The following is a 72,089-nucleotide window of genomic DNA, read 5'->3' on the forward strand; positions in this document are numbered from 1 at the left end:
AGGGGCAGACAGGAGTGATTTATAGAGTTTCCAAAGACAGTCTATTTTTCCCATGAAGACATTTTGTATTTTCTATTACTTCATAAGAATGATTACTTGGAATTTCAGATGATCATAGTTATATGAGAATTACATATTATGAGAATACTTACATGTATGAGAAAGCTGACTAGGGGCTAAATCATTGTATCTAGGTATAAAGGAGGGGAAATCTTAGACAGAGGCTAGAATCCTGGAAAAGTCTGACACTGTAGTAGGAGTTCCCAGAAGTGTGAATTCCAGTTGATAAAATTGTTTCTTCAGTCCTGATCTGGGCAGTCAGAGGCTACAATCTCCTCTTTGGGATCATAGCCTGAGGCTATTCAGATAATTGCAGGAGAACAGACTCAGGCTGGGAGACTGAACAGCCTTAGGTTTCAATAGGGAAGATATTTCACTGATGAAATTGTTAGATAAATACTTAGCTCTGGGCAGGATTCGTTTCACCTGCAAAAAGACCATTCACCTGCAGGTTCCTTAGTGAAATCATTGGAATCAGATATCTCCACGAGCCCTAAACCATCCAGTCTCCCAAACCTTTTTGTGTAATTTTGTAAATCTTGTGCAATATGCCTGTCTGTGGTTTTCGTATATGGATCCATAAAAATGACATTTGTCTTCTGGTGATATATTATGGGCCAAATTAAACATTTCTTATTTCAAACTCTTGCTTCCCATCATTTTAAAAGCAATGTCGCAATCACACGTTCTACATGTTGAGTAATGGATTACAATTGATCCTTCAACCATCAGGAGATTGTCAGTATGTATTTTATATTAACAGTTTGTTCAGCATATTTGTATGGTATTTATTCTTATATCATATTCTCCATTTTTGAGACCAAATATAAAACAAAATCAACGAGAAAAATGGAAAAAATATGGTCCTTCTCTACTTATTACCTGACATTAACCTTTATGCTATTTTCCTGTGTGTTTCTTGATGCCCTCTCATCAAGTCCCGTGACCAGTCTCCTTTGCAGATAGGGATTTTGTTTTGAATTTTCAGTCCCTGGCATAGTAAAGTGCATTTTCTCTATGTATTGGATAAATAACGAGGTGGGGGGTGGCTAGTGTCTTAGTTAGGGTTTCTATTTCTGTGATAAAATACCATACTAAAACCAACTTAGGGTTGAAGGGTTTGTGTCTGCTTACATCTCAAGGATCACTCTCTGTTCCCGAGAGAATTCAGGGCAGGAACTCAAGGCATAAGGTAGAAAAATGCAGTGAAGCTGAGACCATAAAGAAATGTCATAACTCTCTGTGCCCCTCACCTTGCTCTGTTTACTTTCTTCTATACCCCAGGACCATCTGTTCAGGAATGTCATGGTCTGCAGAGAGTTGGGCTCTCCTACATCAGTCATTAATCATGAAAGCATTCCTGTTGTTCTGATTGTACTTATAAAGCATGTAGTGCCTGCTTGAGTTTGCATGAAAGCTATAAAGCAGTGGCTGGTGAGAAGGTTCAATCTAGACATCCTTTTTTCTACAGGACCTGAATTCAAATCCCAGTACCGTCAACAAGCAGCTCACCACCATCTGTACCTCCAACTCCATGGGGAATCTGACATTTCTGGTCTCTGCAGAACCTGTACTCAAATGTGTAAACACACACACACACAGAGAGAGAGAGAGAGAGAGAGAGAGAGAGAGAGAGAGAGAGAGAGAGAGAGAGAGAGAAGAGAGAGAGAGAGAGGGAGGATAATAAAAAGAAATCTCATTTTAGAAGGATGCAACTTAGGCCCTCAAGAGGGAGGATCCCAGCTCTAGATTGCACAACTAGCCCTTTTCCTTCTATATTTGCTAACTCAGAAATGAAATATGCACTTACTAGCTGTGGCTAAGGAAAAATTCTTACATTGAATAGAAAAAAGCACATTTCCCTTCAGAATTTATTCTATAATTAGAATTACTCTCCCTTCAGGAACTCCTGTGTGACTGGGATTTAGAGGTCTCCTGTGATTGCCCTCCTTCTTTGTAGGTAGTTCTATGCAAATTTTCCTGTGCTGTCAAAGGCTGCTCAGAGAGAAATGAGGAGAGAGTCCAATCTCAGGCAGGATCCATGGATGTTGTCTAGACCAGGCTACTGTGAATGGCTTCCAATGGATGCAGAATCTGTTTCCTCTCTCTGTTGCACTGTCTCTGGGCTCTACTGTTGATGATAAAAATCATCAACGACTGACTCATACTAGTACATATGGCTAGTAACTGGGTAATTTTCAATTGAGGTGACACCACTGGAACTTCCAGGACCACGGGGATGTCTTTATATCTCTCAAATTTTCTGCTAATAAAGTAAAACTGAACACAAGGAGTAGTTTCAAGGGAAGATAAGAGGAACTGCCTCCCAGGCCACCAATGACCTACACAAACCTCTTTGCCATCCACCCACACTCAACAATCAATTGCAAGACAATTCTCTCTCTCTGTCTCTGTCTCTGTCTCTGTCTCTCTCTCCATCTCTCCTTTCCCATCTCCCTGTATATCCCCCATCTCTTGTCCCTCTCCAGAATCCTCCTGGGCCCCTAGCAGTAACTCCACTCCCCCCTCTACTTATCTTTTTCTTCAGCTTTGGATGTGTGCTCCTATACTTCCTGATACAAGTTCCAAACCTAAGGTCTAAACTCCTCACATGCTCAAAGATCTAATTCCTAAGTCGCAAAGTATGGGGCTTCTACCCTGTCATTAATCCTTTTCAAAAAAATAAATTTTAGTGAAGACTAGGGCAGCGGTTCTCAACCATCCTAATGCTGTGACCCTTTAACAGTTCCTCATGTTGTGCTGACCCTCAACTAAACAATTATTTTTGCTGCTACTTCATAATTGAAGTTTTGCTACTGTTGTGAATCGTAATGTAAATATATGATATGCAGGATATCTGATATGGGACCCCTTGTGAAAGGGTCATTCAACCTCCAAAGTCATAATCCATAGGTTGAGAACTGCTGCTCTAGGAGAAAACAAACTAATATTAACAAGTGACTACAATTCAAGAGATCACAGCATGGCTTGGTGCTCCTTCCCAATGCTTCTGTAACTAGACCTTTGTCTGTGTTCACAGAAATTAAAAATGCTCATTTGAAACCAGTAAGCCTTCCACTTCTGCTGTGGGTTGTGGCAGTTAGAACCATGTGATCACCAATGGCCTTTCTAGACACTTGCACGGACACCATGTAGTTTGAGGACTGCTATAGTCTGAATCTCAGAAATGTATACATAGAAAAGTATTAAGGAACATGGCCCCTTGGAGAATAAGCCAAAATACTCAGGCTCAGTCATTGTATGTGAATTAGTACTCTTATAAAAAGGCTGAGTGGGCCCTGCTAGGTCCTCCCTCATTGCCTTTCTTACCCTGTCCACCAATTGAGAACAGGATGTTCTCGTCTCTGGAAAAGGTTACCAAGATGCCATCAGGGTAAAAAGCACAGCCCTCACCCAGACACCAACCCTAATGACACTTTGTTCTTGGATTTTCCAGCCTCTAAGTACAGTAAGAACCAAGTTATGTTCTTTAAAATTGCTCAGGCTTAGATACTACTAGGAACTAAACAACTTTGCTCCTGTATAAGTGGTGTGGGAGGACTGAAAGCTAACACATAGCCTATATTGAATGATGGGCCAGCTATGCACAGGGAGAGACAAGGCAAAGTGATTTATACCTTCATCTAGACCATAAAAGTGGAAGAACAAAAGTGTTAAACAAATAAAGCCACCGGATGTCACTTTTCTGCTGCCCAGTCATGACACAGAGTATCACTGCGGTGGAGGGTGCCTCATTGGGGACTTAATTATAGTATAATTACAGACACCAGGAAAAGCTGAGGGAAACTGTGATGGGGTGGTTGTCATATACATACCAGATAGTTCAGCTTCTCTTGCAGCTGCTGGTCCCCACTGTCCATCCAGTCTTCCACGGCTGTGTGCTGTTCCCTCTATTTATTATTCCTGGTTCCCCCTCCATACTCCTTTCTATTTCCCTAGTGACTATAACCTTATTTAAGCTATTCCCCAAGAACTAAGAAGCATTTCATATATCGTCTCTGGGGGAAGATACAACCTTCATCATATTGTATTACCGCACTGGGCATTTAATGAGAGTTTGGTGAATGAATCAATGTGTGTAATGTAACAAATAAACCTTTCCTGAAAATCAGAGTGCAGAGCTAAGCCACTAGTTAGTCACACAGCCAGTTAAGAACTAAGTCACTAGTTAGACACACACACACACACACACACACAAACACACAATAGTGTAATCTCAATTAAAGGCTGCTTTTCCTCCTCACCCCCCACCTCCGCAATTCCACACATCCTCTTTGGGACCTGAACACACACACACACACACACACACACACACACACACACACACACACACACACACACACACACACACAGTTACTAGTTAGCCATAGAGGACAGGCAGTGGTGGCGTACCTTTAATCCCAGCACTCTGGAGACGGAGGCAGATGGACCTCCAAGAGTTCAAGGCCACTCTGTGCTACATAGGAGTAAATCAGTCTAAAAGACAAAACGAGCTAACACGTTTGATCCCAGCACTTGGAATGACACACCTTTAATCCTAGCACTAGAGAGGAATATAAGGCAGGAGCTCAGTGCAGTCTCAGGGCATTCTGAAGTTTTTGGTGGAGAGCATTGCAGTCTGCAGTCACTCTGAGGACAGGATTACCCCACTTTGGTCTGAGCCTTGGTAGAGTTAAGAACTCCCTAGTGGCTGGCTGCTTTGCTTTTCTGATCTTCAGCTTGAACCCCAATATCTGTCTCTGGGTTTTTATTATTCATGCTACATGTGTGAAAATATATTCCTAACAGGGTAAACAGAAAACAATGAAACTCACTTTTGCATTCAACAAATATTTATTAACACAAAAGTGAATAAGGCTTGCCCCTCTGCTCTCAGGACCGGGTGCAGAGAGGCAGACATTCACGATGCTACAGTAGAATCACAGTTGAATAAGTACTATTCATCGAGGTATAGACAAAGTACTTTGGAGGCACAATAGGAGAGATGGGGGGTAATTATCTACTTTATGCCTGCACAGGGGATCCAGGGAAGGCTCCAGAGAAGTCATCTGTGAGTTGGTCTTAGAGGAATGAAGTCACCAAGTATATAATTAAGAAAGGATCCTTGCAGGCTGGGGTTATATAGATCTAGGTAAGGCTAGGCAAATGAGGGACTCAGGGTATCAGGAATGGGGATGGGATGAGCATGAAGAGGGATAGGAGTTAGCAGGACTGTTAAAACACAAAGCCAGAGTTCTACTGTAGAAATTAAAGATCTTGTTTCCCCATGAGGCAAAAGACTGAAAGCAGGGAGGGTAGGAGTTTCTCAGACACGGGTCTCCCTGCCACTTTCTCAGTCAGATCAAGGGGCTTAAACACCAAAAGCCAGAACTTCACAGTTAGGATCTAATTTCTCTAAGTCACAAAACTACTAAAAGCTCCCTTTCAGAAGCTAAGGATGTGTATGAATAATGAGTTCTAAATGGGAAAAATCTTAATGTTATCACTTTTTTCCAATATAGTTAACTCTGCATTGACATAAAACTAAAAAAATACATATGTTCACAAACCATTTTTATCTTATCATTACTCTCTCTTTCATTTATAACTTTTATATCCATCTATATTTCAATATACTTAAGTACAAAATAAAAATTTCAACTTTCAAGTATGTTCTTATTTACATGTTTTTTCAGTTGTCAATTTGTCAATATTCTTTTGAAACTTAAAATTTGTTATTGTACTGAAATCTTTGAAGTTGAATTTACGTAAGGTTCTCTCGTAATATTTTAAAAATTTGTTTTTCTTTTTGAAATCTTTAAAACCAATTGTTTCCTTAAATTGCCTTAAACTTTGTTCTTTTAAACCACTTTTTTCTGATTTTGACTTAAAATTTCATTTCATTCTACATTTTGAAAAATTTAAACCTATTACAAGCATACTTCTGTAAATTTTGGTTTTCAATGCATATATTTTATGTTTTAAAATTTTAGAGTCTATGCATTTCACTTTAAACACTAGCTTCTAAAGGATTTTCTTTTACTATTTTTAAATTAAAGTGTTTCAATAACTACCATATAAATCTTCATATTTCATCTTAAATTGTAAGAATTTCTAAATATTCTATTTTCATATAACTAACAATTTGGAATCATTTTAAATTAAAACATTTAAAAATATTTCTTCTAAAATACTTAACTTAAAATTTTGACATTTAAAATGTTCTCTTAAAACGTTCAAAAGTGTTTTTTTTAACAATTTTTCTTTTAAAGCTTTAAAGTTATTCTTTTAAAATATTTGGTTGTTTTTCAGACTATTTGTGCACTCATAACTGGAACTACACAATCAATTAAAAACCCCTTTCCTAAAAGATAACCCCCCCCACTTAACAATATATTTAAAGAAATAAAAAGCACATAGCAATGTGTATTTTTTACACCTCCCTCCACTTTGAGAATTCATTTAACTTTTTGCGACCCTTTTCGACCTCTCCTCCCCTCTCCCAAGTTCTTAAGGCTAAAAATGGTCACTGATAGTTCAACATCTTCTTCTCGTAGACCTATGGAACAGATTAAAATAGTTCCTTTATGCCAAAGTGTCACTTATTATATAGGTGTTAAGGTCACTGTTCACTCCAGGTAGATTTTTGGGTTATTTTAAGAGGTGGTGTTGTTGTGATGGCATTGCAATTGTCCATTCCAGGTAGGCTTGTATATCACTTCAGGATCCTTGCTCTTTGTTTTTCTGGAAAGCATTCTGGGTAAGATTATTCTTTCTCTATATCCTGCCTGTGATAGAACAGTAAATACCCTTCACTATAAAGTAACTCTTCCATTGTAGCCTTGGTGACGATGGCATCATCACAGTTGAACCACTGGTCCTTTTGTTGACGTATGAAGCTGGTGTAATGGCCGCTTTCCAAAGTTCCGTGGTGGTTAATCACTGCAAACAAAGAATACTTATTCTCACTGGGCACACAGTCCGTTAATGGCTGGCCTTTCATTATGCTTTCTTTAGTAGAAGCCAGAAAGGGTGTCATGTCCAGCTCCAAAGGAAATGAGATAAAAGTGTTAATCTTGCGTCTCTGTTTGCCTAAATGTTCAAACCGTTTAAGATGAAAGCAGGCTACAATTGGCAATTTCTTCATTGTGAGCTGTTTGGTAGATTCCTGGTAGCTTTGGCATCGACTGCATTTGATTTTGGCACTGCTTCCCAGGTCCTCTGGCCTTGTAAACCACTGTAGGCAATCTGTGAGTGAGAGACCTCCTGCTTTGCTGCCATCTCTGCTCACTGTGCCACTAGCTCTCTCTGTGGTGTGAGAGCCAGGCAAATCCAAACTGATGTCCCAGCATGGGTCTATGGTGGTAGAGACACCATGACAGACTTGACATGTCAAATCTGACTGCAAACCACCTGTAAAAATTTGGTCTATGATGCAGTTACAGCAGTTGGGGTTCCCTTCTTGCTCGCTGCTATCATCTCTGCTGTGTCGGTGCAGCACATCTAATATCGCAATAAGAAACTCATGCGCATCCTGCTGTCTGTACCCAGCTAGGTGTTCTGCATGAATCCATATCAGATGCAGTAATTTATAAGGAATATGAGGACTTTGGTTCCCCGAGTACATCGCTTGAAAAAGTGAGCACATTTCACAGACCAAACACAAACTGGGGCTTGTCATTGTACATTTGTGCTTGTCAGAAAGGAAGAACTCTTTCAGTAGCGGAATATGGGTAAGTGCCTGGACAATACAATTCATAAAGCAAGTGTTGCCAAGATTAATTAGCCCTCTGAGGCCTACAGTATAATACACAGTCTTTTTCCTTCTCTTTTTCTTGGGTTTTACCAGGGTGGCCTCCTGTTCTTTTGACTCACAAGTTGACTGATTTTCTTCAGCCTCCAATGCCATACACTGCTGATAAGAAACATCTATTGCAGTGGAAGTTAATAGTCCCAGAATTTTCTCTTTTGTTTCTTTGGCAATCTGTTCTATATCTTTGTCATATACATAATCCTTACACATGAAGCAATATATAACTCCATGATAGAGGTCAACTGCTAAATGATGCTCTTTTGTTTCTGCATGTACATGGATGTGCTTTTCAGTAAAGCATCCAAAATACACGCAGGAGAGACAGGAGTGGAGTCTGTTCTTATGAGTATTACATACATGACAGATGCAGGACTTTGCCTTACGTTTTCTAGTTTCCGGTGTCCCACTCCAAATGAACCGCTGATAGATCATCCGCAGGTTCTTCCGCCAGTTTTTAGCTACTTTAAAGCTCTCTACATGAGAGCAGCCTGTGGGACCCTTATCAGACCCAACCTCCAGTAACCTGCTCTCTGCGACATCTGGATCCCCAGAGTAGCCTTGGTCACTAGAGCAGCTTTTTCGTGTTTGGGGTCTGGGTACAGGCCTGGATCTACGCCTGGATTTGCGCCAGGCTACCGACCGCAGCGGGGGCGGGGGTGGAGGTGGAGGTGGCGGCGCAGGCGGGGGAGGCGGAGGTTTGGCGGGAGGCGGGGGTGGGGCCTTGAGCCCACGCCCTCCCCTGGAGCGGGACCTGGGCTGGGGCCGAGGGCGGGGCTTGCGGCGCGGGCAAACCGAGCTGGAGCTAGAGTGACAAGCAGCCTGGCTGGAAGGGAGCACCTTATCCTCGCTGCCACTGCCCCTCCTTGTTAAGTTCTCCGACGTGGGCTTGGGCTCCGGCCACGGCTCCGGCTTCATCTCCTGGGCTCCCTGTGTACCCCGCATCGTCTGCTCCATTCTCGCTGCTTTCTCAGCCGCCTGCTCCAAACAGGCTCCTCGACCGCCTCCCGAACTCCAACTGGCGACGGAGCGGGAGGACCGGGACGCTTCTCGAACGTGGGCCATCGGCTCACTCCCAAGCCTGGGAAGAAACGCGTCTGGAAATGAGCTCTGACTGTGGGTGGAGGGAGACAGGAACTCGTGTGGACGGCCAGCCCGGCGTCATGGCCGCGGCGCCGTTAGCATCAGCCCCTCCCCCTGCCGCGAGCCCCGCGCGCGGCCGCGGCTCCGCCCCTGCACCGGGGCTCGCGTGGCGTGCGGAGCCCGCGGCTACCTGCTCCAAAGGCCGCCAGAACTGCGGGTACGGGGGAGGGGGAAGGGAGACTGGCCTGAGCTTTAGGGTGAAAAGAATGGCAACTCTTTATAAAAGGCACAACCCTCTGTCTTTTTCGGCGCTCTGTGAAGCCTCGCTTTGGTGGACCTTTCTCTACGTTCTTTCCTTACATCTTTAAAACCCTTGAGTCAACAATGTATGTTAAATATGGCTGAAAGGAGGTTATCTTTGGAAAAACTGACTCAGTAGAAGAAAGTATCCCCTGGCTCCTTTCTTACCTATGCTTCAGCCTCTACTCCTAAGCGCACTTGCTGTATGCCACGCTCTAGCGCCCTCTCTTGCTCTTTCGCGCCTGTGCCCTCACACCCCGTTTCTAGCTCCTGCCCTCTTATTTCCTAGGGTTTCCCCTAGAATTCAGACTCCCTTCACGCATGACCACCCCCATCCACAGTGCGCGACCCCCAAACTGCCTGCTTCCTCTCCCGATCCCGGCCCCGTCAGCTTCCCCAGCCCGCCGATTAGTAAAAAGGTCTGGGTTGTTACCTGGGGCCCCAAGGCGCTTGATCTAGAAAGTCAGCTGCAGCTGTTGTCCAGGCGCTCCTCAGCCAGTCTTCTCTATGACCTCTCCTCAGGGCTGGTCACAAGGGGGCCGCCCCTGGCCCCTCCCATCTCCACGTATGGGCCCCCAGCCCCGGATTCAGGCCTCCAGCAGTGATGAATGGCACCGCTGTCCCCCTAGGCAGAAAAACCCCTTCCTGAAAGGGATTCTACCAGAGGTAACAACAGCTACAGATTTTAGAGAAAGATCTTGCTTGGAAAAAGCTCAGGCTTCACCTGGCTATGGCAATCTCTACAGGAAAAAAAAAAACCAACTAAAACATCATCATCAACAACAACCAAAAACTAATCAAGGTGGGGATAGGGATTTACCAAGATGGCAAATTCTACAGTATTCCTTCCGGAACCTTTGAGAGTCAGATCTCAAGAGTAAAGTGGAGAGGTTATTATTCCTGAGAGTGGGGGAGAGAAAAAAAATAAGCACATGATTCAGGCTGAAATAGACCTCAGCTCAGTAACTTGCTGCTTCTACAGGGGAAAAAAAACCCATAAACACTTTGAGCCTTAGTTCATCGATCAAAGACAGAATAATCCTAATGTGTTTACACAGAGTGGCAGCATATACGTTCTTCTTGTCGTTTTTAACATTTGTAACCCTAGTATTTGGCATTCAGGTTAAAACCAGTAGAAAACACATCGCCTGGCAGCAGCACACTTAAAACACTGCAGTGGGTGAATGTGTTAAGAAGCCCCTGAATAGGGTGCTCTGCTTGTTCCGTATTCAGAGTGCCTTCCTGCAGAGCTGAACCCAGAAACATTTTATCAAGTTATCTCCATTGTGTTTCCACATTCAGTGGCGCAACAAGTATCTTAGATGTATGCTGATAAAGGAAACATTGGAATCAGGAAAATGTCTGTCTCCCTATTTGCTACATTGTCTCAGAATCTGTAAAATACCTTCCCTATTGAAACCCAAGGTGGTTCAGTCTCCCAGCTTGGGCCTGTTCTCCTGCAATTATCTCAGTAGCCCCAGGCTACCATCCTGAAGGGGAGATTGCAGCCTCTGCCCGCCCAAACCAGGACTGTGGGGACAGCATTATCAACTGGAATCCACACGTTTGGGGACTCCTACTACAGTCTCAGGCTTTTCCAGGATTCTGGCCTCTGTCTAATTTCCCTTCCTTTATACCTAGATACAATGATTTAGCCTCTAGTCAGCTTTCTCATAACAAGTAAGTCAGGAGAGAGGGGCCCTCCTCTAGTCAGCTTTCTTGTAACATGTAAGTCAGGAGATAGAGGCTCTCTTAGAAGACAGAGAGGACACATCAAACCCCTTTCAAAATTGCAACCAGGGCTGCTGGGAAAATATTTATACAGCCTCTTCCTAAGATTACATGTCTATGCCAACCAGATATATCCAGGAGTCCACTTAAAGCAAACGCTTTCTGCTCTTGCTTGCTAGGTTGAGAAGGATGGAACAGCAGCCATGGCCCTGTCTGGCCTTTCTGTGGCTGGCACTTGCTGTGTCAATGAGGACTTTGCATCAATTAATCGTTGGTATTTGCTGTCCATGGGTCAAATGCTCATACCATTTAAAGCTGCATACAGAACATTGTACATCATAATGTGTGAAGTCAACCTTTCTAAGGGAAAGGGGTTTTTGAAGATTCTGGGTAATTTCAACTTGTAAAATAAAAGTTGGGGTACATAGAATTTATGTTCTTGCTATAGGAGTGGAGACTATTTCGTCTCACTTGGCTGCTTTGGGGAGGTGATTTTTCATCCTTGAGGTTTGAAGCTGTCTGATTTGAAGACATGAGTTATTTTTGCCACATGGGTATTTGTTGCCATTGTATACATAATGTGGGTACGTGAGGTATAGTACAGGGCTCTGTGTGGCCTCTTCAGACATCCTCAGCTGTTTTAGGAGAAACAGCATAGAAATGTGGGATTTACTGTCATCTTCCTGTGTGTTCTGACTGTTAGTACTTCCAAACAGTAAAGCCATACCTCTGGTCCCACATTCAAAACATCGCTGCTCGGGTAGGCTGGTATTTCAGTATCTTGTATGTGGACAGCAACAATGGCTGCCACCACTTAGCCCCATGTCCCAGTACTAACCTGGTGCCTACATGGTATGATGAAAACAAGAGATGGCCATGTTCTTTCGCTGTGTGGGTCTCAGAATCACAGTTAAGTACATTACAGTCCTTTTCACAAGTGCAGAGGGTACAAGGTGGGCATCCTATTACCGGCTCAGATCTTCCTATGCTCTGTAATGGAGAGTTGCACAATGAATGGAAACAGGCAGTTTTCCACCGGCCCTGTCTTTTCAGTGTACATATGGATGGGAAAAGAATCCTTTCTCTTTCTTCTTTCTTTGAGGCAGATACCATTCTATGTGTCCTAGGCTGCACTTGAACCCATAGTCCTCCTGTCTCTCTCTCTCCATGTGTTGGGGTGATAGGTGTGCAGGCTCATGCCTAGCAATCCTTTCCTTCCTGTGTTCCTGGTTTCGTTAAAGTATTTAGAGGAATAGAAAATGCTGCCTTTCAAGATGAATGGCCTAAGCTAGGGGACAATGTTGGTGTGTTTCAATTGAACTGATGTATATTGCAGGTGCAGGGTGTTCTGGGAAACACCACTCACTAGAGCTGGCACACAAACCTGTACCTTAGAGATTTGAATCATGGCCTGTAACCACATATTCTGTTTTTAATCTTCTGATTCAGGAAGTTGTAGAAAAACAACAACCTAGTGTGACAAGTCTATGATAGCTCAGAGGCCTCTATTTTCAGTGGGACTATGGTGTCTCATAAGGGGAGATTAGTAACCCTCATCCCCAGTACCAGGCCTGATACAAAATTTTTGCTTTTCTTATCTGTGAGCAGGATGGGGAAGTGGTCTTGGAAATCGGGATGGGTTCTCTCTACCTCTCAGTATTCTTCATTAGAATTGATTGGATTACCGAGCATGTATGTTTTTCCCACATTCCTCTTTTTGGGTGTGTATGCGAATTCTGCATTGAGCCACTGTGCATGAGCTAGGTGCTAGAAGGAGCAAGAGGCCGGTGTGTCAGGTCGCAGTCCTGTACCACATGCTCTTGACCTGCTTTGTGGTGGCACCACCCACCTCACAGTGTTCTAGTGGCTGGAGATTTGAGACCCTTCCTTCTGCTGTTAGCATCCATCAGGCCTGTGTAGGCAGGATGCTGTGGAGTTCAAGGGCCCATTAGGAATACTTGTGCATGTGTGTTTAAGCAAACCATAATGTTTTCAATGTTTCTGCAACTAGTAGGATTCACTCCTATGCCTGCTTTTACAAGTGAGGAATGTAAAGTAGGGAAACCCACACACAAAACTCTTTTGAGGTCATTTTAGCCATTTATAATATATATCCAATGTGTAAAAGGGAGTGCATATGTTTCCATGTGCTTGCTGCTTTCTTTTTCCATGGGCATATATGTGTGTATGTATAATCTTCATACTTGTGCACTCATGGCTAGAAAGTGGTTTTCTTGAATGCAGGAATGTGCATACTGACCTACATTAAAGATCAACAAAGAGGATCAAACTCTCTGATTACTGTTGTATATACTCTGTATTGCAAAGTAGTTGATATGGAGTAAATCTGCTTCTAAATCTTCCTTTCGCACAAAGGAAAGTTTTTGATCCCTGTTTGTTAAAATTGGACTTTACACATGCATTCACACGTAGACATGCACCCACACACATACCAACATTTACTCAATCACTTCTGTATGCCTCCTACATATGCAGACTTTGGGAACTTGACTCAGATTGTACCTCATTTCACCCCTAGGAATAGTATGTGATGCTATACTCTGAGAAGATTGTCACTCTCATCACCTCTGGGAAGGAAGTGGGTCTTTGTAGACATAGAGTCTGTCAGCCAGAAGAACCTTCAAACTGCAAGGATCCTGTACTAAGTTGCTGTTGCACTGAAAATGGTCCTGACATTGTAGAACAAGGGTACTTTCCTTCTGAAACTGAAAAAACCTAAATGCATCTTAATGGTTTCTCTGCCGAACTCACAAGAAATTGTAGCGATCTGGCCTTTTCTTTCTGCAGGTGATTCTTAGTGTGTGTGTGTGTATGTGTGTGTGTATGTACAGACAATCATCTTACCCCACCATGCACATTATCCTATACATAGTCTGTTCTTCAAAGGCTGTGAGAAAAAGTGGAGCCGGTTTAATTACAAGGCTCCCATTTAAAGATCAGGAAGACATCGCCTTCCTTCCCTGTTTGTGGCTTCTCACTTGTGGAGGGTGCTGGCATCCATCTAGGAAGGAGGCCTAGAGACCTGTCCCTGTCCTCACGCCATTTCTGTGTTTCATGTGCTGTTGTTCCCACGACAGGGCAATTTTGCTCTTTTCCTGTCCCGATTCCTGGTCCCAGCCCACACCTGGTGCCTCAGTAGTCCAGGAATTTGAGTATTTTAAAATTTTGGATAGTCTATTAAGGAAATTTTCAAACACATGAAAGCAGAGAGTGTGTTACAATGTAATCAGTGCACTCCATGTACCCATTAAGCTCAGGAGTCATCAGCTTCAACAATCATTAACTTTTTCAATCCTTGTTTCATCTTTCCTCCATCATCATGCCCGCCTCCTGGGCCATGCTGAGGAGCCAAGTACACACATCAAATCCTTTGCTCCAGGAATAAACAGATAAGGACATTTTAAAACATACCCTGCGGACAAGAGCACAGTCAAGAAAAAGAGCAGGAGGGAGTCAACAGCACCCACTCGCAGTCCACTCCTCTGTCTGGAACCCAGGTGTCCCTGGGGAGGTTTGCAGGGGATGTGCAGGTCTATGCCTATTCCTAAGGTTGCGATGTCTGTCATGTCCACAATCAAATGCATTCCTTTGTAGAGGGAAAGACAGCCTGTTGTGAGGGCTGAAGGAAATCCCATAGGCTCTCAGGTTAGAAGGACATGTGGGGGAAAAGGGGAGGTAAGGACTCCCTGTCTCTTGAGACTTGTGGTTGACCCTGAGCATTTCTGAAAGACAATGCCTCTCCTCCTATTTACTCTAAAGTGTGATTTTACTATGCTGCCTTAGTCAGCCTGCTTTTAGTAGGAGAGCACACAGAAACAAAAGGCCTTGGTAGGAACATGTGCCATTTACTGCCATGTGGCATGGTTCAGGCCTCCTCAGTGAATGTGCCTCTGTCAGAACACATTTCTCTGGAAAGCACACACCAGCTCCAACAACTCTTGATGGCTTCCCTTCTGACCCTCGGTGTGCAAGGGCTGTGATAAACCCCTGCAGAATGACTAGGAAAATTGGCTTGTCCCTGAACTAGGGGTAAATATTCAAAACGGGGTGTGGGCAGGAGGAGATGGGTGGGGAAGTACATAAAACTCACCTTAAAAATCCATAGATCTACTGCATATGGCCCCATGCTCTACAAGATTTATATTCTCGGGGGAATTGCAGAAAAGCTTGACCAGTGGGATACCAGGAAACCACTTGGACTCTCGAGCTCACTGACTCTGTCTCTGTGATGTCATGAAGGAAGAAGAGATGACGATGGTCCCCAAAAATGTGGCTGCCAGAGTAGGGCAGCGTCCATAAGCAAGAGCTGGATGATGGGGACACTATGTTTATATAAGAAACACAGTTTGCTATTTTTCTGCAATGCATCTTTGGTTTTGCAACAGCCCTGGGGGTGAACAGTGTGTTTGTTCCCTTGAGGAGATAGGGCATAGTGAGATCAGGGAGAAGGGCATGGTGAAGAGAATCAACCCCAAGAGTTACAGGGTCAGGCAAAATTCTGTCCTGCCATAGGAAGTATAACATGATTCACATAAAGAGGGAAGGCTTGAGGAACAGGAAGCGAGGGAAGGAAGGAGGGCTGCAAGATGAAGGAATAGAGACAGAATAGAGGTGGCTTTGCAGAGTTGGAGGCAGGGACGCAGGACCAGAGACAGAGACACACAGAGAGAAATGTGGTTACATCTGAGCAAACTCATCCTGTTTTCATGAAATGTTATAAGTGGATGTGTGGGAAGGTGGGTTGCAGTGGGACTAGACCCCCAATATTGAGGCCTCAGTTAATGCCGGGAGATGATAATTTACTGCATTCTAGCTGAAGAGATGCCACATAGACTCATCCCTGAAATCCCAAACCCCACTCAACTGCCATTGTGTGCTGTTGGAAGAACTTAAGACTGTCTCACAGGAGCTCGGGATGTAGTTCAGTTGTACAAGACCTCTTCTAGCACATTGTAAATTTGGCATGGTAGCACATGCATATAATGTCAGATCTGCGGAAGAAGAATCAGGAAGAACAGTATTTGGGCTGCATAGTGACTTCAAGGCCAATCAAAACTTCTTGAAGCATGCCACTCCCATCACCTGGTCCAAAAACACCACTACCACCACAACAAGTAAAAAGGCATTTTCCTAATTGTTAGTATACCTATAACGGGGTTGCTGGGTCATCTGAGAGATTGGTGAACACATCTCAGTCACCCTGACTAATTGGAAGGGAATGGGGAGGAGTTGAGGCTACAAATGGTTTGGACAAACACACAGGGAGTTCAGGAGAAAGCCATGGGCTGAAGGAACTGAAATAGTAGAAACTCTATACCTTACTGATATAATATCTACTCGAAGAGCCTGTGTGTGCGTGCCTGTGAAAGTGCTTCATGATGGCAATTACATGAGTACAGTGTCCTAGGTATACGGTGTGTAATCTCATAAGAACACAAAAGCAATAGTCAAGCTTCCACATACCCTCTTACTGATGTGTTTTCAATTCCCCCTAGTGTTCTAATAGTTGCTCACAGATGGAGTTAGTGAAGAAAAACACTAGATATGTGTCCTGTCACTATTCTAGACGGCGTAGTCTAATAGGAAATTCTTGGCAGGACTGTGGTTCCTCCAATGCCTCTAAACAGACACCTTCCTCTGCTCCTGCATCCACTCTTCCTACCCCAACACTGGAAGATGCTTCTCCCTGACATCAGTTTGTGCTTTCACAAAGTATTCCACGGCTTCGTATCTCTGTCACTGTGTGCCCTCCGTGATTTAAATAAGGAAGTCAATCACTGGGCTTTGGGGTCTGCCCCAATGCAGTACTGCTTTATCTTGCCTAATGATAGCTATGAATGCTTAGACTTTGGAAATACAACATTTGAGGGTGCAGTACCTCTCATCCCACAGACAACTTTTGATGACATTGATTAGAGCCCATTGTTACAATGAATTTCACAATAGGCACTCACATTGGAGATCTCCTTGATTCAATGCTACACTCACTGTCTTGGGGTAGCCAGCCACATTTTAAGAAATTGAGCAGTCCAAGAAGGAAGCAATACATATGATGCACAGACATGTCCTCAGTACCCGAAGGCTAGCACTCAGCTGATTCGGGTACTGAAATTCCCTACTGACTGTGGCTCCCGTCCTCCAGGCTGCTGATGTCATTTCTACAGAGGACTAATAGAATGTAAATAGACTGGAGAATTGGCACAGTTACTTCAGATTTAGTGGCCAAAGTGGAACGGACTGAAGATCCTTTACGCCTGTAACCAGTCCCCTCTCATTCCCACTGTAGTGTACACCTGAAAGGCAAGAGTGAAGTTACAGCTTGAATATCTGTCTTCTTACTTGTGCAATGCAAAGACGCTATTGAGCTTTGGGCTTCCACCCCTTCTGTGTGCCAACTTTTGCTGAAGTTGTAGTGTCCATAACACGCTATTAGTTGGAGAGTTCAAGTAAACACTGGCCCACACGAGTTGATCATTGAGACCCACCAGGGAACAGAGGGGACAGTAATCTGTAACAATGTATAAAAGTGAAGAGCAACTTTTGTCATAAGGAAACCTATGCTGTCCCATCTGCACTGTAACTTCATGAGCTGCTTTGTGACTTAATGCACATTTCCTCATTTAATCATTCATTCATTCATTCATTTCTCCGTTGAGTGCAGTTTATGGTGCCCATATGTTCAGAGGCTTCGGGTCATCCATTGGGGTACTGACAAACTTACAAAGGCCACATTGCAGAGAAAACTGACTCTCCCTCCACCCAGCAGCAACCAACTGCCAATAGCTGCTGGGCTAGGGATGGAGCCTCTGGCTGCTCCTTGCTGGAATTCTTAACTGGCTTGATCTTGTGCTGGTTCCATGTAGGTGGAGAAAACCCATGCCATGTCATGTCCAGAAGACAGCCTTTGAAAGCACTGCTCCCTATTCTCTGGCAAGGATATCCTGTCTGGGCCCTCTTATGCGATGGCTTCCTGAGCCTTGGGGTTTGGTCAGGTGGGGTGGGGAGCAGTATTTATGTAGGTGTCCCCTCTGTCGCTGACTAAGTGCTCACAGTCTCTTCTTCTCAACACTTTGAAGTGGAATGTGTACCATTGTGATAGTGTTGAGTGCAGCACAAACGTGGGGATATGCCCATGAACGATTAGTGGATAGGGAGATAACAATGATTTGGAAAACAATAAATACAAGTTCTCCCTTAAGGCATATAGCTTTCCTGGCCATGGTCTGGATTTAGTTCATGCCAAGCCCACCTATGCATTCCCTCCTGGGTAGCAGACCTTCAATCCAATCAAGAGGGGGTTTGGTTACCCCATAATCAATGTTACCACTGTTGAATCAGTAGGACCCTCTGCCTTGGCAGGTCACTGTGGTTCCATGCAGGGTGCAGTCTTGGGAAGAATACTGATGTCCCCTATTCCCACCCCCAGACTCCTAAGCCAGCCTGCACAGTGCCTCCTGGTCCTGTGTGAGCTATCGAGCAGGGAGAGATTCCTTTTCAGTTCAAGGTTAATTTCTCTGTATCCTGCAAACAAAGGGTGTGGTGCTTACAGCAGCGGGAAATAACCATCCGGTTATTGGGGGCGACCAAAATCAATGGCAATACTCTGTGTTGTCACGAAGTAGTCTAACTTTAAAGACTGACAGAATCCATCCAAACAAGAACTGACATGTCTCTGCTGTTGTTTAAAATCTAACTCTTATACATGAGTGTGGGCATGCATATTGTCTCTTTGCACATATACTTTACTGCTCTAATACATGACAGGAAATATGCTTTTTAGAAATACAGATGTTATACCACTGATTAAGTACAAATTCCATTCAGTTCATAGACTCAGTGAATCATTAAAACAGTAGCAAACCCGTATTGTATGTAAGAAAGGAGTCTTACATATTATCTGTGTGACCATGGTCTCCATTCCTTTTCCCACAAGGAGGTCCAGGAAGACACTGGTAATGCTTGGGGAAGAAACCTTATCTAAGGACACAGGTGTTCCCAAAGATGCATACAGCACCCCCCATTTTTCTCACCTTCCTTGCCCCCCAGATGGATGACTGTCCTCCCAGGTTCATATGGCTAGGCTCTGCTCTTCACTAAGATCCAAAGTGCAAGAAATCTCTGTTTGCATTCAGCCTCCTGTGAGTAACAAATACGCTTAGCTACAGAGGTGAGCAGGTGAACAAAGGAAAGGATGTGCACAAACACGAGCATAGGGTAGGATGATGTCCTGTCTGGATTGCCTGGGATCCCTGGAGAAAAGACGATCCCTTAAAACATGACTGAGTTCCTAATGCTTGTTATGACAGGACTTACCTTTTTAACAATTGTCCAATTTCAATTGTTGCGTAGGAAAAGTGATAGCGGTCCTGTGTCCCAGGTATCAGCATTGAATCATCTTGCAGGAAATGGAAGGTCACAGAGGGAAACCTGAAGAAGCCTTTGAGACACTCTGAGCTCACCCTGCAAACTACTATGTAGACTGTGGGAGGACTTGCCACTCTGACTGTTTCCCAGACGTGTGGTATAGTAGTTGTGTCAACTGTTCTCAGGATATCGGGCCCGTCTGCACTTTCCCGAGTACCACACTCTGTGAACAAAGCCGTTTACTGTCACTGTTCACAGGTCTCCCTTGAGGCAGAGCTCACACACTTGCATAGACAAAGTATGTGCTGAACCCTCTAGCGGGTTACAATGGATGGGGTACACAGTCCCCAGTCCACTTCCACTGCACCCCAGATAAATGACCGCTATATTGTGTATCCCTCTCTTCTTCCTTGTCGTGGCAGGACCAGGGTGGTCCTTAACTCACTGCACAAACCTAGGCCCTGTTCTATGGTGGGAATTCAGAGACCTGTTTTCCAAGATGACAGTGTCTTCTTTCATTGGGCAGGCCAGTTTCAAGCTGGCCATGCAAGGAAGTTGGAGGATGCAGAGCAGGGGACTGTTTAGAGAGAGATCTGAGAGGCAGTGGCCATGTCTCTCCCCCCTGGAGCTGTGTAGTTTGGGTACCAGGAGGTGGGGTCTTTGGTGTCCTAGTGTTCTAAGCCAGTTGTATGTGCATCATCTCAGAGTACCTGCTACTCACTAAGGGGAACTATGATGTCCCTCTCACAACTCCTCCCTCTCAGAGAAAGGGTATGGCCAAGGTGAGAGGAAAGGGAAAGAGCTGAGAAAGGAGACAGGGAGGGGGAGGCAGGTGTGATAAGCTGAAGAAAGAGCAGGGGCAGGAAGGGAAACAGACACAGACACAAAACCATGACAACAGCCTAGCAACCCGATTCCAGGTCTCTTAGGAGCCAGGCCATGCCTCTCAGACCTTGTGTCTCTTCACTGTGTGTTCCAGGCCCAAGAAAGACAAGCAGCCCAGCGTTAGATTCCCAGTTGTACTTCCTGTCTGCCTCCAAGGAGCAATCCTTTTTAATTCACAACTAACTCCTTTCTGCGTACCTGTATGTTTCCATGTGCAAGTGCATGGGTCATGTGGACTAACATCCAGTGTGATCTCCTCCTTGGCTTCTGGACTGGTGTTGCAATGAATCATTAACATCTCTTTGTGGGCATATTATAGGTCTGCGGTCCTTCCTGTCTGCATATGTGCGATTGCCATGTGTGCCTCCAAGGTACCTGTGAGTTTACAGAAGTGTTTGAGGGCACACTGGACCACGTGGGATGTTTCTATGGTGCGTGTACATGCCAACTGACATTTTGATGGCCGAAGTACCTAGCATTCCTGAATGTCTGTGACCTGGAGCTTGAGATTCTAAACAACCACCACCTGGATGGACACACAGACACAGACACAAAGACACAGACACAACACACACACACAAACACACAGATACAGACACACATGCACATACAAACACACACACACAGACACACACACACACACACACACACACGCACGCACACACACACACACACAAACAGACACAGACACAGGCCAGACCCATAACGAAATGTGCTCTGGTGATTCTGTTGTGTAGAGGACCATGAAACATGTAAAGTGGCTGCCTGTGGCTCTGGACACATGCATCTGTTTTCAAGGAACAGTTCATGGGTCCAAGGACGGCCTGAAAGGCAAAGTGGGGTATGAGTTTTTGGTGGAAAGCAGTGTTCTACTCTCCCTTTGGGGCCCAGGACATGCCTGTGAGTACTAGTCAGCCAAAGATGTGAGGATAAGATCTCCTCTTGTGGAATCAAGAGAGACAGGAAAGCCAAGATAGGGAGAGGACACAGGCCAATGGGAGTAGGGAGACCGGGTGCAGGGCAGCAAGCCAAGAGCAGCCATGTCAGGTGAAAAGCAAAGCAGGTCCTACACATGCAGCTGGCTCCCTGGCTTCTGTCAGTGCCTCGGGCCCACAGTGAGAGGCCAGACATAGGTAATGGATAACAAGGAGATGGGCTCCAGCCCAAAGGCGGGGGAATGCGTGTGAGAAAGCAGCTGCTGCCGCCGAGCAGAAAGGGATCCAAGTTTGGAGGAAAAGGGTCCCCTGCCTGGCTGCTCTGTGGGCCACCTTCCTCCTTCCTCGTACCTCAGCCTGGTGATGGGCACACAAGGATGGGAGAAGGTCCTGTGGGGGGGCAGCGACAGGAGCCAGCACCTGGCGATGTGATGACTCGCTCCAGGGATGAACTCTGTACAGATGAGCTTGTCTCTGCCGAGGGTCAGAGAATCTCATTTTGATAATCGTTTGCCTTATCTATCATTTGACTTATCTCTGGCCTTCCAGTTCAGTCCCTGGAGGCAAACAGTACTTTCCCCCTTGCAGAATCTGTGAAGGGAATCCATTGTTTCCAAAGCCCAGGTGCAGAAATCAGTACTGGAGCTGCCCCAGGTGAGGACAGATGGGTCAGCGGCCCCAGGTGAGGACAGATGGCTCAGCTCTGATATCTGTCCTCTGTCCAGCCAGGCAGCTATTCCTCAGCCACACATTCATATGGGTCTCTCGGAGAAAACAACCATGTGTATCCTTGTTTGGTCTTCATGTCTGCCACATTTGGTGTGTGTGTGTATGAGTGTGCATGACAAGTTAATGTGTGTGTGTGTGTGTGTGTGTTCATGCAAGTGAGAGCCAGTTTGGAGTGAGGGCAGGCGGAACTAACCTACACGAGCATTTATCTCAACCACAGCAAGTGACATAGCCAGATTTCTGAGCCCCATAGCCATCCTCTGATGTTAGACAGTCTCCTAGAGTGTCTTTTTCTAAACCTTAACAGGGAACTTCCAAAAGGTCCTGCTAATATGGCTGTGATAAATTTTATATCGAGTGCAAACTGTGACTCTAGTTGTATTGAGGGACAGTTGTGACATAGATAGGGAATGGGAAATGAAGGCACTGAGTAATCAACCTCCCTGAGCTGGGGACGATGTGGATTTGGCTGCATTAATTCAATGCTCTGTGAGCAACAGAACCGTCCCTACTATGTCCATAGGATGCCAGGTGATCCTAGCCTCTGGTCTTGACACTTGTAAGGATGGGCCATCACTACTAGAGGCCTTAGCTGGTTCTCTCAAGGATCTCTCTGGAGATTTGTTGGATAGGCAGCACACACACAGACACACACACACACACACACACACACACACACACACACACATTCTTAGTGAGATGTGTGACTCTTTGGAAAGCTCCCAGAAACAAGTGTAGTAATCTCTATCAGCGACCACAGAAATTCTCATCGCATGATATGTCACCCTGGAGGGACTTCCCTCTACGCACAGAATGCGCATAGCAGGCAGTAAAATGATGTGAGCTTGCACATCAGGAGTGTGTGTGTGTTTCTGTGGCAGCTGTTTCAATTCCAACTATTACCACCTTCCTATCAAAGTCTTGACACGACTATCACCAATGTTAGCCTAGGCAAGCTGTGTTTGTAGGAATAGGGCAGTATTTCAAACCTCCATGGTTTTCACGGCTCGTAGCCTTCTGTATCATGAACTCTTTTCAATATCTTATTCATTTAACATTATTTTCTATGCATTGGTGTGAAGGCATTGGATACCCTGGAGCTGGAGTTGCAGACACTGGATAGTTTCTAAGGAAAGGGGCTTGGAATTGAACCAGTTCCTCTGGAAGACTAGCCAATGCTCTTAATTGCTGAGCCATTTGTCCAACCCTGGTGGTGAAATTTTAACCCCATGGGCTCCAAAAGCACATCCTGCCTGACCTTCCTTGATCGAGATTAAAGGCCAGTGGAGCCTAGTTTGGAGACAAGCACCTAATATGTCTTGCTTCCTTGCCCAATGTATACCCAGGACTGAGGGGAGTGTACTTTTAGGAAGCCCTGTGTCACCCAGAAGGAATCTTTCTAACAGCAAAAGCAAAAAGATACCTGTGATTTGGATGTCTTACCCAGTTTCTTTGATCTAGCAGTCCAACCTTTGACTGGTTCTGCAGAAGCCCTGATCTATCAGTGACTGATGTGATGAAATATTTTATTTCGCCAGAGCGAGAAACCTCAATCTGAGACAGTGCTTCCCAACATTCTCATATTCCAGGCCTTAGTAGTTTCTCATGGGGTGGTGACCTCAACCACAATGCTGTATTCCTTTCTGCTCCATCAATGAATTTGTGCTACTGTCCTTAGGTGCAATGTAAATATCTGCTTTGCAGGATCTGTGATAGAACCTCTAAGCGTTTGTGAGCCAAGGGCTGAGAAGCGCTGGTGTGAATTGTTGAATTCCTGCAGCTGTGTTACTCCCAACATGTTCACAACTAGGGAGCATTCCCTCTTGAACTGGGGCATGTAAGCTGAAGATGCATGTGGTAATTAAGTTGTATCAGGTCTCCAAGCTCTCTGTGGAGTAGACACCTTGGTTCCGATGCTAGCATCCTCTCTCAACACACATAACGTCAACTAACTGCCAGCATCAAGAATTCTGAAGCACCCATCACTGTGCATGGCAGCTGCTCTACAGTGCCCAGCATCAAACAGGCCCAAGACAGCTCCTGCTAGCTCTGTAGACATGTGGCCAGAGGCTAGGACAGATCCTGCAGGATGTTAGAAGTGCCCTTCTCTGAAACCAGTGAGAGACATGTTCGATCCTGACTGTTACCTGGAAGACCTGTGTGTGACAAGACATTTAATGTCCAAGTGCTCTGAGGAGGGGGGTCCACATAGACCTTGACTCTCACTTCAAGAGACAAGACATTGACTAGCTTACAGGGACAGTAGTTTCTGTGCCTTGCAAAAGGTGATCTGCAAACACACACACACACACACACACACACACACACACACACACACACACACACACACCCCTCTCATGGTCCGATGATGATGGGCCATTCCCTTCCGTCCACTTGTGTTCTAACCTCACCCTTACCAGTTCAAACAAGCACACTGGCTGTTGGTCTGTCCAGGGATGGGACTGCATTCCTGAGACATGGCTGTGCAACCTCCATTTGATGCCAGGCTTTCCCCACAGGTGCCGCTCTGATTCTACTACAGATTGTTTCTTGGGTCCTGTCAGGTGGGATCACTCCTTGACACATTTAGAGTGGGAATGGGACAAAGTGAAGGAGACACACCCCCAGGGCAGTGACTATGCACACATTACAATCCCTAAGGAGAAAAATCATCATGTTTTGGCTACCTGGGTCAGGCAATAATCGTTTGAATGAAATGTCAGTGTGAGGACATTTCCATGTGTTGTGCTGTGGTGCTGGTCTGAGTATCAAGCCCTCAGAAGTAGGGACGGAAATAAGGAAGCAAAGTCATTGACTGGCTTGGCTCCCAGCCTCAGGCACACAACAGTGCCAACACACTGCAGTTACAGTGCTGTCTAGGGCAGGTGCCAGGCCTGCAGGCTGTGGCTTCTGTGACAACATTGAAAGCAATGCGGTTCATAAACTAGAGTGTCCAACCTACTGCAAGAGGCTGGCAGCGTGTGAAGCCTGCCTTTTGGTTTTGCTGGAGGCCTGTGGCTACGCTTAGGAAAAGACCTGGACAGACAGAACTTTGAACTCAGGCCTTCAATCCGCTCTCCCCTGTCTTTCCTCTCTTGCCAGTCCACTTCCCACCCTAGTGAGCAGCTCAGTCTCTTGAGAAATTTGTATTTTGGTGTCAGCCATATAATGTGTCCTTTGAAGCAGTGGACATCCTTTGGATACCTACAGTGTGCTTGGAACTCATGTGACGCCCGAGTGACCCTGGCACAACACACAGTCTGTGGGTTGAGCACAGGCAACTGAGTTGATTGGGTCCTGAATGCCTGACAGACTTCTACCCTGTCCATATCCTTTTAATGTATGAGCCTTGATTCACACACAACCCATGCCCTTCTGCCTGCTGCTACCATTTCCCCACCTCCTCAGTGCCTTCAGCACATGCTTCTTTACCCCGGATGGCAGCCTTCTCCTGATCCCTCATTACCATTCTGGCCATTTTCTGTCTCCCCACTCCAGCGATACTGCACTTAACATGCATATATCGTCTTTGGTTCCACCACTTGCATTGTCTCTTAAACCTCTCCAGATCAGGCTTGTCACCCAGTTCTGCAATGAAGTGGCTCCTGTAAATGTCTGCAGAGACTTCTGCATTGTTGGAGGCAATGGCTGGTTTTCTTCCCCTTTTCAATTGCCTTTGTTCTTCTAAGCGATGTGGTCTTTGTGGTCCTCTTGAGAGCTTCCTTTTTGGGGTTCAGAGGGGATGCTTGGTTTTTACCCTTCGTGTCTGTGTTCACTTCTCCAGATCCTGGGCAAGTGTCCTTTCTTTTCCTTGATAGTGTTATGCTCAGGGCTCTGTTTCATATCTTATCTCCTTCTCCATGTACAGCGGTCTGCAACTACAGCCTAGCTCAGGCAAATTTGGGCCTCCATATGCTGCCCATATATCTGCCCCACAGACCCATTTGTCTTCCTAGTTGTGTGTCCACTTGGTACAAGCTGTTGTCATCTGAGAAGAGGGAACTTCAATTTGGAAAATGCCTCCATGATATCAGAATGAAGGGAAGCCTGTAGGCCATTTTCTTAATTAGGGATTGATGTGTGAGGACCCAGTACATTGTGCATGATGTCACCATGTTCTGGTTGTGTAAAAAAGCAGGCTGAGAAAGCCCTGGAGAGGAAGCCACTGAGCAGAAGCCATTCATGGTGTCTGCATCAGTTCCTGCCTCCTCTTTGGGGCCCCATGTGTGTTCTGGTCCTGACATTCTCCCGTGAGGCACTGGTGTGTGGAAGTGTGAGCCCAACGAACCCAACTTCTTCCCCAAGACTTTGTATTTCATCATATCAGTAATAAATATAACAGTGATAGCATTCCCAGAAAGTCCAGAGATACTTTTGCAAGTACTTTCTCAGTTCATAAGGGTACCAAGGAGCAGTGTTTTCAATTCCTATCTCCCCTCCAACTGTGACACCCATTCTCCATTGCAGCACTCCCTATGTGTGGCCATACTGACCACATGTTGGTACCTTCCAGAAGGAGAAGTGAGGGAGTGGAGGAACAGCCCGAGCTCAGGGTTGCTCCTCCCAGGCATGTCACATGCAGTCCCTCAGGAAATCTGTGGAGGTATTCCTTGACATACAGAGACAGCCTGAGTTGATGTCACCAAACCTCCCTGTGAAATGTTCCCAGGAAGGTTTCAGCGCCCACCTCTGACCTGGCTTCCTGTTTGCTCTCTGGGCTCCAAAAATGGCCTTGTCTGCATTTGGTCTGCACTGAAGAAATTGAGTCACGATTGCTGGATCACACCATCTAATGCACACAGTGCCTTCCACCTAACCCCTCACATTTCACTTGCAATGTGAGGTAGGTTCCTCCCAATGCCTTGCTTCTTTCAATGGAAGCCAGGGTCCTGTTGCTGCTTCCCCTATTTTTCCTCCTGTTCTTTTACTGTCAGCTCAGTGGGCTCACACCCGTTGCCCTTTCTGCCATTAACTAAGTGTGCTAAACACCCTCTGGCACTGAAGCAGTGTCCCTTATTTCAGAACAATATTTACCTGACATATCAGCAAGGTAAACCCCTCCTCTTCTTCTGTTCTTTCCTACAATGCCACCCACCCAGGCAAGTCTACCTTGCCTGTCCTAAACTGTTGAATTGAACCCTCAGGGGCTGTGTCAGCACTTCCGGTCATTCTGTGCAGACTCATCCAGCACTAAGATGAGATCCCTCCCCATCACCAGTACCACATGTAGCCAAGGCAACAATCACATGCCTGTGACTCCTTGTTGGGAAGATGCTCATCTTATTTGCCATTTCTTTGTTACCACATGGACCTTTGACGGTGAGAAGTAGGGACCTAGTGATTTGTTCACACATATAACACACAGCTAGAGTGGACCCATACCTCAGCTAACACATACACAGTGTGTAAAAGCATGAATTTTTAGAGCATCCTGCCAGGAAAGTGACATAACCCACTTCATTTTGGAAGACAGACAAGCAGTGAAGGAATCAGGAGCTTCCATGATAACATCTGTAGTGTGGAGGAGGGTATGAGCCCTCTGCCACTTCTGCCATGTCCATCCCCAGATAACACAGTGGACAGTGAATTGATCTTCTATTTTCTTTTCAATGGCCCTGGGCTTGAAGGCTTTTGACCCCAGAGGACTCCTCCAAGCCTAAATGGAACCCCTGTGTCCTACGGAAGAAGTTTGTCTTTGCAGTGTTGGGTGCCAACTTCATTCTTGCCTGGGTCTGTTTTCCCATGCAAGCCTGCCATGGACCAATGTTGGGATCCCAGAGGCCTGTGGGAGTGATCTGAGTTTCTGCTGTTGCCAACCTGGCCTGGAGTCCCCCTACTTCGAAACAGAGGCACACACACTGGGGAGGAGGCAGGGAATCAGCCCAAGAAGTGCCTGGCATAATAAGTACTCAGTAAAGGACAACTTGATACTCATGCTAGCCTTGGAGATCCTCCATCTCTCTCCCGCCAGTCTCTCTATCCCTGCCTCTCTCTACCTCTTTCCCCTTAACAAGGCCTTGTTCCCTAATTCTCTGGAGTGTCCCAGGACCCAGGGCTTCGCTCCTTCCCCTTCATCCTTGCAAATTGACACTGCAGCTCTCCCACTTATTTCATAGGAAGGCTGCAGGGCTGGGGCCACCTAGCCTTCACGCTTACTGAAGCAAGGCTTCTTACTTTGCTGCCTCATCTCCTCAGAATTGGGTCAATGTCACAATGAGCATGCTCTTTGGCTCACCCTCTTCCACGAGTCCCCTTTCCTGACTCTCCCCAGTCCTGTGACTCATCTCACAGCGACTGGGTTCTTATCTCCTCCTCCCATGTCAGCTGTTACTCCACCAGCGAATGGGTCACTTTGAAGTGTGCTGGAAGGACCAAACCTGCAGGGAGATGAGCCTAGCACCTTGAAGATTCCATCCCTGGGCAAAGCAGGTCACCCAAGCCCCAGTTTCCACATTCAAGCTGAGCAGAGTCTCCTGCTGAAGCTTTTGGGATTCCAGCAGTGATCTCTGGCACAGCTCAGCTGTATGCCTGTGCCTGTTATTTCTCCCGTGTCGGGATTCTCCTGCTCTGGGGTCTTCATGATGCTTTTTGCCCTGTACACAGAGATAACCACATTAGGCCATTGAATCTTTATGCCCAAGAGAGCCATCACAGACTCAGACAGGTTTTAGATGGACATAAATCATATCTAGCCTTGCCTTGAGTGAGCTGGCACTTGAGTAAAACTGGTCCATTGATCATCATGGCCTGGCAGGCACACAATGTGACACTCCTCTGGCAAGCATGAAGTACCGAAGAAAACTGCTACCGGATCCCCTACTTCCTAGCTGACTTTCCTGGGGTGCTGTGACTCCTAAGAGGAACCTCTGTGAGAGGAGGAGATCGTGTGTCTCCCCCTTCCATGGGATTGATGACAGCCGGCTGAACCTTCACATTTCCTTAGAAGGCAGAGACCCTGTGAGCATGCACTGGCAAGCCGTCACAGATGACAGGTGACCCAGAGAGAGTCCAGAACTGTGGGAGTGTGGGGAAAGACCCAGGACCTTGTCTCAGGTCTGTCACTTCAGTCACTCTGGCCCAGAAAGCTTCCTGCTGCCCTCTCCTGGATTCTCTGGCTGCCCACCTCTTGAGCTAGACTGACCAACATGTACCCACAGTGGCAAGTGACAAGGGTCTTGTTTCTCTGGCTCTTCCTGCGCATTAGAAGGTTCTCATCATATGTGTTGGGAGCTGCTGAGGCTTGCTTCATGGGCTCTGCTTCTGGGTGAAGCCTACTTATCCTGCAGACTGCTGGCTGTGGGTTTGGGCTTTACACAAAATCATTTGCCACTCTACCCTGCACCCAGTGACTGGGCCTTGTACTCAGCTACCAGGCAGGTGAGATTGTAGCGGAGCAGGGCAGAACCCATCTTGGCCTCTGTGGTTTGTGTGGCGTGCCTGGGCCAGCACCTGCCCTTCATGTTCCCTAGAAGGAGACTGCAGTCTCTTTTCTTAGTAGTTTCCTTGTGGGAAATGTGGTCACCTCTAGAGATGGAGTGTTCTCCTCTGTGTTCTCAGCCAGGCAGCTAAGGAGAATGGGGAAGACTCTCCTGTATCTCCACATCTGCAGTCACCACGTGACCTCAATGGGAAAGTGTAATCCCAACATTACCTTGACCCTGAACATGTGCACACACACACACACACACACACACACACACAGAGTGAGCATTTTAAACACTGTGCAGTGCAAAAGTCTCACCTGAGCAACTTGTAAGTGTCCTTGCTGTGAAGTTCCAGGTGGAATCTTCTCTCAGGCTCCTCCCACATGTTTCAGAGCCTTTCTCCCCAGCGTCCCAGGCTCACCTGGCTATTGATGATGTTATTATCGCTGCCTTATCGTAAGCTGTGACAGCCAGCCTGTGAGGCACTGCCTCTCTTCCACTCATCTCCTTCTTTGTTCTCTATTTCCCTCCAGCAGCACCTGAAAAGTTCATCGAGGAATTTCTTATTCCCTAAATTTCTACGTTGCCGACAGTGACTCCAGATTTACTCCCACACCCCAACCTTACCTTCAGAACTCAGATCGACATTGCCTTGCGAATTCTCAACGCCTCCTCATTTTTCACTTTGTGTGTCTCCACAGCAAGCTATTTTTTCGACACAATCTTCTTCAAACAATGGCAATCTAGAAACCTATTCAGAGTGAATAAGTGATTCCAATTAGGAATTAATGAAAACAGGCATTTTTATTTATACCCCTTCTCAATCGTCCAACGAGTATGTGATTCCAATTAGGAATTAATGAGAACAGGCAATTTTTGTTTTTTCTCCATATGCAACCTTACCATAATCAGATCAACACACCAAAACCCTCTCCTATAGTCAGAACCATAGATAGTTTTTACCATCAGCCGAGGTTTGCTGCTGGAAGTAGAGCAATATCAGCTACACCAGGGTGCTTTCCCCTGGAAAACTGGCATTAAAGACTCATACGGGGTCATCTACAGATGTGGTGTTAGTAGGGATTCCACAGAAGGCATATTCAGAAACCACTCTCTGCCCCACCATCATTGGTCCAACAGAGAAATGTGAATCTCCACGAACACTTTCAGCTTTGTGCATAACACACTCACCACCTTCTCCTGTAGGAAGGTAGCAATTACTGTTAGGTGGAGTTGATTCAGTCATCTACAGCCCAGGGAGCATAGTCCAGAATGCTCCACCTCCAAGGGAAGCTGGTAGCCACCAATCAAGAACTGGACTATTAAAAACGAACATGGAGTAGAGCCCTAACCAAGACCGCGGAGACAAAGCAGTCCACCAGCCAAGGAGATGATATCAACATTCAGACCAGTGATCTCATTTTCTTCCATTTCCATTTGATTCTTCCTCCACACTACAGCTGTTCTTTTTCTGCCAATGATTCCGTTATCTTATTTCTCCAGCCAACATTCCTCCTTCCCCTATATGTATTTATCTATATAGTACAGGAGACCATTGTAGCAGGCCAACACTGTCCCCTACTGTTCATACCTTTTACTGTTTTATCTCTCATTTTCTATTTTCTTTTTTCATTTGTCTTCATTTCTGTTTTCCTGTACTCATTCCTCTTATTTTTACATCACCCAAAGCCCACAGGCTTACTTGGTTTATGATTTGTGGGTACATATGTTTACCTCCTCTGTTTAGTCTACCACTAACCACAACTCCCATATATTCATCCCATTTGTTCCTTTGCTTCAATTATCCCCATTCCCATGTACATCCTTCAATTATCCATATCACAACCTAATATTGATCATGTGACAGTCTTACCATGATTGCTTAACCTGATTTTCTTTTCATTTCCTTTGAATTCAACGGGTCCCTTTTCTCCCTAAACTATTCAGTAACTCACAAGTATCTGCTTTGTAGTAGTAACCTGCAACTATGTTATTAGAACTACTTCTGATCATATTTAACTCCTAGGCACAGACTCGAGATAGATCCTGGTGTCTGAACCTTGGTCTAACAGGTGAAATCACCCCCACAACTGTATTGCTACTTGGATCCCCCAACCCGACACTGAAAGAAGAAAGGCAACCTCAGTTAAGGAACAAAAACAACAAATCTTAACCAACAATTTAACCCTATTGGGGTGGTTTGAATGACCTGTCCCTTGCAATCTCCAGCATTTGAATACTTGGCCATTTTGGTGGTGCTGTTTGGTGAAGGTTAGGAGGTGTGGCGTTGCTGTAGGAATTATGTCACTGGGGATGGGCTTCAAGAGCTTAAGGCCTTTCCCTTTTCCACTTTTCTTTGACTGCTTCTTTCTTTCAGTTCAAGATGTGAGCTCTCAGCTTCCTGTTCTTGTCAACATACCTACTGCCTGCTGCCATGCCTTATTGCCATGATGGACTCTTATCTCTATGGAACTGTAAGCCCAAATAAATAATTTCCTATATAAGTTGCTTTGGATATCATGTTATATCACAGCAACAGAAAAGTAACAAATACACCCTAGATGGGAACATCCCACTACAAAAGCACAAGTAACATGAAAAAAACATGACAACATGTCTCCTCCAAAAATTACCAACCCCATACTAGTGATCCTTTATCACAATGATTTAGATGAAATTCCAGGTGCATACTTCAAAAGAACAATTATAAATATAGTTAAAAACCATTCAAAGAAAACTATAGTATTTTTCAAAAGGATATAAGCAAATGCCTGAAAGACATGAAAATAGAATTTAATAAAGAGCAACAAATACTGGAGAAAACTCCAACTGAAGTGATTATGGAAGTGAAAAGCACAATAGGTCATATAAAAGAGTTCAGTGGAAAGCTTCATCAACAGGATGTGTCATGTGGAAGACAGAATATCAGGGTATGAAGACAAAATAAAGGCATCTAACCATTAAGTCAAAAGTTAATAATCATTTTTTAATGTATGGATGAAACATACATTAAAACTTACACCATGAAAGGTGAAGTGTATATATTATAGACTTTAGAGAATGAGAATATCATGCAAATGGCATAGAAAATATTTTTAATAGCCAGGCACTGGTGGCACACACCTTTAATCCCAGCACTCGGGAGGCAGAGGCGGGCAAATCTCTGTGAGTTAGAGACTAGCCTGGTCTACAAGAGCGAGTTCCAGGCCAGCCTCCAAAACCACAGAGAAACCTTGTCTTGAAAAACCAAAAAAAAAACAATATTGTGGAAGAAATTTCCCCAGATCTACTGAAAGAGAAACCATCCATATATAAGAGCCACACAGAACACCAAATAGACCATATAAGAAAACAAACTTCTCTCAACATATAGTTAAAACACTAAATGTACAGAACATAGAAGGCATATTGAAAACTGAAAAGGAGAAGGACCAGATCACAGAGAAAGGCATCAGGACAACTGCTGACTTTTCATTTCAAACCATGAAAGCAAGAAGGGATACTATTGATGCCTTTGAAACCACGAAAGGTCACACTCGCCATCTCAGTCTAATATACCTAGCAAAACTGTCGGTCATAATTGTCATAAAAAGGGCCTAATAAGACAAAAGCAGGCTAAAGGAATTTATGACCACTGAGGCAGCTCTACATATGGCACTGGAAGGAATATTTCATTCAGTATCAAGAGTAAGATAAGCACTCTACAATAGGAAAAAATGATGCTACAAACCTCATTAAACAAAAGATTAAGAAAGTCTCAATTGCTGGGTGGTGGTGGTGCACACCTTTAATCCCAGCAATTGGGAGGCAGAGGCAGGTGGATCTCTGTGAGTTCATGGCCAGCCTGTTTTACAGAGCCAGTCCCAGGACAGGTTCCAAAGCCACACAGAGAAACCCTGTTTCAAAAACCAAAAACCAAAACAAAACAACTTCCCTCCCCCCCAAAAAAGAAAGAGATTCTCAAACACTACAAAAATCAACAAAGTAACAGAAGTAATGATTACTTTTCAATAACAATTATATCAATAGTTTTAATTCACTTGTCAAAAGACACCGGGTAGCAGATTGCATCAGAAACTAGAATCCTTTCATCTGCCTCTAAAAAACATACAGTTCCACCAAAGATAAGTACTATTGTAGGATAAAGGGGTGGAAAAGAATACTCTAAACAAATGGAACAAGGAAAAATGCAGGAACTGTTATTCTAATTTTTGACAAAATAGACTTCAAACTAATTCTTATCAGAAGAAATTAATAGGGTTACTTCAAATTGGTGAAGAGATGACTCTCTCAAGAGGAAATTATGATTCTAAATCTACATGCACTAAATGTATCTTCATTAAAATTTATGAGTAAACAAAATATATTTAAAATCACAGAGAAACTCCAACATAGAAATAGTGGGTTACTTCAATATACCACTTTTATTATTGGACAGGTCAATTATGAATAAATACTGGAACTAAATAACGTCAAAAGGTCAAATGGATCCAAGAGAAACCTACAGAACATTTCTCTCAAAAACCAAAGACTACACATCCTTCTTGGCACCAAATGGGATATTCTCTAAAATAGAGAGCATATTAGTGTACAAAGCATGCCACAACAAATGTTTGAAAATTGAAATAACATCCTGTATTCTATCTGACCGCAATGGGATAAAACTAGACATCAACAGTGAGAGCAACTACAGAAAATATACAAAATCATGAAGATTAAACACACCACTGAATGATGAATGCATCATTGCAAAAATCAAAGAAACAGAAAGTTCTTAGAATTAAATGATAATGAAAACACAACATATCCAAATCTATGGGATACAATGAAAGCAGCTCAAAGAAGGAAGTTTATAACATTAAGTGCCTTTACATTGCACCAGAGACATTTACTTAGCCATGTTCATTGCTGTTCTATTCATAATATCCAGAAATTTGAAACAACCTAGATGTCTGTCAGTGAATGAATGGATAAAGAAAATTAGGTACATTTATACAAGTGTAATATTATTCATATTAAATGCTAAAATGTTTAAAAATGAAATAATTAAATACATAATTAATTTGATGCAGTTAGAAAAAAATCACCCTGAGTGAAGTAACCCAGATCCCCAAAAGTATATGTGGGTACTAGCTATTAAGTCTTCTATAAGCAGGCTACAATCCACTTAACCATAGAGGTTAGGTATAGAGTAAGGGACTAGGAGAGATGGTTGAATCAGCCTAGGAAAATAGAATAGATAATTATAGATGGGTGGATGGGAATACTGGAATGGAGTGATAAAATGGGGAGAGAAAAGGGGAATAAGGGAGACAATACTAGGAGGGACAAGTAAAACTAAGGGACATTTAAGGGGTCAAATGGAAACCTAATATTGTAGAAGCTTCCTAAAATATATACATATATGAAGGTGTTCTAAATGGAATCACCAAATAACTGGGAAGACAGAGCTCCACTTGGACACCAAATGAAAGCTTCCAGTTTTGGGAATAGGCTACATCAAATTGAGCTGTTGGCCAAAGGAGCCCCATGAACATTTCCAAACAACTCCAGTTATTGCCAAGGCTATTGGATGCTCTGCACAAACTGGTGGTAAGGCCCTATTGCTGAGGACAACACCTACACAACTCATTGAACATGGAGAGATCAAGCTGGTGCCTACAGAGAAACTTCACTTCTATTGACTATTGTTCATATTACTTGAAGGTATTTTGTGTGCTACCAGAGGAGATAGGTAAACACCAACCCAGATACAAACTTTTGATCTATGATGGTGACCTGCATGCAAGATATGCTGATTCAATGGTGGCACCTTGTGGAAGTAACCAACCAATATCTAATTGAATAATTGTATTTAAGGTACACTCATTGAGATGCAACCCATACCCAACTCTGCTCAGGTAGTCAAAAACCTTAGACTAGATAGGCTAGGAACCTGGGGAAATCCAAATATTCCTTTTTTGCTAAAGGAACTTAGCAATAAAATGACTCCTAATGACATTATGCTGTTCCCATAGATCAGTTCCTTGCTCATCAGATGGGAAAAAATAGCAACCCATAAGGGACAAAGAGTCCAGAGAGTGAGAAACCTTGGAACACTCTGTCATAAATGGGGTGTTTCACCAACCCCTTCCCCTCAGGGTTCAGTGATCTATGCAGAAGAGGCGGGAGAAAGACTATAAGAGTCAAAAGTGCTGGAAGACTCCAAGGAAACACTGTCTTCCAGACACACAAGACTGACACACATATGAGCTAACAGAGACTGTGACAGTGTACACAGGACCTGCATAGGTAGAAGCTAAATGGGTTCCAGTGCTGAGAGAAGTGGACAGGAGCTTCTATCCCTAACCCAGAAGCTATCTCCAAGAGTCAATCACTTGTAAAGGAAAAATTAGTTTTTACCAACAGAGTCTCATGGGCATACAAACTCACAGTTATGGGTAGGCTCCATGCCCAGCAGTAGATGGCCCCCACAAAACAAACTCAACACTAGTTTTAGAGGTTCCTTTTCTCATAATGCTTTGTCTGGGCATTGTTTTTCCTTTTTCTTATAAGTCTTTGCCTATACATTCTGGTTTCTGGGGCTGTATTTTTATGTGGGGTATCTGTGTGTGTGTGTGTGTGTGTGTGTGTGTGAGTCTGTCTCTGCATCTGTATGCATTCCTTGTGCTTTTCCTAGACTCTTTTTCTTCTGGTAGTTTGTTTGCTTCATCCTATTCTGGTTTGCTTGTTTTATTTTATCTTATTTTATTTTTTAGATTACTGTTTGTATTCCAATGAGGGAGAGAGAGAGAGAGAGGGAGTAGATTTGGGTAGGGTGGAAGAATCTGGGAGGACTTGGGGATGGGAAAACCATAATCAGAATATATTATATAAAAAAATCTGTGTGATATGATAAATAAAAGACCCAGAAACTGATACTGGAGTTCAAGCTTCCAGCTGAAGTTCAGAAAAGCAAAGCAGCCGGCCACTGACTCTTACCTCTACCTTAGACTGAAAGGTGATCCTGGCTTTACCAAACATCAGACTGCTCTCCACAATGTGGCTGGAGAATCCTGAGACTAAATGTCTCTACTTTTTTATGCCTCTCAAATCCTGGGATTAAAGGCATGAGCTCTGATTCACTCTCTGGCAGCTCAGGGTGGTCTTAGACTCAGAGATCCATCTGCCTTTCTCCTGATTAAAAGTGTGCACCACCACCTGATCTCTATAGCTTCAGGCTGGCTTTGCTTTCTGAATCCTCAGGCAAGCTTTAATAAATCATAAGTAATATATCACCACAATTCTATTTGTAATTAAACAAATCAGAGTCCTTAAACAATCTGCTGATTATCCTTAAGAAAAATGGACAAACAAGAAAAATTAATCCCAAAAGCAGTAAATAGAGAAAGATCTATGTCATTTACAAAGAAATTAATGAAATAGAATTAAGAAAATATTAAAAAGAATCAATGAAACCGAAGGTTATTTTCTGAGAAGATAAAATTGGTAAGTAGCAAAATAAGTCAAAAGAAAGAGAGGAAAGATACAAATTAATTATATATGAAAAGGTAGAAATTACAATAGACACAGAATATTCGGGGAATCATAAGTACATATTTTAAAAATCTATATTCCATCAAACAGAATTTTTAGATATATATGAGATAAATTTCTAGATATAGATGACCTAACAATGCTAAATCATGATGAAGTAAATAATTTAAATAGAACCATAATATCCAATGAGATAGAAACAGTAATTTAACCCCCCTCCAAATTCCAGGTCCAGATAGAGTCTGTGAACAATTCTACATAGCCCTTTAAAGAATCAACATCCAGACTACTCAAATTATTGTCTAATGGAAAATAAAAGGAACACTAGCAAACTCTTTATGAAACTGTATTACCCCAAGACCTAAACTAGATGAAAATACAACAACAACAGAGAATTCTAGGTCGATCTCCCTGGCAAACATAGACTCAAAATTTTCAATAAAACTCTAGCAAATCATAATCAAGAACACATCCACAAGATTATTCATCATTATCAAACTGACTTTATTCCAGGGATACAAAGATGGTTCAATATATGTAAATCAATAAGTGTAATAATTCACCACATAAATGAACTCAACAGCAAAAAACATGTGATTATTTCAATTAATTCAGGAAAGGCTTTTCACAAAATCCAACACCCCTTCATGAAAAAACCTCTGGAGAGTCTATGGGTAGATAGAAAATATCTCAAAATAATAAGGTTTATCTGTGACATACCTCTAACCACCGTATTGTTACATGGAGAAAAGCTCAAAGTGTTTCAACTAAGAACAATAGCTAGACAATGGTGTCTACTTTCTCCACTTTATTTAATATACTTGAAGTCCAAGCTGGAGTAATAAGTTAAGAAAAGGAAATAAAAGGGATACAAATAGGAAAGAAAGAAGTCAAAGTATTTCTATTTGCAGACTGCATGATTCTGTACACTAGAAACTCCACTGGGAGACTCTGAGAGTTGATAAACACTTTCAGCAAAGTGGCAGGTTGCAAAATTTACATACTCAAATCAACAGCCTTCTTAAACATCAAAGACAAACAGATGGAGAAAGAAACCAGACAAACAATTTTACTCATAGAAGCCAAAAAATGATCTTGGAATAAATCTAGCCAAGAAAGTGAAAGCCTTGCCAGGTGGTGATGGTGCATGCTTTTAATCCCAGCACTTGGGAGGCAGAGGCAGGCGGATCTTTGTGAGTTCAAGGCCAGGCTGGTCTACAGAGTGAGTTCTAGGACAGCCAGGGCTGTTACACAAAGAAACTGTGTCTTGAACCCCCCCCCCCCAAAAAGAGAAAAGAAAATTAAAGCCTTATACAATGAAAACTTTAAAACAATGAATAATTGTTTAAAAAGATACCAGAAGATATAGTGCCCTCCCATACACATGGATTCGTAGGATTAATAGTGTGGAAAATGGCTATTCTACTAAAAGCAGTCTACCAACTTAATGTGATCACCCTCAAAATTACAATACAGTTTTTCATGGAAACTGGAAAAACAATATTAAAATTATTTTTTTATAATTTTTTATTAATTTAATTTTTTACATTCCAATCCCCATTCCTCCTCTCTCCTCTCCTACTGCTTCCCCATTTCCCCCCCACTCCTCCTCCCATCTGCTCCACAGAAAGGGTAAGGCTTCCCTTAGGAAATCTACTAAGTCTGTCCCATCATCTTTTTGAGGCAGGACCAAGGCACCTCTTCATCCCCAACACCCCCATGTCTAGGCTGGGCAAGGTATCTCTCCACATAGAATGGGCTTCACTAAGTCACTTTGTGCATTAGTGTTAGTTCTTGGACCCATTGCTAGTGGCCTTATATATTGTTCCAGCCATGCCATTGTCACCTGTATTAAGGGAGTTTGGTTCGATCTTATGCAGGTTTCCCATTTGTCAGACCTGAGTCAGTGATCATTCACTGGCTCGGGTCAGCTGATTCTGTGGGTTTCCCCATCATGGTCTTGACTCCTTTGTTCATATTTTTTCTTCTCTCTCACTTCGATTGTACTCAAGGAGCTCATCCCACTGGTTAGTTGTGGATTTCTGCATCTGCTTCCATCTGTTTCTGGGATCAGCCTACCTCAAGACCCTGCAATACCACTTTTGGGCATATACCCAAAGGAGGCACATACATACCACAAGGACATTTGCTTAACTATGTTCATAGCAACATTATTTGAAATAGCAAGATTTTGAAAACAATACCCCTCACCTGAAGAATGGATAAAGAAAATGTGGTGTATTGCACAATGGAGTACTACTCAGCAGCAAGAAACGATGACATCCTAAAATGTGCAGACAAATGGAAAGAACTAGAAAAAAGCATCCTGAGTAAGGTAATCCAGACCCAGAAAGCCAAATATAGTATGTACTCACTCATAAGTGGATACCAGACATAAAGCAAAAGATATCCAGCCTACAATTCACAACTCCAGAGAAGTTAGAACCCTCTTCCAGAAATATTAAAATTCTTATAGAAGCACAAATAACCCTGGATTGCCAAAAAGAACCACCGTTCTTCATCTTGTTATACTACAGCACCACAGTAGTAAAAACAGCATGATATTGACAGGGATTAGATACATTGGTCAGTGGCATAGACTTAAGGAACCATATACAAGTCCATGAAGGGAACTTGATTTTTTTGACAAAGATGCCAAAATATACAAGAGAGGGAAGATAGCATGTTTGACAAATGGTGCTGGGAAACTAAATATCTACATATGAAATATATAAATAAGATCTTATGATCTTATATCTCACCCTGCACAAAAAATAATTACAAACAGATCTAAGATTTCAGGGTTAGACCTGACACTCTGACACTTTCAGAAGAAAGAGTCAGAAATACACTTTAGGAAACAAACCAGAGTAAGAACTTCCTGAATAGGTCGTTGGTCACCCAGGAAATAAGAACAATAATTGACAAACAGATCTTCATGAGATTAAAGTTTCTGTAATGCAAAGAGAACTGTCAATCGACTGAAGAGGCAGCCTACAGAATTGGAAAATTGTTTGCCAACTAAGTGTCTAGCAGAGGATTAGTGTCTAGAATATACAAGGAACTGGGAAAAACACTAAATACTAAAAAAGAAAACCAATTAAAATTATGCTATCAAAATTTAGAAACTAAACAGTTCTCAGAAGAAGAAATATAAATTATAAGAAATGTTTTAAAATTTGTCACCAGCCTTAGCCATCAGGGAAATGAAAATTAAAGCTATTTTGATTGTTCATCTTAGAGTCAGAATGGCTAAAATTAAGAAAACAAATGACAACAAATGCAGGTGAGGATACAGGAACAGAAAAGCCCCATGCATTGTTGGTAGGAGTTCAAATTGGTTCAACATAGTGAAAATCAGTGCAGCAGTACTTCAGAAAACTAGAAATAGATCTACCATATGACCTAACTATTCAGCTCTGTATCTTATACAGAGACACATGCCCATCCATGTTCATTGCTACTCTATTCACAATAGCTAGGACGTGAAAACAGTCTAGATGTCATCACCAGAAGAATGGATAATGAAAATGTGATACAGTGGAAGTTTATTCAGCTGTAAAGACAAATGAAATTAGCAGAACATATATGGATGGAACTGAAAGCACTTGAATGAGATCAGGCATATATTAAATTACATTAAACAAGCTCAGAAAGACAAACACTGCATGCTCCTTCTCATACATGGATTCTAGGTTTGACTTTTTATGTATTTGCATTTATGTGGGAGTGAGCATATGCAGAGCCCAGTAAAGCAGAAAATTTATATACAGCAAACACAAGTAATATATGAGGATCATATGTAAATGAGTTTTGTTTTTATCTCATGTTGTTCCTCATTTATGATCCAGCTATTTTAATGGTGAATCCATCCAAATACATTGAACACAGCTGCTTGAAGTCACACACACACACACACACACACACACACACGATATACATAATATTGTATAGTATAATGAACTGTTCAAACACTTGTTAAATATCTACATCAATAAGAAATCTAATATTAAAAACTTTCTAAACTTATGACTTTGATCCTTTACTGAAGTTGAACTGATGAATATAAGTGCTGTGGAATAATCCTCTTGTACACTGTAAAGATTTGTCACTTAAATTGGTATAATAAAATGCTGATTGGCCAGTAGCCAGGCAGGAAGTATAGGTGGGGCGACCAAACTAAGGATGGTGGGAAGGAGAAGGGTGGAGTCACAGGAGATGCCAGGAGACACAGAGGGAACAGGAGATGAACATGCCATGGTAATAAAGGTACCGCACATGACAGTGTAAATAAGAGATATGGGTTAACTTAAAATATAAGAGCTAGCTAGTAATTTGTCTGACCTATTGGCCCGAACATTTATAAATAATACTAAATCTCTGTGTGGTAATTTGGAAGCAGCTGCTGGTTTGGGGAGCAGGCAGTGGGGATGAGAAATATCAGTTTATAAATTGTTAACCTCAAATATGTGAAAAGGGTTAAAATTACAATATTTAGAGCTGGGCTGTGGTAATGCACGCCTCTTGGGAGGCAGAGGCAGGCAGATCTCTGTGAGTTTGAGGCCAGCCTGGTCTACAGAGGGAGTGCCAGGATAGGCTCCAAAACTACACAGGGACACATTGTCTTATAAAACTAAAAAATTACAATATTTAATAAGATTTTAATCTTAAAAGTTACCTACACAATTTAAAACACCATTACAAAATAACTTTTCATTTCCTGTTTCCCCTTCCATATCAGGAACACATGTCCCTTTGGGGTTCTTCTGATTTTCTGTTTGCCTGTTCTCATCAAATAATGCTTATAGCTACAGGCTTTGTTGTTCATAGTATTACTAGAAGTGCTGATGAAATTGGAACCAGCTTTTGTACAGACACCTATAAAAATCCGAATTTAGGCATGCACATGGACTCAGGCAGATATGAGTCAGTGCTTTAGTTTGCTATTGTCTGGCCTTTATTTGTTTCAAGCCCCATTGTATTGTGGCGGCTGGTCCTAGGGTCTCAGTTATAGGCTTTACTCACATTTTTCTTTTAAAACTTGACTTGGTTATTTTCCTGATTGGCATTGATCTCCAAAAGAATACATATTCTGGTATACTAGCACCATTTGCCCAATTGTGCAGTCTGCACTTCTTTCTGAGCCATACCCTACTTTCTGCAGAACTTCAAAGATGGACCCTTCTTTAGCACAGGTGCCCATCATCAAGTTAATATCTAACTTCATGGTTGGCAAATAATGTTTGAAGTTCTTACATTTGATGATGCTTGGGAATCTTAGTGTTTTAGGGCTCCCCAAGTCACACCCAAGACTTTAAAATTGTTGTTTTCTGAGAATTATGTGTTACCCCCGAAGAGGTAGGGAGCTGTGAAATTCTGGGTTGTTCTGAGCTTCCAGAAGCTTCTGAAGTACTAACAGATTCAGACACGACCGATCAGGAAATTCAAAATGCTAGGGAACTTGAAGGGGAAGCTGTTTGGATCTGTCAAGGTACTCCAGGCTTTTAATATGCTTGGGTCCTCAGAATTGCAGAGGGCTTTTTAAGTGGAAGGCCTCTCGTACAGTCCAGGCTTTTAAAGATTGTACAAGATATTGAAACGTTTGGTATCTTTGAGATGCTTAATGGTTTCAGGGTATTCACTATTTCTGAGAGGTTTAAGATGCTCTGTGTACTTGACTTCCTGAGAGGTACAGGTAGCCTTCAAAGTGCTTGAAGCCTTGGATATTCTAGGGTCCTTTGAAGTGATGTGGGCCTTAAGGTTGCTGGGAGACTAAAGTTCTTGTGTTCTTCGAGCTGCTTAGATGTTTTGAGGTCCTGGAGGCCTCCAGGTCCTTATAAACTCTTGAGGCTTTCAAGGTGCTGGGGTTCTTTGACGTGGAATTGAGCACTTGAAGAGCTTGAGATCTCAGAAGTGCTGACTTCAGCTTACTAGGGTCACTTAGTATACTTAGATGCTTAGATATACTTTTATCTTTTGAAGCAGTATAGCCTGTGGATGTATCCGTAGCATTGGAAGTGCTTGGGGCCTCCCATTTGCTCCAGCCTTGGACAAAGGTGTTTGCAGTCTCTGAAGTATTTGGTTGGACTTGAAGTCTGTAGTATGCTCTGTCTCTATAAATTACCTTGACTCCTGGGGTGTAAAAGGAGCCTCACCAAGTGTTTGTACCTCGCTTAAGTTCTTTCAGTTGTTAAGGCCTGCTACTAGGCATTCTGGATCTATGATGGATTGAGACCCCTACAGATAGATACTCAAGTCTCCACACATCACACATCCAGTGTCCTCTGTACTCTGGGATCCTGCCAGGTGGCTGCAACCATGTAGTAGGTTAGGGTTCCCTAAGTGCTGGTTTTCTGGAAAGCTGTGGGACTTTCTCAAGATGGTTCAACCCATGAAGGAGGTACTCAGTCCTTGTGAAGAACTCAGTGTTCACATGCTAGGACCCTGTCCTGTGTTCCTGAAGGTGTTGGGAGAAAACTATTTGAATTGAGACTCAGTACCTCCAGGTTGTTTGACATCTTCAAGCTACTTAAGCCAAGGAAGTCCAAAAAGGTTCTAGAAGCCATTAGGCCACGTGAAGCCATCAGAACCCGTGTATTATTGGAAGCACCCCAGTTCGCTTCTGTGATTTTCAATAAAGCCCACTATTTTATTTTTGTAGCTTGTATCCAGTCCTAGGCTGGGAAAGGGGATGGGGTTCAAACACTCATCAGAGGTGGGTGTGCCGAGGTTACCTCAGATTGAAAGGCAGAGTAAAATAGTGTACCACAGTGAGCAATAAAGCAGTCGCAGCAACTTGTGGCTTCAAGCACCTATGTTTCTATCACTTCTACTGGCATCCTCCCATTCCAGCTGAGGCCAACATTGCTGCGGTCTCCACAGAGGTTAACTAACAAGATTCCTGTGACTGACAACGAAATATCCCCTTCGGCTAAGATGACTGTCTCACATGCCAGTTTTCCAGCTAGCTGTGTTTGCCTTGAGCCCTCCTGACTTCCTTCCTGGCAGCCTACATCTTACAACTCCTCTAGGAAGAACTTGCCCCACCCCAATTCTAGCAATGCAGATCTGGCTCCCATAGACTATGTGTGGGCAGTTTTCATTTACCAGCTTCCCTTGGCAGGCAGAGAGAGTGGGTGGTTGGCAGGCAAGGAAGAGTCTAGGGAAAGAGTAGCTGAGGCAGACTGAACAAGAGGGAAAGGAGTGGCGACCAATCTTTTCATTTTATATCTTTCCCTTTAGGTTTTGGCAAGCAGTAGGCCCCTCCATTCTCACCAAAGGCGGGCTGAGAGGGGTGGGGGAGGGGCGCGGCGGAGCATAGTCTTGCAAGGGGTCAGCTGACCCCGGCCCTCCTTGGCTGTCTTGGCTTACGCAGCACATTCACTCTCCTGCCCGGTTTTTCAGAAGGCGTTTATGTGTGGCTAATTAATTCGCGGGCCCTTGAGGGACCTGAATAATAGACTTAATGACCAAAGCGGTGGGTGAGGGGAGGAGACGGGAGTGCAAAGGCTTCTAGCGGGGCTCAAGAGGTGCAGAGCCTGTACTGTGCTGCGTGTTGGCCTGGGCAATTAAGCGGGGCGCTGAGAAGATCAGACTTAGATGTGCGCAGTCTCACGGAGGGGCTGAATACTTCCTGGCAGGCCACAGAGGAAGCAATTAGAATAAGAAGCAGCTGGATGAAAGTGAGCTGTAAGGCTGTTGCCATGGGGACTGAGAGACAGAAAGGCATTTGAAGGGAGACCACTGGCAGGCTTCAGACAATGGATGGGAATGGGGAGCAGAGAGATGGTCCAGTGCAGTTGGATCTTAGGTTTCTAGGCCAGCGAGCCAGCATACCTGCCTTGCCTCGTTTTCCCCGGTGCACACTCTGACCTTTGACCACCCCTTCTTCTCGCTCAGATGCCTCTGCCTGGAATGCCCTCCCTCCATTCTGCGCTAAGTTCCACCTGCGTGCTCACAGGCGTCTTCCTCGCCGAAGTTTATTTTGACCTGCCCCAAAGAGTAATGAGTCAGTCCTCGCTCCCCCAAGAGAGGCCCCATAGCTAGGCATTCTGCTTTTCTTGTGTCATTTGAAGCGTGAACTTGCTCAGAGCCTGCCTCCCCCACCCCCACCCCCACCCCTTTAAAGTGGCTGTAACTCAAGTACTGGCTACAGAGAGTTGTGTGAATTCAGTGAAAAGCCTTTAGTGCATAGCAAGCACAGGCTTTCCTCTAAGTGTGTTTCAAGCAGCAGCAGGTGAGAGTGGCATTTAATAAATGCATGTTGCAGGAATATGTGATGGAAAAGATTTTACATGTGGTTTTTTAAGAGATGGGCTTTAATCTGTGTGTGTGCGCGTACGCACGCAGACGTGCATGCCATGTGTGCTGTACCCGAGGGGCTAGCAGAGGGTGTGGGATCCCCTGGAACTGAGTTATAGGTGGTCGCGATCTGCCTGCTGTGGGTGCTGGCAACCTAACTTGGTTCCTCTGGAAGAGCAAGCAGCAAGTGCTCCTAACTGTTGAGCCATTGCTCCAGCCCCCCCCCGTGCTTTCATTTCTTAAAGGGCAAATGGATACTTTGTGGTGTTTAGAAGGGATGAAGCATGTGCTTGACAGAGTCTCAGTCTGTAATCCTACTGGGGAAATGAGCCTGTGGGGCTCACAGACTTTGACTTTTCCCAGCTTTTTGGTGGAGTTTGTGGAAGTGGATGTGGCTTTATCCAATGAATGAACTCTGTGGTGGGGCATTGCCAGCAGAACTTCACCCAGTGAGGCCCAGACTCTGTGTGTGAGTGTGTGTGTGTGTGTGTGTGTGTGTAGAAAGGAGATGGCTGCTGGAGAGAAACCGTCACTGAAATCAGAGCTGGGTTGTAGCTGAATGTTTTTTTCTGTCCTTCTGACTACCCTGGACTAGTTTCTTTCCTACTTGAGGGTTCCCACCGCCACTATGAAATAATCACTCAGAAGCTAATATTAAATACAATTGTTTGGCCAATGACTCAGGCACATTACTGGTCATTTCTCTCTTATAAATTAACCCATTTTTAATAATCTGTGTATCACCATGTCACGCTGGCTTGCTGGTAATGTTCTGGCATCTTACCCCTGTGGTGACTACATGACTGTTCTCTGACTCTGCCCTCTTTCTTTCCCTATCTCTGTTTGGATTTCGTGCCTAGTTAGTTATATTCTGCTTGGTCATGGAGCAAATCAGCTTTATTTCTTAACCAATAAAAGTAACACATATTCACAGCACACATAAGGATACCATATCACTTGACACATGAATTTGGGACCAATTTTTTTTATCAGTTCCCAGCCCTTGATGAATTTATTGAGTATCCCAGTCCTCTGACTTGCTCTGTACAGTACAAGCTGATCTCTCTGCCGTTGTCTGTCCAGTTTGCTGTCAGTCTATGTGGAGGGAATCTATTTGGAGTATCTTCCAGATATGATCTGTGCAGAGAAGGGATTTTCATTAAAAAAGTAATAAGATGTTGTATTTCGCTTTACAATGTGAATTTGTTCATTTCTTTGGTTTTGTATTTGTTTTAGACAGTATCTCACTCCTTTTTCCCAGGATGGCCTGGAACCCATTTGCCCATGCTAGCCTACAACTCATGACACTCTTCTTTGGCTCATCCTCTCAAATGCTGATGGTGTGTGAGTGTGTGTGTGTGTGTGTGTGTGTGTGTGTGTGTGTAGACTGAGTACCTTTCAGTGTATAGCTCCCTGTGTTTTCAACATCTCATGAAAAGACTCCCTGCCATGTGGAAACAGTCTGTCTTCATTTAATACATGGTCACACAAGATGTCTGCTGAGGTTCACTCTTTAGCTCCCATGCTTTCCTCCCTTCCTTCAAACTGCTCAGACCTATAAGGAAACTTGAGAAGATATTTTTCTCACAGTTTGGAATATGCGTAGTGGAGGGAAAGGTTAATATCTTGGCCTGACATTAGGAGAAGTAGCCATGGCAACTCAGGCAACTTCCCTGAAGGCATTATGGTCAGCAAATGATTATTAAACAGCACATACTGGCTGCACTCCAATTCGCAGACTGCTGTATTTCCAGTGCTCATTGCTTAAGGCTGAACTTATTTTTGTAGATTGAGTAAGGCCAGATTGCACATGGAAGCCTTCAAGAGTGTATGATCAGTAGTTATTTCAGAGTAGAGCACATGATTTTGAGCCCACCAGCTCTTTGATAGTTTGACATTCTATGTGCCTAGAGCAATGCAAATTTGCTTTTACTATTTGAACTGCATCTCCTTATGATGGAACTTCACAGCAGTTCAATAGGATAAATTCATTCTCTTCCCAATAGTCACTTTCTAACTGAATTTTTCTTTAAGAGCAGACCTACCAAAGACTCCTGCTAGGTTAAGTCTATCTGTAACCCAATTTGACGCAGCAAAGCAATCATCTCTTCAGGGCACAGAGCACTCTTGCAACCAGTTTTCTATTGGAGTAATCTTTGTTCTCATCACGGGCTAGGACTTCCTTGGTTTACCAGAACAAGTGGTCCTGGCTCCATCTCCTGCCACTCATCTGAGAACTTCTCATAGTTCTCATCCTTTGATAATTTCTCTGAATTGTTCTGTAGTGCTGGTATGGGCTTATTGATTTTACCATTTCCACTGTTTGGGTCTTGTAAAGAAGTGGTGGGATTTCTTTTGCAGTTTATTTGATTGCTTTAAAGATAGAATATCCTTATTGTCAGTTCATCTGAAATGCAAAGTAAGGAGTAGAAATTCATATTATAAATTCTCACATAATCAATGTGAAGCTGTAGAAAAATGAAAAGTTAAACCCAACTTACATTGCTATTCATGCTGAATTCAGTATATGACACAGGTAGGGTAGAAAATAAGTCTGCTGTTGGTTTGTACATGTTTCCACCACTAAAATAAGTAAGAACTGATTTTATTTTAGATTTGATTCCATTATTTTCCTTTAAAATAAAAAGTAACTGTCACATAGCTTTTGAGGCACTAATGGGGATGAAGTAACCCCTATCACCTCCTCCACATAGTTAACACGGTGTAGACACTGATCACTGGTTATTTCTTGCTCTGATTTTTCCTGGTGTACCAGGCTATTTCTTTTAGGCCACCACCCAGCTCCCAAATCATGCTTGGCCTAGCTTAGGCTCTTTTCTGGCTACCTCTTTTTTTTTATTCTTTTTTTTTTAAATTTAGATAAGAAACAAGGTTGCTTCACAAGTCAGTTCCAGGTCCCTCTCCCTTTCCCTCCCCTCCTCCCGTGCCCTCCCCCCATCCCCCCCTCCCCCCCACTATCCCCTCGTTCCCCCAGGGAGGGTGAGGCCCTCCATGGGGGTGTCCATAGTCTGTCATTTCATATAGGGCAGGGCCTAGACCATTCCCCAAGAGTTCAGGGTGAGAGTGCACCTCACATTGTTCTATGGGAGTCCAAAGTCCGTGTGTATACTTGGGATGGGTACTGATCTGCTGCCCAAGGCTCAATAGATTCCATAGGCCTCCTCACTGACACCCAGATTCAGGGGGTCTTGATCAGTCCCATGCTGGATTCCCAGGCTGATGCCTGGGATTCAAGAGTTAACCTTTGTCTGGTCAGCTGTTTCTGGGGGTTAAACCAGCCCAGTCTTAATCCCTTTGATCATCAGTCCTCCCTCTCTGATACTGGCTTTCTTGAGTTCAGCTCAGTACTTAACCAGCCACTAAATGTAGTTTCTGTTTCCCAGACTGTCTGGCCATAGGATTGTAGGCTGGCACTCCCCAGATCTATGTCTAAAATCCATATATGAGAGAGTACATGCCATGTTTCTCTTTTTGTGACTGGGTTACCTCACTCAGGATGGTTTATTCTAGTGTCATCCATTTGCCTGCGAATCTCATGATTCCATTATTTTTTTCTGCTGAATAGTACTCCATTGTGTAGATGTACCACATTTTCTCTATCCACTCTTCGGGTGAGGGACATCTAGGTTGCTTCCAAGTTCTGGCTATTACAAATAAAGCTGCTATGAACATAGTGGGACAGACATCTTTGTTGTATGAATGGGCATCTTTTGGGTATATGCCTAAGAGTGGAGTTGCTGGGTCTTGTGGTAGGTTTATTCCCATTTTTCTGAGGAATCTCCATACTGCTTTCCAAAGTGGCTGAACCAGTTGGCACTCCCACCAGCAATGGAGGAGTGTCCCCCTTTCACCACATCCTCTCCAGCATAAATTGTCATTGGTGTTTTTGATTTTAGCCATTCTGACAGGAGTGAGATGGTATCTCAGAGTTGTTTTGATTTGCATTTCCCAGATGGCTAAGGATGTTGAGCACTTTCTCAAGTGCCTCTCAGCCATTTTAGACTCCTCTATTGAAAACTCTCTATTTAGTTCTGCAGCCCACTTTTTAATTGGGTCCTTTGCTGTTTTGGAGACTTGCTTCTTGAGTTCTTTGTAAATTTTGGAGATCAACCCTCTGTCAGATGTGGGATTAGTGAATATTTTTTCCCATTCTGTGGGCTGCCTTTTTGTCTTGCTGACTGTGTCCTTTGCCTTACAGAAGCTTCTCAGTTTCAGTAGGTCCCATTTATTAATTGTTGATCTCACTGTCTGTGCTACTGGTGTTATGTTCAGGAAGCTGTCTCCTGTACCAATTCGTTCAAGGGTACCACCCACTTTCTCTTCTATGAGGTTCAGTGTGGCTGGATTTATGTTGAGGTCTTTGATCCATTTGGACTTAAGTTTTGTGCATGGAGATAAACATGGATCGATCCGCATTCTTCTACATGCCAGTCTCCAATTATGCCAGCACCATTTGTTGAAGATGCTTTCTTTATTCCATTGTATATTTTTAGCTTCTTTGTCAAAGATCAGATGTTCGTACGTGTGTGGGTTAATACCCGGGTTTTCAATTCGATTCCATTGGTCTACCTGTCTATTTTTGTGCCAATACCAAGCTGTTTTCAGGACTATAGCTCTATAATAGAGCTTGAGGTCAGGGATGGTGATGCCTCCGGACGTTGCCTTGTTGAACAGGGTTGTTTTGGCTATCCTGGGTCTTTTGTTTTTCCATACAAAATTGATTATTGTTCTTTCAAGGTCTGTGAAGAATTGTGCTGGGATTTTAATGGGGATAGCATTGAATCTGTAGATTGCTTTTGGCAGGATTGCCATTTTTAATACATTGATCCTACCTATCCAAGAGCATGGGAGATCTTTCCATTTTCTGAGGGCTTCTTTAATTTCTTTCTTTAGAGATTCAAAGTTCTTACGATACAGGTCTTTCACTTGTTTGGTTAGCGTTACCCCAAGGTATTTTATGTTGTTTGTGGCAATTGTAAAGGGTGATGTTTCTCTGATTTCTCTTTCAGCCCTTTTATCATCTGTATATAATAGGGCTACTGACTTTCTTGAGTTGATCTTGTAGCCTGCCACTTTGCTGAAGGTGTTAATCAGCTGTAAGAGTTCCCTGGTAGAGTTCTTTGGGTCATTGATGTAAACTATCATATCGTCTGCAAACAGTGAAAGTTTGACCTCTTCCTTCCCAATTTGTATCCCCTTGATCCCCCTTTGTTGTCGTATGGCAATAGCTAGAACTTCAAGTACCATGTTGAAAAGGTATGGAGAGAGTGGACACCCTTGTTTTGTTCCTGATTTTAGAGGAATTGTGTTGAGTTTCTGTCCATTTAGTTTGATGTTGGCTGTTGGTTTACTGTATATGGCTTTTATTATGTTTAAGTATGTCCCTGTTATCCCAGATCTCTCCAAGACCTTTATCATGAAGGGGTGTTGGATTTTGTCAAAGGCTTTTTCAGCATCTAGTGAGATGATCATGTGATTTTAGTTTTTCAGCTTGTTTATATGGTGGATTACGTTGATGGATTTTCGTATGTTGAACCATCCCTGCATCCCTGGGATGAAACCTACTTGATCGTGGTGAATGATTGTTTTGATGTGTTCTTGGATCCGATTTGCCAGTATTTTATTGAGTATTTTTGCATCAATGTTCATGAGGGATATTGGTCTGAAGTTCTCTTTCTTGGTTGTATCTTTGTGTGGCTTGGGGATCAAGGTTATTGAAGCCTCATAGAAAGAGTTTGGCAAAGACCCTTTTGCTTCTATTGTGTGGAACACTTTGAGAAGAATTGGTATAAGCTGTTCTTTGAATTTGTGGTAGAATTCTGCACTGAGGCCATCTGGACCTGGACTTTTTTTGGTTGGGAGACTTTTGATGACAGCTTCTATTTCCATAGGTGTTATAGGTCTATTTAAATTGCTTATCTGTTCTTGATTTGGTTTTGGCAAATGATAGCTGTCCAGGAAGTCATCCATTTCCTTTAAATTTTCGAATTTTGTGGAGTACAGGTTTTCAAAGTATGATCTAATGATTCTCTGGATTTCCTCAGAGTCTGTTGTTATGTCCCCCTTTTCATTTCTGATTTTGTTAATTTGCATGTTCACTCTCTGCTGTTTGGTAAGTTTGGACAAAGGTTTGTCTATCTTGTTGATTTTCTCAAAGAACCAACTCTTCGTTGCATTGATTCTTTGTATTGTTTTCCTGGTTTCTACTTTGTTGATTTCAGCCCTCAATTTGATTATTTCCTGGCGTCTACTCCTCCTGGGGGAGTTTGCTTCTTTGTGTTCTAGAGCTTTTAGCTGTGATGTTAATTCTCTGGTATAACTGTTTTCCTGTTTCTTCATGTGAGCACTTAGTGCTATGAACTTCCCCCGTCTGGCTACCTCTTTTAACTTAACCTGCTTCTCTTCATCTTCCTTTTTGTATATCCTACTTTCACTGCTTCTTGCATCTGTTTGTCTGGCAGCTGCCTGGCTTCTTGTTTCAGACATGCCCCTTGTTCTCTCCTCCTTCTCTCTCACTCTTCCTTCTCCCAAGCCTAGATTTCTCCTATTTATTATCTGTCTGGAAGCCCTGCCTATCCTTTCTCCTGCCTAGTTATTGGCTGTTCTGCTCTTTATTAGAACAATCAGGTACCGTAGGCAGGCAAGGCAAAACAAATTCAACACATCTTTACATAAATGAACACATATCCTTATATTATTGGACAAATGCAGCATAAACAAATGTAACACACCTTTACACAGTTAAAGTAATATTCCACAGCATAAACTAATGTAACACATCATTGCCCAGTTAAAATAATATCCCACAACATCCTGGTTTATGTTAAATAGTTAAATAGATTATTTACATCCTGATGCTTGCTGTCATTTTAGGTATGTCTTTGTGTAGCTTCAGAAAGCTGTGTATTTATTTCCTTCACATTTAAATTTCTTTTTATTTTTTACACTTATTTGTGTGTGTGTGTGTGTGTGTGTGTGTGTGTGTGTGTGTTACATGAAATTACTCATGTTCCAGGACCTGTTTGTGATAGAACAGTAAATACCCTTCACTGTCCAGCACATCTTTAATACTGGCCTTGGTGATGACGGCATCATCACACTTGAACCACTGGTCCCTGTGGTGCCGAATGAAGCTGGTGTAGTGGCCACTCTCCAAGGTCCCTTGGTGATTAACCACCGCAAACAAAGCATACTTATTCTCGTTGTTCCCACTGTTGGCTGGCAGCTGCAACTGTCCATTCATTCGGGTCTCCTTACTTGACACCATAAACGGTGTCATATCCAGCTCCAGGGGAAAGGAAATGTATGTAGTGATCTTGCGCCTCTGTTTGGCTGAGTGTTCAAACCGTTTGAAATGAAAGCAGGCAACAACTGGCAACTTCTTCATAGTGAGCTGCTTGGTAGATTCTTGGTAGCTTTGGCAATTACCACACTTGATTTTGGCACTGCTTCCCAAGTGCTCTGGCCTTGTAAACCTTCGCAAGCAGTCTGTGAGGGTAGTAATGCCTGGTATGTGGCTTTCCCCATTCATGCTGCTCTCCCTGGCTGGACTCATAGATCAGAAGGATGTACAAGAGCTGGGTAAGTTCAGACTGATGTCCCAGCATGGGTCTATGGTGGTGGAGACACCATGGCAGGCTTGGTAGGTGACATCTAACAGCTGGCCACCATTTGGTCTATGATGCAGTTACACTGATTGGGATTGCTGGCCACCTTGCCAACATCATCACCTTTGCAGGGCCTGTGCAGGACATCTAGGGCAGCAATGAGGAATTTGTGGGCACCCTGTTGCCTGTACCCTGATAAATGATGAGTGTGTATTTACACCAGGTGCAGTAACGTATAGGGAACACGAGGAGATGGATTTCCAGAGTACTGCTCTCGAAAGGCATCATATAGACTAGATATAACTGCATTTGACATTTCACATGAGTGCCTGTTAGAAAAGACATCCTTCAGTTTTGACAAGTTGGGAGAGTCTGTGTTGTCAAGATGTATTGGTCCTCATAAATCTGTACTAAAGTTTGAGACAATTTTATGGTTTTTGACTAATGTCTTGTTTAGTTTGTACCAAGAAGAATTCTTCCTCTCAGGGTGGAGCTATATGCTCTGATGAGAAATTAATGTCTGTTTGTAGTTTGCTTAGTGTCCTCAGAACTGCAACATCCAATACATGACAACTCCCTCCAAACCCTGAACGAAGATCCTTAATTAACACCAGCAAGGTTTCTCGAAGCATAAGGCCATGTCTCTGGGATGGGCCAATCTCTTCATTCAAATGTCTGCTTGAGAAAGCTCAGGATGGCCATCTTTTTTTTATCATTTTTTATTTTAATTTTAAATAGCTTGTTTTACATGTCAATCCCAGTTCCCTCTCCCTCCCCTCTTCCCGCACTCCCCTTCCCCCCTCCCTCCCACCCTATTGCCAAATCCTTCCACATAGGGGATATCTAGAGTCTGTCATTTTACTCTTGGTAGGGTCAAGGCCCTCCCCTAAGAGTCCAGGCTGAGAGAGCATCTCTCTTTGTGCTATAGGCACATGAAGACAGTTTGTATACCAGGGATAGACACTGAACCACAGCTCAGGGCCCCATAGGTTGCCCAGGCCTTCTCACTTCCATTTTTACTACAGTTACTAAAACTGAATCACTGTTTTAAATGTGTGCATTAGATCTCTCAAGAATATCTCTCAAGGACTTAAGAGCCATTTCCTTTCCTCTGACACCTTCCCTGAGTACAGAAAAGTGGGACACAGGCAATTTAGAACATTCCAAAACATCTTAGAGGAAAAGACATTATGAGGGATAGAATAATTTAGATAACAGCCTATAGTGTCGGCCTCTGTGACTGATGGCTCCGAGGATTTTCCATCAGGCTGGTTCTCTTTGCACAAGACAAGCTCCTGCCTTCACTAACTTTTTCAGGACCTAAAGTCTCTACCACAGTGAACACACCTGTATGGAGGAATGGAGCAATGAGCAGGAAAACTTCCTGACTCACCCCTGTGCCACAACCTCTAAGTCAGCAGTTCCCAACCTTCCTAATACCTCGACCCTTTAATACAGTTCCTCATGTTGTGGTGACCCCAACTATAAAATTATTTTTGTTGCTTCTTCATAACTGTAATTTCACTACTGCTATGAATCTCAATGTAAACATCTGATGTACAGCATATGTGATATGCTATCCTTTGGAAAGAGTCCTTTGATGCCCCAAAAGGGTCACAATCCACAGGTTGAGAACCTGGCGCTCTAAAGATATTGTCACTTCTGCCATGATTTTTTTTCTGTATCTTCCCTTTCCACCCAACTTCGCAGCTTCCATTCCAGCTCTAAGAAAATCTTCAGTTCTCCCCACTTGCCCTTTACCACTTCTATAATGTTTCTGCTTCTTTGTAAATTTAAAGGTCTAGGTAACTTGGGCTCCAATTATTCCTCTACTAACCTCCCCTCCTGAGTACTTCATAAGTCTTGTCACAAGGGGCACACACTGGCCTGATGTCTACACAGAAAAAAACAACTCATCGATGGTAGGTGGGGTAGGGAGTTCGAGAAATAGAAATTCTTTTCACATCCATCTCTAGGGGACCAATTAGAGTCTAACCTTGGGAGCTGAAGTGGAGAGAGAGCTATTATTCTTAAGAGTGAAGGAGAGGGAGCGTAAATAATGTGATCCGGCTTTGATAGACGTAAGCTCAGATCAAACACTTAGCCTCTTGGAGCCTTAGCAGTGTCTTTTGTTAATTGAAAAGTAAAAGTCTTGTCTGTGATGAACACTGAATCACAGTAAAGGCTGTTCCTAATGTAACAAATTGGCTAATACTTTTCTAAGTTTCCAGAGGTGTGAAAGCCATACTCATTCAATGGGAACAAAACTTCAAACCTTGGGCTTTGGCCTTTTGCTGTGGTAGAGCTTGGAGTTCTAATACTGGAGTGCTGACCAACTGGGATCTATAGCTTACAGTCAGCTACCCAGTCACAAGTCACCACGACTTCACAGTGGACTTGGTGGATAAGCTACGATGTGGTTAGGTGTATTAAGGATATTTCAACATGTGGTGTTTTCAATCTGTGATGGGTTTGTCTGCATATAAACCTAGGTACACTGATAAACATCTGTATACATAAAAGGTCCTTATAGCAAACATTAACTGACACTTCTTGTCCTTGTTAGATATCTCAGTATCAGAAGATAATCTGATAAACAGATTACAGAAAAAGTGACTGACTTTCTATTTCAGAGTTCTTTCAAAGTTATTGCTCAGTTCATGCAACATCCTTCTTTGACAGGTCATATATAGGAACATGCACTAAGGAAATACAAATCAACTCTTTTCAATAATATTCTTGTGCCAGGATGTGTTATAAGAAGCACAAAGGACATCACTTCATGTAATAAAAGAGTTCATTGCTCAGGAGAAGTTCCCCTTCATTTGACAGAAATGGAATGCAAGGTTACAGTCCCCAGGAGACTTGCTAAGCCTAGGGCTTGTTCCCCTTCTGGTCAACTCTCAAAAATATTATTTACCAATGAAAATGTTGACTGCAACATTAATTTCTCTGGGAAAGTTGGCATCTCCACTGAAACTTTATGATGAAGATTCAGCTCTCCCAGACAAGTGACTGTCAATATATGCCTTCCCAAATCAGAGTCAGGGACTTTAGAACAATGGTTCTCAACCTGTGGGTCTTGACACCCGTAGGGGTCACATATCAAATATTCTGCTTATCAGATATTTACATTACAATTCATAACAGTAGCAAAATCACAGTTATGAAGTAGCAATGAAATAGTTGTATGGTTGGGGATCACAATAACATGAAGAACTGTATTAAAGGGTCTCAGAATTAGGGAGGTTGAGAACGAGTGCTTTAGATCTTTACATAGATTCATCTGTTTTCATTTTCTAACTGAGCACAAACCAGTGTGGTTTGGGAAAGGAGAACCACTACAGTTTTCCAGATCCCCTATGGTGACTATGAGGTGAGCAATTGAAATAAGAGTCAGGTTCTTTTGGACGAAATGGGTTAACAGCAATATTTCCCTGGGTGCCATGAGAAAAGTCTTTGCATACTTAGGATCCTAACCGTGTAACCGTAGACAAGCTATGTACCATCTATGAGGCGTGGTTTGTCCCCAATAAGGGGAGTGGTTTTCCACCACAGGGGCGAACACCCGAGAGAAGTCAGCTTACGGAGCTGAGGCTCTGTGAGTCGTGTTTGAGAGGTTTCACGGCATATTCCTTTGGATCCACTGCTTTGGGGTTTGTAGTGAAGCACCTCACAGTGTAGGAGCACATGGTGTAAAAAGCCTGCTCATTTCACAAGAAATGACCCGGAGCAGGACAATCGTATGAAGTTTGGGCGCCTGGCAGTTTTAAAAATCACGAGGCAGAAACAACAAAGACTTATGCTTTCCTGTTTCTACCCCTTTCCTTGCATGCCTCTGAGGCAGAATACCAAAAGGGAGCCTGTAGACTTTGCCTGCTTCGACTAAGGCGTCAGAGAGTGTATCTCTTTCCTTGCTTTGTGAATAGGGACCAGTCCTGTCTCATTCTGGCCTTCCATCACTCCCTACTGACACGAGAGGTGCATAATGCCAGCTAGGTATATTGATGGGCAAGAGCACACAGAGAAAAGCTGTACAATGCAAGAGTTCACACTTTTCAATTTCATGTGATGGATTCTTTACTACTGTTAGGGAAGCTGACATATCAAAATTACAGGAAAAGCCTTAATGAGATTTAGCTCTCTTTAAAACAAGCCGACATTCCAGGATAAACACAACATATGATGCATATTGTTTCAAATCTCCAAAATTTGCAACACTATCATTTGTGTTTCGTTTTGGGGGAACTGAATAAACTGGTTCCCTACATTTCTTCAATTCTATGTTCTTCCTGAATTAAAAAAAGGAGAAAATAAAGTTATTATGAATTGACTTTCAGACAAAGCAGAAACTAATTTGAGTGCTGTTGTTTATGTAACAAAATAACATTTTCCCAACCAACCACCTGCCATCCAGATGAGTTACATCATTGTATAAAGCAGCATAAGTAGATGGAGAAATAATTGCTGTAAACACTGAATTGCTGCATAGTCTTATTTAAGATGCTCTCATTGTGACTGCTTTAAGAATGTTGACTTTTTCTTTTTTTTTAAATTTTATTTTCCAGTTTAAATTTAGATAAGAAACAAGGTTGCTTCACAAGTCAGTTCCAGGTCCCTCTCCCATTCCCTCCCTTCCTCCCGTGCCCTCCCCCCCCCGTTATCCCCTCATTTCTCCAGGGAGGGTGAGGCCCTCCATGGGGGTGTGCATAGTGTGTCATTTCATATAGGGCAGGGCCTAGACCCTTCCCCAAGAGTTCAGGGTGAGAGTGCACCTCACATTGTTCTATGGGAGTCCAAAGTCCGTGTGTATACTTGGGATGGGTACTGATCTGCTGCCCAATGCTCAATAGATTACCTAGGCCTCCTCACTGACACCCAGATTCAGGGGGTCTTGATCAGTCCCATGCTGGATTCCCAGGCTAATGCCTGGGATTCAAGAGTTAACCTTTGTCTGGTCAGAAGAATGTTGACTTTTTATACATTTGGAAATATCTAATAACAGTGGATACACAATTGCATTTCATCTAAATGTTTCAAAAGCAAATGAAAAAGATGCTCAAAAATGTCATCAGCAATATGAAGAACTTCTACCTAAGGTGTAACAAGTAATCATTTGGGTTCATGAGATGCTAATAGTAGCTCGGGAGTAGTCAAAATGAGAGATATGCTGGCAATTTAGACTCCGGGTCTCCAATGTTAAACCATTTGCTGAAGTAAGACATTTTAAAAATCTTACAGATCAGAAATCACCAGCTTTTGTTTGTTTGTTTTTTCTCTCTCTCTTTTTCATATCCTTTTTTTTCTCTGTGTAACAGTCCTGGCTGTCCTGGGACTTGTTTTGTAGACCAGGCTCACAGAGAACCTCGTGCCTTTGCCTCCCAAGTGCTGGGATTAAAGGTATGCACCAACACTGCCTGGATCCTATTTTCTTCTTGAGGCAGTGTCTCACTCTGTAGCATTGGCTGTCCTGTTGCACTTGAACTTATAGTGATCAGCCTGCCTCTGTCTCCTAAGCATTGGGATTACTGCGACTGACTCAAGATGACCAGATTTTTTTTTCAGAGCATCAACTCTTAACCCAGTCACAGGAGGCAAAAGAGCACAGACAGCAACATATATGTACTATGTCACTTTAACGTGAACTATAAATATAGGTTTTTATTTCAATTAATTATTATTCTGTATTTCTTTCTTTGGTTATCTAAATGTTATTTCTTCAACAAAATAACAAGAATAACAGTGTGTATATGAGACAAGAAAATATAATAGAATAAGTAGCAATTCACATATATGTATGTTTGCTTGAACATCCTAAGTTACCAGGCAAAAAGATCCTTAGCTCTATTACTGATTTGTAAGGATGGTTGACTGATTAGAACTTTTATGATTGTGTAGAGTCTGAATGTCCCAGGTCTGGATATAAATTATCACCAGGTTGTAGCCCTTTATTAGCCATCATTACTCCCCTCTGTGTGTGATCCTTGTGACTATTAGGTAAACCCTAACAAGCCTATAGTTTCTCCCAAACCAAAGGTTAAGAATATCATCAGTTGGCATCTAAGCTCTATGGCATAGATATCCCTGCTTTACCTACCTACCCGATAATGCCACTGATATATTTTTAAAGTGCCTTTATCTATTTCTTACTTTTATTTTATTTAGTTTTAGAGATGGGGTCTTACTATGCAGCCCTGGCTGACCCAGAACTCACTCAGGCTGGGCTCTGTCTTACAGAGATCCACCTGACTCTGCCTCCCGAGTGCTGGAATTAAAGGCGTGTGCCACCATTCTCAGCTGTTCTTTAATGACTAAAAACATCATGAAATTTTTGTCATACTGGAACATGGTATTTGGGGCAATTTTAATATGTGTTCTTGGGTCATGGCCATTCATATTTGGTTCCAAAATATCTTCTTGAGGTAAGAGCTGTGTTTTTGTATCAACAACATAGAATATGAAACATAAGGATTCTTTGAAATTACATTGTCACTGTGTGTACATCTGGACTACAACACCATGTTTTGATACAGGTATTCATTATGTATTTGTCAAATCAATGTAATTGCTCTGACTAGTTTTATATCAACTTGACACAATCAAGAGTCATTTTGGAAGTGGGAATCTTAACTGAGAAGATTCCTCCACCAGAATGGTGTATAGGAAAGCCTGTGGTGCATTTTCTTGATTGATGATTGATGTGGAAGGGCCCAGATCACTGTGGGCTGTGCCACCACTGGGTTAGTTGTCCTGGGTGCTATAAGAAAACAGATTGAACAAGCCATGGGGAGAAAGCCAGTAAGCAGCACTCCTTTGTTTCATCTGCTTCAGTTCCTGCCTCCAGGTTCCTTCCTTTTGACCCCCTTCTATGATGTGGAAGCTGCTAAGCTAATGGTCTCCCCAAGGCTGTATAAGAGGTACACAACTGCTTTGGAGTTGAAGGCTCTTCAGAGGTGCTGCCTCTTGTTCAAGGCACTCCAGGGCTCAGCCTATATTCATTGCCACCAATGCTGACATGGACATTTTGGAGACGAGTGGTCCATGATCCTGTAAGTAATCCCAACAAAATCATTAGACCACCAAAATAAAATAACTCAACATAAGACCTGGTATGAGAGAGAGAGAGAGAGAGAGAGAGAGAGAGAGAGAGAGAGAGAGAGAGAGAGAGAGAGAGAGAGACTATGATGCTTGGATTCATTGGCACAGTAAAGGACTTTCTCAGCAGGATCCCAATAGTGCAGGCATTAAGACCAACAATTACTAAAGGGAATGTCTTGACGCTAAAAAGCTCTGTGCACCAAAGGACACTATCATTTGAGTGTAGAGACAGCCTACAGAATGGAAAACAACAGCAACAGCAGCAAATCTTTGCTGGCTATGTATCTGACAAAGGGTTAGTATCAAGAGTATACAAAGAACTAAGGAAAAAACCCAAACATCAAGGAAAAAAACAACTTGCTCCATGACTCCCATGTACTCATGATCAATTATACTGGAAAATAGATTTAGTCCAGCTTCAAAAGTCCCTGTTTAAAAGTCCAAACTCTAAGTTCTCTTCTGAGACTCAAGGGTATCTCTTAATTGTAACCTCCTGTGCCACCAACTGGGGACGAAGTCCTCAAATATCTGAGCCTATGGAGGAGAGTTCTCATTTAGTCCTTCACAAAGAGCTCAATTGGGGTGGGAGATAGGGGCAATATAGAGGAGGCAATGTGATGAAGCATAACACTGAAGACCTTTAAAAAAGTTGTATGGAAACCCATTACTATCATGAAGTCCCATCCTAGCTATTGACAATATTTGCTTGGAAAGGAAAAGTTAGTATTAAGAATGTAGTCCTTGGTAGGTTAACCACCCTCCAGTGAAGGCAACATATGCAAGAATATATGATCAGCACAAATTAGACTTGATAAGTTTAGAAAAGGGACAAAATTATGTGAGTAGGTAAAGGGAATGTATCTAGGAGGATTGGGGGGTTGAATATTATCAAAACACGTTGTATGTAATTCTCAAGAACTAATAAAAAATTAAAAGGACATGCATTTCACTTACTAGTTAACATTTTTAGATTGTAACAATTATTTTCTAGGATTTCAAAATTGTCAATCTACAGTATCTTCCATAGTCTTTTCTTATCAGTAGATCTAGTCATTTGAATCTATAAATTCCTCATACAACCTCTATATTTAAAATTCTGTAATTTCTAAATGCTCTGAAACACATTTGATGTCATTCACATTTTAAATTCGTTTCTCAGAGATAATGACTTTAAAGTTCAGAATTATCTAAAACTGAAACTGAAGCTGGATTCCAAATAAGTCAAAGTTAGATAATGGAGTTGAGAAAGTTCTTTTCAGCTTGGTTACATTTTTTCTGTTATTTCTTTTCCTTGACTTTTTTAAAAAAGCAATCTGATTTCTGAATAAAGGCCATGCTTTTAGAGAAGTGAGTTTTTGCTGCAATCTATTGAAGAAATGTCAATTCACTCTCCTCTGGCCTGAACAATGATTATCTCCTTGAATAGTTTCTAGCTGACTCCTCGGATGCTTCTTCAGTATGTCTCAACCTTGGCCTCTAAAGACTCGAATAAAAGCTGACATATTTTCTAAGGACTCAAGACCACATTTAGAGGACGTTGTTACACAGTTTCCTTAGACTCCCACCCCTATCGCTGATCAAAAAGCCTTTCTGAGAAAACTCCAATCTGTTAACAAGTATTTGCTGTTTGTTTTACCTAATGCTTGAAGATACCTATAGCCTTTAAATCCACTCTGGGGGAGGAGAGGAGTGTTGTATGCAACTCAGCAAACCCAGATAGATGAATGTCACCATGGTCTAGACTCCTTTTTCTACTGTAATATTGTTACATTTCTATGTCTCTGGTCCAGATCCACTGTCTCCTCCCAAGTCCTTTGTTGTCACTGTAAAATTCCTTGTCAAATTCATACAAACCAAAGTTGTCATCAGTTAAGGATAGTACCTTTCTCCTATTGCAGTAGAGTATTTCCAATTAAAATCTTCCACTAGTACTTTAGCAGTAGCTTTATTTGTCTTTGGTAGGTTCCTTATCTTATCCTCAAAGATTTTTAAACAGTTTTGAAGCAACGACATCAATTTTTGTTTTTACTTGAATCCCCTTTTTGGTTATTTTAATGTATTTTCAAATGAGATTATTCTCACAGTCCGAAAATATGATCATATTTACATTGGGATATAATAATGTATATGTTATTATATTATACAGGCCAACATTTTAACATGATTTTATAACTGAGAAAAATGATAGCCATCTTTTATGCATACGTTGAAGGAGGCTATGCACTTCCATTTCTGTAGAGAATAATTTAATGAACCACTTTTAATTTTTTGTTGGTAAAACTGAAATGTATTCATGATCTTTCATTATGAAAATCTCAGTATCATAGCTAAGCAAGTTGCTCTTATTCTATCAGTGATTTATGAAAAAATGTGCACATTATTAGATACAAATTTTCATTTTATTTAAGAAGTTGTACCCACAGGTAAATGTAGTTCTCACCCCTTCATCAAAGAAGCTTCTTTTTGCAGAAGAGGGAGACCATTGTTGAAAACCACAACTGGTCAAAATGCAGAGGATAAGTGACCATGGGGTGCATAACCCAAATTGTCACATTACAGGCCCTAACACCGAAGGCTCCAAGAACATTGCGGAAGAGGAGGTAGGAAACTTACAGGAGCCAGAGAATCAGGACATCTGCTCTGAGATAATGTCTTCTAGACATGACAGGGAAGCTGCATCCAGGAAATCTCAACAATATGGTTGCCTAAACAAGACTGAATAATGAAAACACCAGTTGATATGCCAGCTTGGATGGGGAAATTTCACAAGGCTCCACCCCTAGTTGGAGAGTTGAAGCCAATAAATGGCGGCTGAGGGAGGGAGAATGAGCTTTAATCAGGGACAAGCCTCTGGATAGGTTATTTAATACAAGTGTGTATACAAAGTGAAAATACTAAGCCCTAAATACATATAACATAGGAGGAACAGCAAATGGACTATACAGTTTGTATTTATATATGCATATGTGTGCATATGTGTAACAACAGTAAAGGGAAGACAACATGAATTTGAAAGGGAAGACACAGAGGAAGGAGAGGGAAGGGTGAACATTATGTAGATCCAGTAATCATCTACTAAATTCTCAAAAAATAAAAATTTAAATAAAATTTGAAGGTAACAATGAACTTGTGGAAATATATATATATCTACATAAAGAATAACACATACATTATTGTTGGAATCAATTCACAGTTAAGATAAGTCTCATAGAAAAAGATTACAAGTGCATTTGCATCTTATTTACTTCTGTCAAAACACCAGGACACCATCACTTGTTCATCGTTCCTCATGTTCACGTTTTCTTTTCTTTTTTGGGGGGGGTTGAGTCAGGGTTTCTCTGTGGCTTTGGAGGCTGTCCTGGAACTAGCTCTTGCAGACCAGGCTAGTTTCTAACTCTCGGAGATCTGTCTGCCTCTCCCTCTTGAGTACTGGGATTAAAGGCGTGCACCACCAGTGCCCGACCACCAAATGATTTCTGTCAACACTTTTTAAATTATTGGAATGTCATTTAATTTCCTTTTGAGGTAGCATCAGGGAAACAAGCCATGCTCAATATTTAGCAATTATTTGTGTATGAGTGTGTGTAAAATGTGTTTTATTTGTCATTGATTGTACAAGTAGGTGCAATATAAATTCACAAATACAGATTTGAATCTAATGAACACACTTCTCAAATTTAATTCTTTATCATGGATTTAAAATTATTTTAAATAAAAACTTTAAACTTTATTTTAAAAGACCTTACAAATGAAATATTTTATTACTTTATTTATTCTCTTCATTTATTTAATCTTAATTTATTTATTATCTTAATTTATGTCTTTATTTAATTTCATGGATTGTACTGGTGTGCATCAGTGTGGTGTTTTATTGCATTATTTCTGCTGTTCAGGCAAAGCACACTCTTTTCCTAAAATAGTTTTTTCATGTATCTATGAATACTGGTTCTGCTAATTCTGATTTTATTCTTTTTTTAGAATATAGTAGGGATACCATTCCTGAAATGAATGGTTTCCTTTCTCTGGATTATGATCGTTGATACTCAAATAACAGAATTTTAGTACCATAGAAGGGCTTTAGTCATGAACTTGAGGGACTTAGAAGAAATGCTTAGAGTGGACTACCATGTATGCCTGCATGAAATTTTCAGTAACTGGTATTTTGGTGTTTTACCTACTTAACACATGAATTCAGAACTTCGATTCTGACTCCAGCAGTCTTGTGGAGTGACTAGCAACTTTGATGGTTGCACGAAGATTTTCTTTGGAATGCAAGAGAGTTTAAATGTTTCAGCAGTGCCCATATATATTATTTACATGAACTCTATGTTAAAGACATCTACCAGTTTCTTCAAGCACCTCTTTTAAATAGCGCATCAAAGATGATCGGTGAAATGTTGAGTATTAATCATACCTCTCTTCTTGCACATCAGTTACATCAATAGCTTTGTGCATAAAAAAGATGAGTTTGTCACACCATGTTAAACTACTGTCATGTTCAGTTTGCTTGCATGCAATGTGCGCCTAGACTATCCAATCCTGTGATTTGGAGAGAGTGCTTTATTCATTAAAGTTTTAAGTCAGTATAAAGATAAAATGATCATTAATTACCAGGTCATATATCTCATCAAATATATACTAAAATATTTCTATTTATAATGGTTTTGTAAATGCTGTTTTAACTTACAGATTATTAGTTGCTGACATGCAAAATGCAATGTGTTGTTTGCATATTGATATAGCAATTACCTATTGCTGATGCAGTAAATTGCTACAGACTTAGTGGCTTAAGACAGCAGAAATTTAATATTTTACAGTTCTAGATGTCATAAATCAGAAATGAGTATCAGTTCACTAAAATCAGTTTGTCAGCAGAGAAATACTTGTTCTAGGTGGAAGGAACCTTTTTTTCTTCTATTTTTTAGTTTTTATAGTTCATCTACACTCTGACTTGTGACCATATCCTTCCCACATTCAAATCCAGAATTTATGACAAATATTTTCTGGTGCTATTTTCACAGCTCATCTCTTTTTACTTCATCCTCTTATATATGCTTATAATTACAGTGTGTCTGTTCAGTTAATTCTATATGATATTCTTATTGTAAGGATACTATTAACTATATGTATAACTTTTATTCCATTGTGTGCTACAAAAGATGATATAATCAAAGGTTCTTTGTAAGACCTGAACAAGACCAAGCAAGAATGGATAGAAAGGAACATATAAGGTTCCACTTCTAGTGAGGAGCTATTGGTAGCTGCTGGGTTCTGGGAAAGAAAGCATTTTCCTGGTGAATTAACCGCACTCCAGTGGATAACCCCAAACCCATGCGCATACAGGCAGCACTAATTGGACTTAGAGGGCTGTAAAAATTTTAAATTAGAGGACACCAAGGTGGGAAAGGGAGGTGGTGAATGTGGTCTGGGAGGAAGTAGAGGGGAGAATGGGAGTGGACAGGATCAAATAGTATGAAATTCTCAAAGAATAAATACAAATATGTATGTACATGTACATATGACTGAAATTATAATGTCAAGAAATACAATTGATGAAAAGTTTCACAAAGGTGCACAGCAGCAGAATTAAATAGTAGAAACAACAACAAAAGAGTCATCATTGAGGTACTGATAGGTTCATAGATATTTTATAGTATGAGGAACAGAAAGAGAATTAAAAACAGAGCATTATGTTTATCAGACAAGGAAAGAATATCATGCATATTAGTAATGTAATAAAAAGTAGAGGTAAGCAGGGAGAATATTTGAAGAAATGGTTACCAAAAATTGGAAATGTGATTAAAAAAACAGATCTAGAAGTCCCAGAAACTCAACCAACCCCACTTAATAAATATACAAATCCAAAGCTTGAAACATCATAATTAAGCTGTCCAAAAAGACAAAAACTGAGAATGGTGTATGGGTGGAGGTTTTCAAAGGAGGTTGGATTTGATCAGTGTGTGCTGTGTGCACTTGTGAAAAATCACACTGGAACTTGTCAATATGTACAATGAATGAATGTAAATAGAAATAAAAATGAAGGGGCCAGCAAGATGATTCAGCTGGCAAAAGCACTTGTCCCAAGTCTGATCTCTGAGTTCAATTCATGGAGCCCAGATGATGCAAGAAGAAAACAGACTCCCACAAAGTTGTCCTCTGATTTCCGCATGCTTGCTGTGGCACACGCATATCCACACCCACACACATACATCACACACTCACTAAATAAAGAAATGCAATTTTAAAAGATTAAGTAGGCAAGGGGAAATAAAAAATCTGAAAGCAGCTAGAGAAATGACTCATCATATTCAAGGTATAGCAAACTTATTAGAATCCATGGAAACCAGATTTCTTGTGAACAGCATATTCAAAATGATGAAAGAAAGGTGCTAAATATACACGACTGGAAAACATATCTTTCAAAACAGAAGGAGTAATCAAGATACTATCTGATGAACATAAATTGAAGCATTGTGTCACTAGCAGATCTTTTCTACAAAAACTACAGAAGGGACTGGGTGGGGCAATATGGACTTGTAGAGCTAATGGAGAGGCTGATGCAAAGGATTGCTTTAGTCTGCCTGAGCAATGTAAAACATATTTATTATAAATAAATATGAGAGGGAGCCTTTTATGTTATAATGATACAACTAGACATTTGTTACTAATTTCAAGTGGTTAAACATTAAGTAATGTAAAAAGGTACACACACAAACAAATATAAAAGACAGTACTTTGTTGTCAATGTTTTCTTCTAGTTTAAAAGGTAGTCATAGGAAGTAATACTTGGCAAACTGTGATGATGGCACTGCAATGCAAAAAGATATAAATTGTACAACTGTCCATAACACAAAGAGGGATGCTCTCTCAGCCTGGACTCTTAGGGGAGTGTCTGGACCCTACCCTGAGTGAAATGACAGACTCTAGATATCCCCTATGTGGAAGGAAATGGCGATAGGGTGGGAGGCTGTGGGGGGGATGGTGGTGGGGTGCAGGAAGAGGGGAGGGAGAGGGAACTGGGATTGACATGTAAAACAAGCTATTTAAAATTAAAATAAAAAATAAATTGTACAACTATGTTTTAAAAGGGGGGAGAAAATAAAGCTGTAATTGGACAACACCTATGCATATTGTTGAAATTAAGTTAACATTTATCCAAACTAGATTGTTTTAAGATATCAGTTGAAACCAAAAGGAGAATCACTAAGTAGCTATCCAAAGATATACCATGAAGAGGAAACAAAAGAATTGTAATCATATGTACTTCCTAGTAGAAAAGAAGGTAATAATGGAATAGTAAGGGATATTAGGAATTTAAGAAACTGAATGGGCAGAGGACGCAGATGGCGCTCCCCATTCTGGGGGAGGGGGTCACAGGCGCCTTTGGCACTGGGTGATCAGGTACCATCATACCAAGTGCTGCTCAAGATCTCTAGGCCTGGGCACCGGAGAGAGGAAAGGCACAGTTGCGCTCTATTTTTGGGGGTTGGGCAATCACCTCTTGTGACCTAATTAAGAGCCCTGGTGATGGGTGGTTGGGCACCATTGTGGCGAGAGAGTACAGGGTTGGGAGGTAGAAGAGAGGGAAAAGCAGAATGGTTCCTGGGCTGGGGAGAGAGATCGGGAGAGGTAAGGATGAGGAGGAACCAGCTGATGGGAAGGCCCCTCCCCTGAGTCCAGGGAGATGTCTGTTCCTGGGCTATGACCAGGATCGTGGAGCACCTGAGGGCGCCTGATTGATGTCTGTGGCTCCTGTTGCGACTAGGGGTTATGCAGAGGCCTATGGTTTGGGCCACCACCTGGGGTCACATTGGTATCTAAGGGCCATGCTGCCTGTGAGGGCCATGCCAATCTTGGTGGCCTAAATAGACATCTGGGGTCATGGTGACAATCAGGACCAGGTTGCTACCGTGGTCTTGCCTCGGTCTGGGTCTCATGTTGCCACCAGGGACCACGATAATGCCGGGGGTCTGGGCAGCAACCTGTTACCATGTTGGTGTCCGAGGTCTAACCTGCTGCTGGGGCCAGGCCTATCTTGGTGATCAGGGCTGTCAACTGGAGCCATGGTATCATTCAGACTGGGGCTACTGGTGAGGGCCATGTCTGGGTCTGGGTCCCAGTTGCAACCAGGTTCTGTGTTGATGTCTGTGGCTCCTGAGACCATCAAAGACCATGCCAATACCAGGTGTCTGGGTCGAGACTTGGAGCCATGCTAGTGTATGAAGGCCATGTTGCAGGAACCATGCTGGTCTGGGTAGTCTGAGGTGCCACCTGGAACCATGGTGACATTCAGGACCTGGCTGCTGCCTAGGACCTTGTCTGGATCCATGGGTCCCACCACAGTCAGAGTCTGTCTTGATGTCCATGGTTCACATTGCCACCAAGGGCCACAAGATGCCTGGGGTCTGGGGTGCAACCTGTGGTCATGAGGGTGTTCAAAGGACACACCACCACCAGGGACATCCTGATCTGAGTGGTCTCAGCTGTCACCCAGAGCCATGGTGTTGTCTGGGCAAGGATTGCTATAGAGGGCTATGTCTGGGTCTGTGTCCCTGTGGAGGCCAAGGTCTGACGTGGTGTCTGTGCTACAGTTGCCACCGGGGACTCTTTGGATGCCAGGGGTCTGGTCAGCCACCCGGGACCATGTTGATGCCAAGAGACCATGCTACTGCCAGGGCATGCTGATCTGGGTAACCTGTGCTTCCACCAGGCCATGGTGGCATCTGGGCCCAAGTAGTTACCAAGGGCTATGTCTAGATCCATGATCCTACTTTGGCAGGGGTCTGTGATGATGTCTGTTGCATGGGGGTCATTGGCAATATTATGCTGAGCCTGGGATGGATGGTCCTTTTCTTCATTGGCTGGACAATATAGCAGATGAGCTGGCCCTATTCTTCAGGGAAGAATTTACCCCCCACACTAGGGAAAGATGGTCTGACTCTTCACCATAGGTGTGCACCTCACCTGGGAAACACACTAGAGCTGACCCTGTTGTCAGGGATGCAAGTGAGGCAGCCCTGATGGCATGAGAGAGGAGAGATGACTCCACCACCACCTCATATTCCCCTTACAGCAATCAGGAAAGAGAACACTACACTTGCTTGGGCAAGACAGTAGCAATTGTCCTGGTGATGTGAGTGAGGGCTACCTGGGCCTGAGGGCCTGAGAGCAAGGGAACTGGCTCTGCTCATTGCTACAGACTGCCTTGGGTGCGCTAGCTGAGGCAGTGTTTGAGAGCTTGCCTTGGTAGTGATAATGAGGGGAAACTAGCAAGCTGACCAGCCTAGCTACCACCTAGGCTCAGAACCAGGGTTATGAGTTAGCCCAAGCCAGAATCTACCGAACCTATGAACTATTGGAACATGTGAAGGGGACAAAAAATGTATAGGTCCATAATGGCAAGAGCTCTGTGTCACAGGACAACAGCAGTATATCCAAGAGGAGCCTCAGTAAGAGCCCATTACTGGTGGTGTAGCAGAAACCAGAGGCCTCAAGCCAGACCAATGACTCGAGGCAACTAACACTTGTTAAGTAAAGCTGAGTGGACTACAGGGTAAGTTGTGTGACTCAATGAACCACACTCCAGTTTCTACTACAGCTTCTTTTGTTGGTTTTTGTTTTGTTTGCTTCATTATTTTGCTTGGTTTTGGTTTTTCTTATAAATTTGGTTTTGATTTCTGGGAGAGGTTGCAATGGCAGGGAACAGATTTGAGGAGATGGGGAGATAAGTGGAATCAGAATGCATGATATGAAATTCACAAAGAATCAATTAAAGAAAAGAATGTAAGAAATACAGGAATTAAATAAAATACCAGATGTAAATGCTAGCAGTATTTGCAAAATGTAAACTGATTAAGCATTTCCAAACAAAAGATAGAGGCAGAATAGACTTAAAAATGATCAACTTTGCCAGGTGTGGTAACCCATTCTCTTAATCCCCATACTCAGGAAGCAAAGGCTGAAGGATCTTTATGAGTTTGTGGCCAGCCTGGTCTACAAAGAAAGTTCCAAACAGCCAGGAACACACAATGAGACTGTCTTCAAAAAGTAAAAACAGACATACTTTATGGTCCCTAGAGAAGATATCAGTAGATTCAATGACATAAATATGTTCAAAGGAAAGATTGAAAAGGTATACCATAAGGCAGTACCTAAAAGAACTGGAGTTAGGTATTGCCATTGATCTTATTTGCTCACCAGAAATGGATGGTAAGATCCTATTGTCTAAGACACCACAAACTGCTTTCAGGACACAGAGAAACCATACTTGAGCCGGGCAGTGGTGGCGCACGCCTTTAATCCCAGCACTCGGGAGGCAGAGGCAGGTGGATCTCTGTGAGTTTGAGGCCGGGCTGGACAGATAGCCTCCGAAACAATACAGAGAAACACTGTTTTGTAAAAACCAAAAAAAAAAAAAAAAAGAAAACAAACCATACTTGAGCTGAGCTAGAAGCTTTCTTCCTACCTGCTGGCTTTCACAGTATGTGAAGGTACTGTAATTGCAACTAGGAAAGAACAAATCATAAGGAGTTCTACCCAGTTGCCAACCCCATACACTATAATACTATCCTCAAGGCAAGATGTGTTCCTATGTGCAATAATGACATGACTGTTATGGAGTAGTCAATTGCTTTGATTGAATCTGAGGCCCATTCCACAGAGGAAGTTCATGTCTAGTAATGTGAACACAATTGTCCATTCCTAATAAGGGCATAGGCCCTAGGGATGAACTTACTACTTTTGTTTTACTAAATATACATGTTGTCAAACTCTTCCTAAATATTTTTGATAGCACTCAGGCATTATTCTGGCCTGGTCTTGGGAACCTGGCAGGAGATGTCATCAACTACAACCACTCCTAATGCACATGCATTTGCTAGCATTTCAGGCATCATGCTAGCCTGCCCCTAGAACCCTCAGCTGTAGTTCCTAAGAGTACCTCTTGCACACATGTGCTGTCGACATTCAGGCAGATACCTGCTGAGTCAGTATGTAAGTAGCCTGTGTGCATGTGCTATATGTCTGCATAGTTTCTGTGTGAATGTACCAAGCTCCCTTTAAAAGCAAGCTCTGTCAGTTTCCCCTTCCTTTTTCCTGCCATTTCTCCTTCCAAGGCAATCTCCATGATGTCCTTCTCTCCCTAACCATCCAACGTGAGTTTGTTATGCAGGGTAATTTGTTCTTTCTGATGCTAGCTGCAACAATTTTTGTTTATATATATGCACAGACTAGTACTGCTCTCCACCTTGGTCAGAAAAGCGTCTCTTTGTGTGAACAACAATTAATAGAGAGATTTGCTGCAGGTTAAGGTGTTGACATTAAAGACTATTAAGTGTTCTGTCCTAAATTAGACATGTATACATCCCCTCCATGGGTCCAGGAACATCACAAAAGGAGGGATAGAAAGAATATAAGAGCTAGGTGATGGGAAGGAGGGCTATGAAATGATGCTTCTAGGCAGGACAGGATTGTTGCACTCATAAAATCACATCTGCTTTGGTTGCCTGAACAAAACCAGGATCCTCAGCATTTGGTCATAGATGTGGGAGAGCTAATAGGGCCTGACCTCTCCCCAAACAGCTATTGACAGTTATATTTGTCAGGGTTCTCTAGAGGAACAGAACGGATTGAATTAACATCTATCTATATATTTTTAAATAATTTATTAAACCAACTTATATTGAAATGGCAGCAACAGCAGAATCGGACCTAAGAGCTGAAAACCTGATAGTTGTTAGGCCCCTAAGGCCGGGTGTCTCCAAAGTTGAAGTAGTGCCATAGTGGTTGTCTCACACTGGAGAAGACAAAAATCCAGTAGTTGCTCAATCCACAAGGCTAGGTGCCTCATCAGTCCCAAATTAGTGTTGAAGACCTGGAGGGTTATGGAAGCGACTCTGGGCCTTAGTTATGGAAGGATTAGAAACACTAGTTCTGCTATCAGTGAAGGATTTAGCAATAACAATGGAGTAAATCAGCTCAGCAGCAAAAGGGAAGGCCGAATGAGCAAATGTAAATAATCATTATTCTGCCTTTTTCATCTGGGCAAATACCAGAAGGTGTCTTCCACAGTTGGGATGGGTCTTCCCATGTGAATCAAGGCAATCACAGCAGTTCTTCAAGTGAGGATCCATGCTCAAGTGATTCTAATTTGTAGCAAGCTGATATTAAAGCCAACCGGAACAGC

The 72,089-nt window shown here is 42.7% G+C and overlaps 1 protein-coding gene and 1 pseudogene across 1 annotated transcript; both read right to left on the reverse strand.

Annotated features, from left to right (window-relative positions):
* Positions 1–4,895: 4,895 nt before the first annotated feature.
* On the reverse strand, positions 4,896–10,030 carry Usp51 (ubiquitin specific peptidase 51). Its single transcript, XM_013125913.3, has 2 exons — positions 9,687–10,030; positions 4,896–8,951 (listed from the first exon to the last, which is right to left on the reverse strand). Exon 2 carries the CDS (start codon positions 8,933–8,935, stop codon positions 6,827–6,829), a length of 2,109 nt encoding a protein of 702 aa, XP_012981367.2. The 5' UTR covers positions 8,936–8,951; positions 9,687–10,030; the 3' UTR covers positions 4,896–6,826.
* Positions 10,031–52,200: 42,170 nt separating this feature from the next.
* Positions 52,201–56,499, reverse strand: LOC101822988 (annotated as a pseudogene).
* Positions 56,500–72,089: the final 15,590 nt, after the last annotated feature.

The sequence above is a fragment of the Mesocricetus auratus genome, unplaced genomic scaffold, assembly GCF_017639785.1.
Source record: "Mesocricetus auratus isolate SY011 unplaced genomic scaffold, BCM_Maur_2.0 Super-Scaffold_100003, whole genome shotgun sequence".
Classification (NCBI taxonomy): domain Eukaryota; kingdom Metazoa; phylum Chordata; class Mammalia; order Rodentia; family Cricetidae; genus Mesocricetus; species Mesocricetus auratus.

What these genes read in the sequence shown, in the direction of transcription:
- Usp51 (XM_013125913.3), bottom strand. Translation starts at nt 8,935, where the DNA reads ATGGCCCACGTTCGAGAAGCGTCCCGGTCCTCCCGCTCCGTCGCCAGT.